Source organism: Panthera tigris, chromosome C2 (genome assembly GCF_018350195.1).
Source record: "Panthera tigris isolate Pti1 chromosome C2, P.tigris_Pti1_mat1.1, whole genome shotgun sequence".
Classification (NCBI taxonomy): Eukaryota; Metazoa; Chordata; class Mammalia; order Carnivora; family Felidae; genus Panthera; species Panthera tigris.
The window spans coordinates 44,298,238-44,370,326 of NC_056668.1; positions in this window are offsets into that span (position 1 = coordinate 44,298,238).

Consider the following 72,089-nt stretch of genomic DNA (forward strand, 5'->3'; position numbering starts at 1 on the left):
GGGTAAATATGGAGAAAATTGGTAGTTGTAAGCAGAGAGAACACTTGCTTAATGAACTAATCAGGAAGAAAGATTACATAATGGAAGTAAAGAGGAAATGATGAGATAAAAATCTTAAAGAAAGAGTGGAAGGTACTGAGAAACTAAATAGATGATGGAGTTGCTAGTCCTCTTGAAACTGGAGAACAAAAACTTTACTTGCATCTAGGCACTTTATTATTAGTCACTTTATTTTATCTAAAAGGAACTTTGAGTTACTACCTTGAAACAAACATGCAGTATGTTCTGCAAACCCTGAACAGCTGAACAAATGGATAGGAAAGGCAATAGAATTGCATATAATGGCAAAAAGATTAATTGATGTCATAGATGATGGGATCTGGGCTGGACAGAAAAGAAAAAGAAGTTTAAAATGAAATAACAACTAGAAAAGGAAAGTGGAGAACTTGGTAGATCTGAAAAGAAGGCTATTAATATTGAGAGAGTGATAGAGAAGCAAAACTTTGTTCAAAGAAAGCAATATTCATTTCAGAGCTGGAGAGATTTCAAGAAATGAATTCTGTGTTGTGACCATAGGAATGAGCTTGCTAAAGTGACATGTGAATAAAGATCATTCAAATTTAATTGGACTGTGTGAAAGTATTAATGTGTCTTTTCTAGGCTTATCCAAGTTTAACCAATGTTGTAATGGAATGGTTCTATGAGAAATGGTCAGAAAAATTTAATCTAGCCCTAGATTCTTCATGCTCCATTTTCCAGTAATAGACTTAGAAACACTTTAAACTGGTGTTTAAAGTTTCACTCATGTACGTGATAACTCACCCACTCATCCTTTAAAAAAAAAGTATTAAGGATATTATTTGTCAGGCATTGTTATATACATGAGTGATACAAAAATAATATGACATGGTCTCTCTCTGAAAGAACAAAATATATAGAATGGATATTATTATGGCAGAAGACATGAGACACAGTAGCAGAAAGATGGGGGAGTAGAATCGAGGAATGGGATACCAAGGAGAGCTCCATTCTCTAAAGTAACTGGAGGAAAAGAGAAAGAAAAATAGATGTTTTACTCCCGAAAAATTTTTTAAGGATGGACTTTAAAACCACCAATTAAGATGAAACCCATAATCCTCTTAATCAAGGGGAAAAGAAAATGCTTTGACTATCTGAAAACTATCCTAATCAGGAAAATTACTGGAACTGTGCTGATTAATACCATATTCAAATGATTATTAACAAGGAGAAATGTGGTACATTAACATAAAATTTTGAAATATTGAATTCAATGTATCTTTATATTTTTAGAAATGAATACTGGGAATTTATAGGATTTAAATCTGGGAATATAAATATAACTCAAATGCTAACATATGCTATAAAAACTACTAGTAAAATAATCCATATAATTCTAGAACATATATGTCACTCTTTATTTTCAGTATTTTCCATCTACTGTGTTATTCAAAGAATGATAAAAAATATTAAGTTATCCCAACCAAGAAATCATGAAAACTTTAACACGTAGTTCTTAATTTCACATGTACTGAGAAGCCTTTCAAAACCTAGATAATATGCATTTATTCAAACTTTTCATTTACCAGTATTCATGTCCATAAATCAGCTTGTCTTTTATACACTAGGATAATGTATATCCAGGTTCTGTTGCTGCTAAGATCCAGGCATGTCTGGACATGTTTATCTCTTAGGAAGCTTCTATTTATACAGAAGTCTTAGGGCAGAAAGAGACAGACAAGACAAAACCTGACCTAATATCAAGCCTTAGTCTTCTGAGTTAAAGAGAAATTTTATTTATGATACAGCCACTATCATACAGATTTAATATTTAGCTTAGCCCTCAATGGAGTTACCTCTCAGTTGTGTAGTAAGCAGCATAGGAATGAAAAGTTGAAAAAGATTATATTCTGAACTCTCTAAAACCTTTGGGTATACTCAGAACTTTTTTGAGATCTTTCTAATAATACTTTTAAAAAATGCTTCCTCATATATCTTTCAAGAAGTAGGCTATGCTATGTAACAGATAAACACAGAAATCAGTCTGATGTGAGTTGGGAAGTCTTTGTCCAATTTACAGCTAGAATGTTTAGATCATATGATCTTCTGGGCCATAATATTGAGGAAGAGAGGAAAGATGGCATACTAGCTCTTAACTGTCCTGGCCCAGAAGTGCTGCATATCACCTCCACTCATAATTCAATCTCATAATTCAATCACAGTGTCTCAGCTAACTTCAAGAGAAGCTAGGAAGCGAAGGTGCTCTCAGGAGCCGAGGATGGATGGATAGATAGATAGATAGATAGATAGATAAATAAATAAATAAATAAATAAATAAATAAATAAATAAATAAATAAATAACAGGATTTGGTGAAAGCTGGCCTCACACTAATCTGCCACATTGATGCAGGTTAATGTCTACTTTCAGCATTAGGTGTCAGGGTGTCAGCAATGTTTCTCAGAGTGCAATGGGTACTAGGTTAGCAGGTGATTCTGGAGGGCAGTGGCAGAGGTTAAAGTACAAAGTTGAACACTACTGGAGTAACAGCTGAGCTCTATAGGTGCAGCCATATCTACAGGAGGAAGGGAGACATCCTTATCCAATAAAAGCAGAGTGGCCAAAGGGGGAAAGAAAAATCTGATGCCTGTACTATGAACCATGCTAACCAGCACAAGTAGTCTTGTGAGAAATATCACAATATAAAATTAAGGAAAATATGCTGGGAGAAATGGAGAAACTAAAGTTACATGTTTATTTTATGATTTCTCATATTTCCACTTTTGTTTTTTTGTTTGTTTGTTTGTTTGTTTTTAAGTGGTCCTATGTTTAATTCTCAGTCTGGTGCAATCAAAATAAACACATTAGAATTTTCACACTTTTATTGGTGAATTTAAGATAAGTTGGATTTAGGCAGTTTATCTTTGAATTTCCAGCTTGGAATGCTCTTGTTGTGTTCTATTCTATTATGTTCTGTAAATATTTGTTGCTTCTTTTTATGTGGAAAGCATTACTAAAGGCATTGAAGGAAATATAAAGTTAAATAAATGTTTCTTCCCCTCAGGAACATTTAAACAAATAGAATGGTGAGTTAAATTCACAAATATTCATGAATCAAAACAAACAATAGTAAGTGCAGTAAATGTGGTACAAAGTGATGTAGAAAATGAACACAGAGAACACTTCTAACTTGGGAAAAAAGAAAAACTGAAAACCAATCTTCTAAAAAAAAAATTACCTTCTTTAAATTTCCATCCCAACAATTCTAATGAAAGCAATCATAGCTTTGCAGGGATTAACAAATCAATCCCTGATCTCTCTCAAACCCCAGATAACCCCCCACTTCCTGCTGAACACATCTATTAACATCTTTCTCCATCCTCGTGACTGCTACTAGCACTGCTGTTTTTCCAGTCAACTGGCTTAAAACCAATTTGCTATTAACTTTCTGTTATGTATAATTTTCTATATTCAATCAGTTGAAATTTGCTTTTCCCCCTTTACAGTCTACCTTATCCTAATTTGGCATTATCTGCCTGCTGTATCTTACCGTAATATTATTTCTCTCTGTGCTCTATGGTTCCCCTCTTAAAGCTCTCTCTTGACGCATCCTACGTGACTGCAGTCAGCCACCAGTTTGTCCTTTCAATGCCCTGGCCTCTGTTAACCAAATAGAATGTTAAATTATTCAGAATCTATTTGGTTTACGATGTTTTACTCTATCTAATATTACACTGTTTTGCTTATGACTGACAATACCTTACACCTATTAGGTACATTTTGAGCTGAAATGAATTCTATAAACTACGCCACTTAAAACTGAAAGAGAAACTGTGAAGCCAGCAGCAAAAAGATACCAAAATACTTTTTGAATAGTTTCTCCAACATTCTAAACTGTATAATTTAGATAATGATAATTAGATTGTATCAGTGGTATATTTCCAATTTAAAATATTTCTCACTGATAATACTTTGTAATAATATAATTCACTAGAATGATAGACGTGGCTTCCAGAGGGAACAAAAAAAAGGAATTTTTCTACTTAGATCCAATAGTTTCTTCGGGTCTTTCAAAATTATAGAAGTTTTAGAAATAGAAAAAGTATTCCTATTTACCACTTTATAACAAAAAATGTTGTAACATTATTAACTCTAGGATGGCTTGCCAAGTCCCATCAGACCTTGCAGGAAAAGGTCAAAATTATTTATACATTATTTTATGCTCCAATATTAGTAATAGGTTAAGGGGAAGCGACTATTTAAGAAAAAAAATGGACCTTTTAAAGATCTCAAGTGGAAGTACTGCCAAGGAAAAAAATTATGAGATCATAGAACTCTAGTAAAAATGTCAACTTGCCTGTTTCAGTGTTTTATACATTGGTTAGTAGTTGTGCCAGGATATCTTTTCACAACGGAAAAGAATAAATTATGCCACCATTATGTGAAATATATGGACCCCCACAGAGAATGCTTTCCTTTATAGATCCTGTGCACTGTGGCCTCAGTTCAGCTCATAAAACATGGAACTGTCAAAACATCTTCTGATTAGTAGTGAAGTATTTTTTGAGTATTTCAGGGGGAGTACTTGGTTTATTATTCAAAGTGAAGATTATATTTCAAGGGAAACTGTCTAATACTAGAAACAATAAAATTATGTTGCATGATGTTATATATTGTCTTTTTGGCAGAAAGTAGGTTCATTCATTCTCTCCAAACATATTTAAAATTTTATGAGATTATTATAACAACATAAAACACAAAAGCCTAAATCACCAAAGCTTTTAGTTTATAAAAAATGAAATCTGGAAAAATTCCTTTTTTGGGGGGCCCATGATCTTTACCACTTTAAGACACTATAATTAAAGAATGCTATAATTGATTGTTTACATATATATACACATATATATGTTTGTGTGTGTGTATACATATATACATATATACATGTATATATATATATATAAATACATATATACACATGTGTGTATATATGTACACATAAAAAAATCACTGTTCAGTCATTCTTGCATAGCTATTTTCAGTAAAATGGTGAGAAAGATCTAATAGTAAGTAACAAGTACCTAAAGGTGAAATGAGATTATGGAATATAATTTTATTTCCCCTATGGACAAGATGGTATATGAAGCCAAAGTCAGCAACAGGTAGTAGTTTGTACTGGTGGGGACTCTGTCATAAGCAATGGTCAGGATCCCAGAATGAAGAGCTGGCATCAAAGAGAGCTGTAAGGACTCATATATTCCTTAACATACAAATATTTATCAAACACTTACTGGGTGCATTTCATTTCTCCAAGTACTAAGGAAAGAATAGTAAATAAAACAAAAAATACATTCTTAGGGGGGTTACATGACACTGAAGATAAAGTAAACAAATGTACAAATATATAATATAATATCTGGCAATAATAATGCTGTAAAGAAATAGAGTTGGCTAAGGGATAGATGACTTTCTAGTAGCCCCTGTGAATCAGGGATGCCGGAGAGGACTGGAAAACTAGAGGACTAAGCAATGCCAGGCTGTTTCCTTCAAGTTCCTGATAGTGTCAGCTTCACACTGGTTTTTCATCCTGGTAATGACAACTGAAACCAGCAGCAGCAATTGATCCCAGTTTGTTGTCTTTGCAGAAACCCCAGACATAGTCCCTTTGGGTCCCTTCAGAAACAACAGTACCACAGCTAGCATATTCTACGTGGTCCTGTCCTCACATTGCCGGTCCCCCAACTTCACAACACTAGGACCAGTCAAGCAAGTCTGAGATCTGCAAGTTTGAGATCCAGCTTCACGGTGTCCCCTTATGCTTTTAATTTTTAATAATTCCAAACTTTTCCATTAGTTCCACAACTCCCAGGAGGGATAGCTGCTTTCTGCAGTTACTATCTCCATGATATCTCAGCATTCATTTTTTTTTTTGTCCTTTTTCTCAGTTCTTCAATATCTAGTTACCATTATCTTTTACTTTATATTAAATTCACTGAGTTAATATAACTAGTGTTACTTCCCTCTCCTAACTGGACCTTCAATGATATACTTCTAAAACACAAATATATAATTTGTCTTCCCAGTTGCTCCCTGGGTATATGTATACACACACAAGCATACACACAGATACACAAAGACACACACGCTCACTCACACACATATACACAAGGTTGCCTCTTCCAGTGTTCTTTATCTCAGTTCACACCATGATCATACAACCAGTTTTGCAAGACAGAAATCAAGACACTGCTCTTAAAAACCTTATATCCACTACAATTCAATGAATTTTCCTCTTAAGTATCTCTAAACTCATTTTTTCTACATCTTTCCCTCCACTTCACTGATATATGCCTCCAATTTATATGTACCCCTCACGGTCCTTTACCTGATCCACAGTTATGGCAACCCAATTAGATATTTTTATTCACTCTATATCAATCTTTAATCGATAGTTGAAACCATCTAGACATTTTCTTTTTTTTTTTAATGTTTATTTATTTTTGAGAGAGACAGAGACAGAGTGCAAGCAGGGGAGGAGCAGACAGAGAGGGAGACACAGAATCTGAAGCAGGCTCCAGGCTCCAAGCTGTGAGCACGGAGCCCCATGAGGGGCTTGAACTCACAAACCACAAGATCATGACCTGAGCTGAAGTTGGATACCCAAACGACTGAGCCACCCAGTCACCCCTATTTAAAGACTTAATTTAGTTAATGCAATCATCCTCAATCCTCATGCCTTTCCTTAGGATACAAACTAACATCTTTAACATCATCTATAAAATCTTGAAGCATCTAGCCCTTGTTTATCACTGTCAGTTCATCTTTCAATATGTCCTACCTACATTTTGTACTTCATCACGCTTAATCTTCATTAATTTCTTGATTGTTCCAGGCATCATTCAAGGATTCTGTATATGCTGATTCTTCTACCTGGAATGCACTTTTTTTTCTCAAATGATTAATCGTCCATGACTTTATCCTGCATGCCTTAGCTTAAATGCTTCTTCCACACTGAAGCCTATTCTAAATCTCTTCATTACATTACACTTCTTCTAATTCCTTCTCATTGCTCATTCTAAGTTTCTGGGCTTGAGTCCTTAGTCGATGCATGGAGAAAGCTGAGCTGAAATACCAACAAATTAATTCCTCAGAAAACAATCCCCAAACAATGAAAGTTGGCAGATAAATAAATCAGCTTTTTTGACCTCAGGTAGGACAACACTTATATTTCGAAAGTTCCCAGAGATCTTCAACAGGAGTACATCAAAATTGTCCATAATCAGAACCTACTCATTAATCTAGCCAATATACTCTTCTCTTTTTTCTCAGTCTGCCATTCCATATCAGTAATTCTAGTGAGCACCTCGCAAACAAACTACTTGTACTGAAATCTCTGTCTCAAGTTTACATCAGGTAGAACCTAAAACTAAGACATTATCTATTGTGGGGTCTTTGCCCAAATGTCAGGGGGCTATTGGTAGTCAGTTCACACTAAAGTAATGCCATAAAAATTTATGGGAATCTCTGGGAGCATGAAGAATACTTTAAAGCCCTGATACTCAACTAGAGGTGATTTTGCCTCCCAGGGGACATTTGGCAATATTTAGCAACATTGTTACCACTAGTTGGGGAACTACTGACATTTACTAAGTATAGGTCAGGAATACTGCTAAACACACCACGATAAATACACAGAACAAGAATTATTCTGTTCAAAATGTCAATGGTGTTGGTGTAAAGCAATCCCTGTTTTAAAATAATATGACTGGGAGTCAATCATATTGCTGAGGTATTCACAAATCAAAGCTTTAAAATTATTGTATAAGAAAATAAAATTATTGCTCAGTCAGTTAAGCATCTAACTCTTGATTTGGGCTCAGGTCATAATCTCACAGTTTATGGGTTTGGCCCTACATCAGGCTCTTCACTGATAGTGTGGAGCCTATTTGAGATTCTCTCTCTCTCCCTCTCTCTCTGCCGCTTCTGCACTTTTGCTTTCTCTCTCAAAATAAATAAATAAAACTATTAAAAGGGGGGGAAAAAAAAGAAATGCCTAAAATCAAATACCTTAAGTCTCTCCTTAAGGAGATTTAGAAAAAAAGAGAAAAGTATATCTAAAATAAGTAGAAGGAAGAAAATAATAAAGAGCATAAATGGTTGAAATAAAAAACAGACAAATGACAGATAATGTTAACAAAGCCAAATTTTCTTTTTTAAATATACAAACAAAAATTAATAATCACCTAGCTATAATAATCAAGAAAATAAGAGCAAGAACTGAAATTAATAATATCCAGAATGAAACCAGGGATATCACTACTTCTCATATAGAGATTAAAAAGATAAAAGGTAAATACTATGAAAAACTCTATCCCAAAAACATTTTGACATTAAATGAGATGGAAAATATTTTCCCAATGCAAGTTACAAACATTGACACATGAGGAAATAGAAAACCAGAGTAGCCCATTTACTATTTAAGAAAACAAACTTACTATCAAACATGATCATATAAAGAAAACTGAAGGTCCAAATGATCCACTCATGAATTCTAACCAGCATGTCTTGAACATATTTCACTAACAGTACAGACTCTTCAGAAAATAGAAGATAAGGAAATATCTCCAAACTTATTACATGCTATTAATATGACCTAATATCAAAATGTCAACAGACATTAAAATTTTTAAAAATTGCAGACCAATACCCCTCATGAGTGTTGATGCAAAACTACTTAACAAAATGATAACCAAAAACATCCAGTAGAAAATAAAAAGGATAAGAAACCATGAAGGCAAATCTGCTCTAACATTTGAAAATCTGTGTTCAGGAGGTATACCATTAAGAAAGTAAAGAGGAAAAGTCATATGGTTATTGTAGTAAATTAAGAAAAGGAATTTGTAAAAATGCATTATCTATCCATGATAAAAATTCAGAATCTTAGGAATAGATAAAAGCCTCCCTCAATTGATAAAGAAACATACATGCAAAATTTACAGCCAATATCACAGTCAAAAGTTAAATATTGGATAATTCTCCTCCCATGATTAAGAACAAAGCAAGGGTGCCCATTCTCACCATTTCTATTCAACCCTGTACTGGAGTCTTTAGGCATTGTAATTAAGCAAGAAAAAGAATTAAAAGGCAATCTAAAAAACAAACAAACCAACAAACAGAACTCACTCCCTACAAATAGCAATTTTTTATGAGATAAATCTTTAGAAATTAACAAAACTGCTACTAAAACTCATAAGTGAATTGAACAATGTCTTGAGGCACACAATCAATGCAAAAAGAAAAACCCTGTACTTACTTTCAGTATCTAACGATAGGAAAATAGATGATTTTAAATTTCCGTTTACAAGGAGTATGTATCCCCCCCCAAAAAAAATAAAATAAAATACTTAGAAATAAATTTAATCAAATATAGCTGAGATCTCTAAACAGAAAAATAAAAGGCATTCCTATGAGAAATTAATAAATACAAACAAATGGAAAGGTATTAGTCAAAGAGGTACTAGTCAGAGACTAGTAGAAACAGTAAACTTAAGATACAAATTCTGAATTGATCTATAGATGATGTAACACCATCCCAATCATACTGCCAACAGATTTTTCCCCAAGAATTTGACAAACTGATGTCCAAATTTGCATGGATAAAATGGAATATTAAAGAAATCCTGAAAAAAAAAAAGGATGAAGTTGGGGAACTTATACTACCTGGCTTTATAAGACTTATTGTAAAGCTACAGTAATCAAGACAATGTGGTACCAGCATAAGTAATGACAAACAGGTCAGTAGAAGAGAATAGAGAGACCAGAACTACATCTATATTTTTATAGTCTTTGAGGGTTTTTTTTTCAGCTTTATTGAGATATAACTGACATATAATATTGTATAAGTTTTAAGGTAGACAGCTTTTCAGTTTGATATGCATATATTGCAAAATGATTACTACCAGAGTGTTAGCCAACAATTGTATCATGTCACATAATTACCATTTCTGTGTGTGTGTGTGTGTGTGCACGTACATACGCGCGCATGTGGTTGAAAACACTTAAGATCTACCCTCTTAGCTACTTTCAAGTATATATTACAGTATTATTAAATATACTGACCTGTTGTATATTAGTTCCCTAGAACTTATTTATCTTAAAGCTGGAGTTTGTACTCTTTGACCAATATCTCCCCATTTCCCCAGTTATTTGTTTTTTAACAAAGATGCCAAACAATACAATATTTAAATAAATGATTTTACAATAAGTAGTGCTGGAACTATTGAATATATGTAAAATAAAAATGACCATTGACTCCTAATGAAGGCCATAAGCAAACATTTGAAATGGGTCATCAATCTGAAAGTTAAATCTGTAAAGCTTTTAGAAGAAAGCGTATGAGATGTCTTATCTATTGAGAATAGGCAAAGTTCTATGAGAGAAACGTCAGAGTGATGACATTAAAAGATAACATTAAAAAAATGAAGGATAATCCGAAGACTGGAAAAAAAATGTTCGCAGGACATATAGTTGACAAAAGGTTGATATCCAGGACATATATATAGGTATATACACCTCAATACTTTTTTTAAAAAAGAAAATTATTGTAGCAAATACCTCAAAAAGGACATACACATTGTCAATAGCATCTGAAAAATGCCCTACAGTATTTGTTAAAAAATAAACCCACAATGAGGTCTCACTCTACACCTATCAGAAAGGCAAAAAATAAAAGCAGACAAGCATTACCAAATATTGGCAAGGATGTGGAGCAGTAAGAACTCTCATACATCATTGGTGGAATTGTAAAATGGCAAACCACGTTTAGAAAAAGTTTGGCAGTTTCTTTTCAAAATTGTTTTCAAAACTCTAACTAAAGCAAAACAATCAAACTAAGAAAAAAATTGTTATCCTATAAGTATAGCAATTCCAGTCCTAGGTACTTACCCAAAAAATTTGAAACATATAATCCAAAATATTTTTACAGGAATGTTCCTCACAGATTTATTCAAAATAATAAAACTTGGAAATATTCCAGGTGTCCATCAACAAGGAATGGCTAAACAACTATGTTGTATTCACACAATGGAATATTATCAGGAATATAAAAGAACAAATTGTTGATACATGCAACAAACTGGATCAATATGAAAAGTATTATGCTATGAGTTCTATGAACTAAAACTGTATAGTACTGACACATGAATAGACAAGCAGATTGTTGGAATCGAATAAAGGTCCAGAAATAGATCCAAGTGTATATAGAAATTTATTATATATCACATGATAAAGATGGCATTTCAAATTAATAAGGCAAAGAAGGACATTTTAATAAATGGCACAGGGACAACTGGTTAGCCATTTGGAAAAAGATAAAATTAGATCCATACTTCACCACATACTCAAGAACTTAATTCCAAATGGATCATCGATTTAAACATAAAAAAAAATGGAGCCTACAAGTGCTAGAAGAAAACATATATGAATTCCTCTTTAATTTCAGCATCAAGAAAAGACATTCTAACCATAATTTAAAAGCCAGAGACCTAGAAATGGCAGCTAATTTTACTGCAACAAAACAAAATAAGAAAATCCACCATAAACAAAGTCATAAGACAACTGACAAGCTTGGAAGTATGTATTGTAAGCTTGTGATACATATTCCAGATGAAGGGTTAATTTTCCTAACATGTAAAGAACTCTTAAAAGTTGGGGATGCTGGATCAAAAACCCAAAAGAAAATTAGGAGAAGGATACAAAAACAATTAATATTAAAGGAATAAAAATAGCCCTAAACATGTGCAAAGGTATTTATTCTCAGTCACAGACAAATGTAAATGAAAACATCAATAATACAGCATTTCTCATTTATCAGGTTGGTGAAAATTAATATGACATCCTGTTCTGTTGACAAAGCTTTGGGAAAACTAGCACTCTCATTCATACATTGCTTCTGGGAAGGTAAATGCTAGAACCCTTCTGGAAATAAATTTCCAATAAGCTAGCACAATTACATATACACTTATTTTTTCATCCAGATACACTTATTTTTGATCCAGTAAATCTAGTGATTTACTCCATTTATACACAACTCCAAGATAAAAATGCATATATACAAGGCTATTCATTGCGACAGTACTTATAATTGCAAAATTTTGAAAACAATAAAAATGCCCATACCCAGAAGAACGATTAAATAAACTATGGAACCCACACAATGGAGTATTATGCTTCTGTAAAAAGAATGAGGAATATCACTACATACAAATATGGAGTGATATCCAGGATGGATATATTGTTAAGTAGAAAAGCAAAATGCAAATTCATATGTATAATAAGTTACCTTTCACGTAAGGAAAAGGAAGAAATAAGAAAATATATATCTATCCACTAATTTAAAACAAAAATGACACAAAGAAATTAAATTGATTACCAGTAGGGTGTGAGTGGAGACTGGGTAGAAAGATTGGGGAATGCAAACAGGATGATGTTCTCTTTTTCTCACTTAATCATAAGCAATTAATAAACATAGTTTTCTTTACAAAATCTAAGAGCAAACGATCAATAAAGGTGCTCTCTCCTTTTGTCTGCTAATATCATAACATATATTCCAAACTGTATGTAGAGTTTTCCTTCCTTGTTTCTCTTCTCTGCCTTAAATAAAACTTTAAATGTCCATTTGACTTTACTGAGACATTTTAGATTTTTTTTCAGGAAACCTTAATTCATTCAGGGTTATAGCTTTCATAACAAAAATTTCTCCCCTGGTCTGTCTTGCTTTTACAAAATACGTAGCTTTTAAAAGTCAAAGACTCTGGAGTCAGACTCCTGAGTTTGAACACTGGTTATTACTTAGAACCTTTATTTTCTTCACATGGGTGTTTGGAGATAAATAATGTGTAAACTATCCAATACTCAGGAAAAGTACTCAGAAAATGGTTTTCCTGTCCTTTCAAATTACTACATACCTTAAAGAGTTAAATGTGTGACTCTCAGCAGATTTGATCACTAAATAATTGCATGGATTGTTCAAGTACAATTAATTGGATAATTTCTTTTAATTCTATTTATTTTGGCCTAACAAGATAGTTTAATTGAAAATGTGACAATTAAGAAAATTCTTAGATATTAAAGGCAATTATCAGTTATATTTAATCAAGTTTTTGAAGGGCACAGGACTGATGTTTAAAAAAGAGAACATTCAAAGACATTTAAGTTTTATTTCCTTTTTGGTCAAGTTTTTTAAAGAATCTTTTATATTTTTTTATTTGTGTGTGTATTTATTTATTTATTTATTTATTTATTTATTTATTTATTTATTTTAGCAAGAGAAGACTCAACCCTAAGAGATTATCATTTGTGTGCATATTTATCTCACAAATTCCTTCCTTCTCAGGTCAGTAATGAACACTGCTTGTGAAGGAATATATCCATTCTTAGTAAATCACTTGACTTTATGCATGCTTTAAGAACACATACTTAAGGTGCTTCTTCAATATTTCAACTAGGGTTTAAGTCCACTTCTCCTTTAGTAGATGAACAGTCACTTGACAACTGAGATTACTTTTATGGACATTTTATTTCCAGCTAAGTCTTACACATCTGTTCTACTCACAGATTACAATTTCAAAATGACTGTAATTCAGAATTTGACCATAAAAGAGTAAGATTAAGTGATTTAAATGTATCTGTATGATCTTTGTTCAATGCAGCATATATTCATAAGGCTTCCTCAGGTTTAAGATGTAAATTATGATATATGTGCTCTTTAATTGTAAATTAGATTCACCATAAAAGAGTCCCATGATTATTACATATTTGTGATTATTCAGACGCCAGTGTAAGATTATATTTGAGATCAAATTTATTAAAGTGAACTACTCAAAAATGCAGAAAAATGAATCATTCTTTGATCTATCTTTCTCTTGTATATAACGTCATAAAAAGAGGTTGATTCACATCATCAAAGGGAAAAAAAGATAGTTGAGATGGCAATGATTTTTTGGCCAATAAGACTTCAGTCTTCAATGGCATTTACACAAATTGAATTGTACTAAAATTTAATTTGTAATATAATGATTGCTGAGACATGAGTACTTCATTTAAGCTATGTTAATTGACTACAGAATTTGCCTGTACCAACTGAATGAATGAGTGATAAGAGATTTGAGTTTTTTTCATGTATAAAGCTGCTTCTACAAACTTTTAAAGGTACATACTTCTAAATATTTTCTGCTTCCTGGAAGGGGTTTAATCAAATATTGTAGCATAAATCTCTTCAATACATGGAAAAGACTTTTTCATTATTTAGTCTTCACCTGCAACAGCCATCTGTTCAATTAGAATTCTATTCACATATGCACTAGATGTAAAGTGTAAAGTGTCCTCACAATTGTAAAGTTACCAATATGACACTTCATGTTTTCAGTTAATATAACAAACCATGCAGCATATTAAAATCAGTAAAACATGTTTCCTATCTAAGAATAATGTATTACCAATGATATGATCAGGAGCTCAACTACATTTTAAGCATCAGGCAAACTTACATAATAAGTGTGTGTGTGTGTGTGTGTGTGTGTGTGTGTGTGTGTGTTGAATAGTTCCAAAATATTTTGAAAACTTAAATTCTGTCGATGATTTTATTGATAGGTGGACTTTACAGACCTTACCCTGGAATTTAGCTCATCTTTGTAAGCTGGAATAGTCATTTATACACATATGAATTTAGGAATATAGGAATCCAAGTATTAATAAAATCATTTCTGAGACATAAAAGGAACCTCTGAAACTTCTTTTTTTTTTAATGTTTACTTATTTTTGAGAAAGAGAGAGAGAGAGTGGAGGAAGGGCAGAGAAAAAGGGAGACAGAGAATTTGAATTGGGCTCTGTGCTGACAGCATAGATCCTCATGCAGGGCTTGGCCTCATGAACTGTGAGATCATGACCTGAGCTGAAGTTGGATGCTTAACCAACTGAACCACCCAGGCATCCCTGAAACTTTTAATTTAATTCTTAATTCAGAGTTTCCATGCAGTCCAGAGTATCTCCAACAAGTATTTAACAAGCCTATTTATGAGACTACATTGGTAGGAACCTTATCTTTCTATCCAGTCAGAGCATGACTGTGTAAAGTTGAATTTTTAAAGTATTTTGTAAATGCTTATTTACAAAAGCACTCTCTCTGTCATATTTATTTGGATTATGAATAATGAGAGTAATATTAAATACACTAGAGAGAAATACACGAGAGAGAAAGCACTAGCAGGGGAAGGGCAAAGAAAGAAGGAGAGAATCCCAAGCAAGCTCCAGGCTGTCAGCACAGAGCCCAATATAGGCTTGAAAACACAAACCGTGAGATCATGATCTGAGCCAAAATCAAGAGTCAGACACTTAATCAACTGAGCCACCCAGGTGTCCCTAAATTTGAATTTTTGAAAGCACAGATACGACTTGCAAATCCTAGTCACACAATATGTAAATAAATGTTGAAGCGAGTAAAGTTTTCTTTTTTATAAAATTGATGAATGTATTTAATATTACTGTCATTATTCATAATCCAAATAAATATGACAGGTATATATGCCTATAAAAGGAGGTTTTGTGATTGGTAAAAAGGATAGGTGGACTTTTTCTATTCTTGTAAAGATTCAATTTGTTACACAACTTATACAAGCTGTCCTCAATTTGTAGGATAGTTGTTGTTAATTCCTCCAAGAACTAGATTCCAACCTGAATGATACAAATGTTGTTGACCCACCCATCTGACTACATTATCTTCAATTTGTTTCTTTATATCAGGAAAAAGATCTTTAACTGAGATAGAAATCTGAAGATTCCTATGTCCCAGATTTAGAGCTTTTTGTCTTTGGAATGTTCTTCCTTCCCTCTGGATGTGTAGTTTCATTTTAACTTAAGGGAGAAGGCCAAAAAAATTTTTTTTCAAATATCATATCAAGTTTCAGCCAGGACCAAAAGTAAATATTCCTGGCAGTGTTGAATAACTCCAAAAGATACTACCTTCCCAAGACAGAGAGCCACTCTCAAAAAAAAAAAAAAAAAAAAAAAGACAGAAGAACTTACACAATCCCCCTGAGAGCTATCAACAGTTGGGAAGACCCTAGCCACAAATGAAGTGCAGCCCACACTTCTTTCCAGCCATATTTTGGGGGCCCCCCACCTGCATACACAAGAGTAGATCCACCTGCATGCACAAGAACAGACAATGTGCATGCCCCAGACAGACAGGAAGCCAAGCCAACTTCTCAGTACACTAAAAGAGATAAATAAAAAGGAAATAGCTATCCTTGAAAGAAAAACCAAATTTTAAGAGTCTGGACTTGGAAAGGAAGGGATATGAAATTTTACCTTCCTTTCTTGGCCTGGCACTCCAGAGATCCAAGAGAACTGACTCAGGTAGAAATTCTCACCTTTCCCTGGCTTCTGCTAGTTTTCCCAAGATTCCATCTGCTGGTGTCTGAGTTAGTAGGTTTAAAGTAGAGAGTGTAGCCCAGGTATCTACCAGAATTTACAAGATTTTCCATTAATTTTAATCTCAGTTTCCCCCTGACTGTTAAGAAGTAACTGGTAGCAGTTTACCAGAGAGTCTCCAAGTCCTGCCAATCTTAGGAGGTGTCCAGATGAAGATGCACCTTTGAGGGTAGACATATGGGCATTTGAGTTAGTGTAGAAGGATTTGACAAAACCTTTAAGGACAATCATATATAGAAAGATTCAATATCATAAAGATAATAACATATCTGCAAAATGAATCTTTAACTTCTATACTGCTATTATCTTTGTTGATTTTGAATTTTGATCCTAAGATTATTAGGAGGAAAACTACAAATTTTTTTCGAAATATGTCAGATTAATTCTCAGCACTCCAGAAAGGCCTTTCATGCTGCCTTCATTTTTCAATGCGTCCTTTATTTCTGTGACTCTCTAGTATTCTTCTAATATATTGCTTATTTTTGTTTAAGTTGGTCTGAATCAATATCGTTGCTGCAATTCAGAGAATTTTAATTAATAGATTTGTTTAAGCTCAAACTATTCATTTAAGCATCTATGACTCAATTTCTCCACCTGTAAGAAAATATATTGCTGAATATTTTCCAAAATTCCCTCAAGCACTCAGAAACTTTTTTTCCCCTCTCTGTTATATATATGCAAAGGGAAATACATATTCTTTTCTGTGGTGTCCCAGTTGATTGCAATGAGACACCCATTTCTGGGTTGGTGTTTTGATAATGGTCCCTTAGGAGCATGTAATAGGAGAGGCCCAAATATTTTAGGCTTCTGGTCTTGTAACTATCGTAGCTGTAAGACCACCAACTTGGTGGACATTTGTTTACTCTTGTAGTCTCTTCAGATTGGAAAGACAACTCAGTAAAATGAGTACTCGAGTAAAGGAGAATACAGAGGAGTAGTGTGAGTTGCATCAGTTTTATAGTTTTTTAGGTAACTGTTGTGTCTTTAATATTTTGTTAGCCTTTTGCAATGAATCTTTTTTATGTATGTATGTATGTAATTATGTATGTTTGTTTGTATGTATGTATGTATGTATGTATGTATTTATTTATTTACTTTAGAGAGAGAAAGAGTGGGAGAGAAGAGCAGAGGGAAGGAGAGAGAGTATCCCAAGCAGGCTCCATGCTGAGCATGGAGCCCAACACAGGGTTTGATCCCTTGGATCATGACCTGAGCCGAAGTCAAGAGCCAGACATTCAAATGACTGAGCCACCCAGGTGCCCCTACAATGAATCTTTTAATGAAGCTATTTTGGAATATTAAACCTCTTGGATGTTTCCGCATGTCAATTAAAATAGGTATCCTACTACTACTACTACAGAGTAGTTTACTGATTTGGGAAACCTTGTTTTCAAGTGCATTTCTTAAATGAACAATCCTATCTAATTAGAAGGTTTCCCATAATGACCATTGTAATTCTAGGTTCTCCTAGTAAGATTTTGCATTTTTGTAGGTATCTACACCCTTGAAGACCACAGTCCTCAGATATAAAGTAAGCCAGTGTGGCAGAATGCAGAGCACTAAATTCTCTGAAACTTGAAAATCCCATTTCTTTAGCTAAACATTAGGGCTCTGGGAGCCAAATTAATACTTAAGAGAGATATGTCATTGCCTCGGGGATTTTGTGGTGTTTTGCAGTACAGTGAACCTTTTCACATGGAAATTTTCTTGAGTTTGGCGGGCGATTTAATGTCAATCTAATGGTTGTTCAATGGCCAACTTATCCTAGCATGGGAAACTTAGAAGTAGGTGGTGAGCACATTAATAGCTTACAAGTGCTCACTCATGCCCACCAATTTTGTGGCTTTAGCTTCCAAGATATACATTAGCAATAGATCTGTTATTCTTATCACAAGAAGATTTCTTTATAGTGGCAGATTCCTTGATAGTTCTTAATGTCTGACTTGTGCCTAGTTAAATTTTGATTATGCTGGCCAAAACATTCTGATTTCTTGCCTTATTTCTTGAAGTCCAACAATGATTTATATACATATATATATATATATATATATATATATATATATATATGTATTTCAAATAAAGTTTGTTTGGAGAGCTGCACACAAGGAAACAGAGCTCAAATCCCAGAGTGACTTACCCACAGCCCTCAATAATAATGACACGATAATCAAACTCAAAAGGTTCAGTGGCACCATACCTGTGTATCTTGCTATCCTGTAGGGTATTAGAGGTGTACTTCGGATCCCAGTCCTCATCACCAAAAGCTGTTAAAAAATAATTAAAGAAGACAATTAGGTGATATAAACAAACTTTGTTTAACATTCAGGAAGTGGACAGTCTCCTTTCAGAAAACTGCAAAATGGGGCAGAAGGCAGGAAGCTTTTATAGGATAAAAAATAAGGAAAAAGAGAAAGACAGAAAATATCTAAAGGCTTGAGATGCATAGTCAATCTTCTTTGGAGTGAAAAGATCCAGAGTTGGTTAGCATTTGAGGACTGGCTAGCTGGATATACTGTTTCTGGTAAGGCAGAGCATTTATAGGGACAAGAAAGTTAACTAAGTTTTGGTTTGCTGATGTGGCTAGCATCCTGGACAGGAGTGGCTCCATCTTGAGCCTAGAAATGTATTCCAAACCTAACAACAAAGTCAAATGCTAGTTCTTTGAGAAGGCAAATAAATTAAGAAAACCTGAAGAGACAAATATATATTTATATATATATATTTATATTATATATATTTAGATATATATTTAGATATATATATAATATTTATATTAAATATATATATATATATGGAAAATGGAACACACACAAAGAATCTATTCACAAAGATAATACCATGATTATATAATATAAAGGTAATACTGAAACTTTACAAACTGGATAAACTGTAACATTCAAAGTATTGATTTACTATTTTAAAAGGCAAGAAAATTACAGGTATTTTTATACATCTAGTTTAGTGTAATAGTAATAACAGAAAAAGGCATTTGTGGTAGGTAATTTTAGGTACCAATTTGATTATACCACAGAGCACCCAGATATTTTATCAAATATTATCCTGGGCGTGTCTGGGTATTCTGGAATGAGATTAATATTTAAATCAGTAGACTGAATAAAGAAGATTGTCCTCCCTAATGTGGGTAACCCTTACCAATCATTTGAAGGACTGAATAGACCAGTAAGGTTGACCTTTCCCTAAGTAAGGGACAGCTCCTCCTGACTGCTTTGAATTGGGGCATCAGCTTTTTCCTGACTTTAAACTGAAACAAATAGTAGCTCATTCTGGGCCTCAAGCACGGACTGAACTATACAACTGGCTTTCCTAGGACTCTAGCTTGCTGACTTACCCGGCAGATCTCAGGATTGTCAGTCTCCATAATAGTGTGAGCCGATTCTTTACAACGAATCTCTTTTATTACTTCTGTTTCTCTGGAGAACCTTGAGTAATAGAGCAGTGAAAGCAAATTGTGGAGTGATTCTCCATATGAAAAAAAATGCAAAAAACATAAACAAAATAATAGAAAACCAGTAATATGGATGTATATATGTTTATTTCCATACACATACACCCCATGATCAAGTGAGATTATTCTTAGGAATGTAGAGAACATCTTTTTTTATGAATTTTGGCAGATGAATCGTTACAGGAAAAAGAAAATCATGAGTTTAGCTGTAGCTAGAAGAAAAATGATAGATAAAATTTAAAGCTCATTTACAAATACTTTACTAAGACAAAATTATAAGAAAAAAATTTAATTTAATAAAAACTACCTATCAAAACTCTTTAGCAAATATGTGATTAAAACATGTAAATATATTATCTTGAAAAAAAAAACAAAATTACCCACTATCATGGATTCTATTCAATAGGATATTTACTAGAAGTCCTATGCAGGCCAGCAAAATTAAAAAAAAAAAAAAAAAAAAAAGAATGAGGCATACAGGAATTAAAAATAGATAAAAATGATGTGGTTTTAATTTTAATTTTGTTGTTTTTAAGTGTTATAATCTTCTTCAATAATTTTCTACATGGAAAAGTCAATAGAATCCACAGACAAAATAATAAGATGAATAAGCAAAGTTAAAATACATAAAATCAATGTACAAATCATCAGTTTTTATGCTTTGGCAAACTAATTTTAAATGAAATTTTTAAAACCCAATTCATAGAAACAAGAACCCATATGGTATAAAAGAATAAATCTAAATTTTCAAAATCTTTACATATAAAATTATTTTTAGAAAGTAAAAGAGACCTCAGCAAATAGACTAATAAACTATATTCATATATAGAAAAAGACATTATCATAAAGATAATAATATATCCCAAAATGAATCTTTAACTTCTGTTACTGCTCTTACCTTTGTATAATTTGAATTTTTAATAATAAAATTACTGCGGGAAGATTTTTTGTAAATATGTCAGATTAATTTGCTTCCAGAAAGTTCTTTCATGCTGACTTCATTTTTCAATGCATCCTTTATTTCTGTGATTCCTAGTATCCTTCTAATATATTGCTTATTTGTTTTTAAGTTGCTCTGAATTGTTATCACTGCTGCAACTCAGTTTTAATTAATACATTTGTTCGAGTTCAAACTATTCATTTAAGTGTCTATGACTCAATTTCCTCACTTAGAAAAATAAATTTTACTGAATAGTTTCCAAGCTTCCCTCAAGCACTCAGAATCTTTGTTTCCCTCTGTTATATATATATATATATATATATATATATATATATATATATATACACATATATATATATATATATATATGCATGCAAAGGGCAATATATTCTCTTAAATATAAAATCACCTCTCTTAGGAGAGAATTAAAAGAATTAAAACTATTTGCCAATCACATTCTATTAGCCTAGGTATATTAGGTAGTCTTATGAATACCACTACTTTGAACCCAAGGTATTTGCCTTTCACACATGAGTGATGTGTATGGTTCTAAGATTGTACAACAAAACACTTGCTGGAGAATCCAACAATACTTATGCTGGTTGTAAAATCACCATAGCAACACAGCCCTGATCTGGCCCTGAAGGCTCCTTCAAAGCATGCATTGTTCCCTAGATCAGTAGCCAAAACAACCCATTTTTATCTGGAGAAGAATTCTAGGAGAAGAAAAAAGAAATTAAATAGATTTTGCTATGCTCTGTTGAAAAAAAAAAATTGACGACACTAATGTCATGCAGTGGAAAAGTAACCTCAAAATCTCAGCTGGAGCTCAAAGGGAACATTTGTTTCTTTCTTGAAAACAAGTATTTATTTATTTACAAACCAGATTTTTCTTTAGTGTTTAAATAACTCATGAAAAGTTTTAAAAATCTGAAAAATACAAATAAGCATGAAAAGGAAGCATAAATGACACATAGTCCTCTCCACGACTCAGATATTCATTGCTTTAATTATTTTTCTTTTTAAGGAAATGGCACAACCTTTTGAAATGTCTATGTTAGGGTCTGTTGTGACAAGAATCTTTATTTACATGTGGAGGATCTCATTATTCAAAAGTATTAAAGGTATATCTAATAATTACTTACTTTTATTTACATTAGTCTCTGGCAAGGAATTCTTTACTCCAAAGCTAAATATTCACTTAGAAAAATGTAGCGAAAGCAGTAAGAATGAAAGACATTAATAAGCTGACATATCTTCAGTGATAAACAGTTGCCAAACATATACATTATCAGAGAATAATCTCATATTCGCTTATAGCCTATTCAATGTAAATTCTTTTTACTTTTAACTTATAAAGAAGTCTAGGCTGACTCCTAGAACTCGAAAATTTTATAGAATTTCTGCTTTAATGCCTTATTAAGCTATTTAGATATTTTAAGCTTCTATTTCTCTTCTTAATAGCACCAATTAAGAGAAGTGAATATAAATCATACTTCTTCTTGGTGTTCACATATAGATAGTACTTATTGAATGTATTGCCTGGAAATTAATGCTCCAAAGGGCTTTCTTTTGTCAACATCTGAACCACTGTGTATACACTTTAATTGGGTGTGTATCTAATAAATATCATAAAAAGTGAAACATTGAATGATGCTCTGGTTTTATGTTGTTTCCAGAAGATTAAAACACACACACACACAAATCACTACATTATAATTTAGTGTGTCTTTTCAAAAGAATAACTGCTCAAGGGCACCTGGGTAGCTCAGTTGGTTAAGCAGTGAACTCTTGATTTCAGCTCAGGTCCTGATTACATGGTTACTGAGATCAAGTCCTGCCTTGGGCTCTGCTAAAACCGGGAGCCTGCTTGGAATTTTCTCTCTCTCCTCTCTCTGTCCCTACACAACTCACACTCTATCTCTCTCTCAAAAACAAATAAATAAATGTTTTTTTAAAAAAGAATAGCTTCTCAGTATTTCAAATAAAATTATGATGTAAAGACTTTTAAGTCGTCTAGTTTATGGTGAGCAAGAAGGAGTGAGAAGGAGCAAGAAGGATAAAGCCAATTATAGCTTTATCCTTGACACAGCATTTCCGGATTATCAAGCATCTTAAAAAAATACCACAATTACATTGGGCTGTAATGATTCTCAACTTCATAAATAATATCCCCAAATCCATGGATGTAATAAATGCCATAAAGACTTTAGAACCTTGTTTTCTTTACCTCAAGCAAATGTTATTTCCAATATATTTTTGAATTGAATAACTTTTTATTAATTGATAATAAATTATTTTTAAATAAGCAAAATGTAAGACTGTGAGATAGAATCATTGTTAACTCACTTGAAAATTCTAGGTATTCCTTTCTTTTCAGTGAAATTTTGACACTATTATATGACCCTGAGGTTTAAGCATTCTACTTTTTTGTGTGAATATATAGTTTCCTATTTAAACGTTAAGCAAAACACATAAAGTTCTATCACAAATAGTGATTTCTGTTTAAGTAGCATGTATTTGAAATGGAAGTTAGATGACAGGAGGAAACCATTTAACCATTTATCCATTCATTTGAAAATATTAATAGGATTCTTCTATGTGCTAACTATGATAGGCACATGGTTTCCATGGAGAGACAAAAAAGAGAAAGAGGAATTTCTCCCTTGAAATAGATATTGGATATATATAAATAAGTTACTCAGTATCATTCACATAGAACTGAGTGCCACCATTAAAAAGCAACATCTGAAAGTTTTTAATAATACAGATTTTTACTATGGTTTTCATTGAAAGAGTAGAGTTTACAGGGCTCATTACATATCAAATGTTCGTAAAAATCTTTTTTTTAATCTTTCTCTTTCCACTATTTCTAACTTATAGCAACTACTAAAATTTCTATTTCTCAGTTATACCAGTACAGTTCATTAATTGCCACATTGCTACAGATCAAAGCATTTCTTCCTCTTCTTTCTTGGTATATATATCCAAAACCTGAAAAATACTACCTGCCATGTTCAGCTCTCTGGAAAATATGTACTTCCTTCCATTCTACTGATTTTCTTGTGAGAATGAGACACCTCTACCATCATAATATCCTCATTACTCACAAGGTCTTGGAAATACTATTTTCATATAATAGAAATTTGGAGACATTTGATGAGGCAGTTGGCTTACTGAATGCTGATATGCTCTATACAACAAACACATGTTCCTGTGGCTTCCTATGTATGTTACTGGCCTCTGTTCCTTTATTGGCATTAATAAAAAGTCAACCCCACAATTTTATGTGCTCCTCTGTGAAGAAGAAACCAATTCTGATGCACTGCACCTACTCTGGCTTCCATATCCCCATCAGCAAGAGGAAGGTCAGAATGTCTGGATTCCATTTACTTTGAGTAAGACTGCCATTGGTTGGCTCCATTTCTACAGCAGCAAAAGTGGAAAGAAACGTAAGGGGTCTTCTTTTACCTGGTGAACTCTCCCCATTTCTCCCCCCACCAACAACCTTATATCCACCTCTCACTTTGGGCTCATGGAAACTTTTCTCTTTATGCCCATTAGTCTAGTCATTGCCCGCAAAGGGACCTGGTCCATACATACTCCCAATATCACTTCTCCCAAACTTCTTACCCTGTCACTTTGCCTCCTGTAACTCAACAGTCCTTTATGACAAGAATCACTTCCATTCTCATTTGATATTATCTTCACTCTCCTTCCGGTTTTGAAGCAAGAACTGGCTTTATGTTATAAACCCCAGGGACCCCAGAAAAATTATCTTTAAAGAGTGGTCATCTTTGATTACATGTCAAATGCTGAACTCAATCATAATAATATTTAGTGATATCAAATACCTAATGTGGTGACCTTCTAATACTCTCACACTTCTCAGAAAACATTTAATACTAACAAAAACCCTGCGAAGTAAATCCCTGAAAGTGAAACTCTCTGAAAGCACTGTTTATTCTGAGTTTCTAATTACTCTCACTCACTTCTCTATTAAATCAATTCCAAGGCTGATTTTCCTTTTCTCCACAACACAGTGCTGACAAATATTCATCTCCAACTAGACCTTTCACTCTTGGATTTAATGAATATGCACAACTGATTATCTAGCACCCTTATGGACATCTCAAATCGCCAGAGCTAAAATTCTTATTCAACCTGCCTTCACATGACTATCGCATCTCAATAAATGGCAAGTTTAAACTTTCAGTTGCTCAGGGCAAAAATCCAGAAGTAATTTCTTTTTTTTTTTAATTTACAAAAAAATTTTTTTAATGTGTATTTTTGACAGAGAGAGAGAAAGAGCTTGAGCTGGGTAGGAGCAGAGAGAGAGAGGGAAACATAGGATCCGATGCAGGCTCCAGGCTCTGAGCTGTCAGCACAGAGCCCTACGTGGGGCTCGAACTCACAGACTGCAAGATAATGACCTGAGCTGAAGTCAGACGCTCAACTGACTGAGCCACCCAGGCGGCCCTTTTGTAAAAAAAATTTTTTTAATGTTTACTAATTCTTGTGACAGAGAGACAGAGGACAAGCAGGGGAGGGGCAGAGAGAGAGGGAGACACAGAATCTGAAGCAGGCTCCAGGCTCTGACCTGTGAGCACAGAGCACGATGCAGAGCTCGAACTCACAAATCTTGAGATCATGGCCTGAGCTGAAGTCAGATGCTTAACTGACTGAGTCACCCAGGTGCCCCCAGAAGTAATTTCTGATTCTTTTCTTTCTCTTACAGCTTTTACCCAAGCCATTAGCCTACGCTTTTAGTATCATCTTCCAAATATATACAGATCATGACCGGTTCTTATCACTTCTAAACTATCACACTAGTCTATATAAAGTCACCATAAAGTTATTATCTCAACTAGTACACTTTCAGGAATGAAAAAACTGAGAATAATCCACCAGAAAAACAGGAATAAACTGGGACTTTTCTATCAAAGAAAGTCACTGTGGTCAAAGGCTGTCACCCTAAGCCAGAGCCACAATCAAATTCTAGCCTATGCAGTTGCAACAGCTTCCTAACTGATATCTCTGCTACCTCTACATTTATTATTTATTTTAGTGTTTATTTATTTTTGAGAGAGAGAGAGAGAGTGAGAGACAGAGTGCAAGCAGGGGAGGGGCAGAGAGAGAGGGAGACAGAATCCGTAGCAGAGTCTAGGCTCTGAGCTGTCAGCATAGAGCCTGATGCAGGGCTCAAACTCACGAACCAAGAGATCATGACCTGAACTGAACTCAGATCCTTAACCGACTGAGCCACCCCAGGTGTCCCGCTCCCTGTACATTTAATTAGCACCCTGCACTTAAAATGTAAGCCAGTCCCATCTCTCCTCTTCTCAATACCACTTAAGAGTTTCCCATCTCTATTAGACTTAAATTCAAAATTCATCAATTGCCTAAAGGCTCAGATGATCTAGCCACCACCACCCTTCCACTACCTCTGTTAAAGAGGTCATTTTCTTTGCTTATTTTATACTGCTGTAGCCATACTTTCACCTAACTAATGATAGAAATGCCAGGTCATTGCACTTGCTGTTCTCTCTGCTTGAAATCTTTCTCCAGATATTCCTTGGCTTTCTCCTTCACTTGTATACATTCTCTGCATAAATGTTATCTCAACACAAATTATTTAAAAAAGCATCCCCAAAGTCCCTGTCTCTGATTTATGTTTTCCATAACACTTAACACCATCTAATATATTATAATATATATTTCATTATTTTTTGTTAGTATCCCCCTCCACTATTATGTAAATTCTATGAGAGTGGGCATTACCATCTTTTTTTTTTTAATAATGTATTTCCAAAACTCAGAAGAGGTCCTGGTAAATATTAGGGATTTGATAAATATTTTTTAAATAATTGAATAGATAAATGAGTCTCCGTAGAAATTTGATCCAAGAAAAATGGAAAGGATTTCTTCAAATAATTCCATATTCAATGTCTGATATTCATTAAGTCAGATGTATCCCTTATAAATTCCTAGAGCCTATACCTAAATTCTTCTCAAGAAAGCACATAGCCAATAAAAATGAAAGTTGCTATTTCTGCTTTCATGTAGAAAAGGTTAACTCATTTTGATAATCTAGACAAATCTTTTTCTAAAAGAATTACAAATTATTTTTTAACTTTAAGTGTTTATTTTTCAAAAAGAGAGAGAGAAAGAGCATGAGACGGGGGGGGGGGGTGCGGGGGGCGGGCAGAGAGAGATGGAGACACAGAATCCAAAGCAGGCTCCAGGCTCTGAGCAGTCAGCACAGAGCCTGACACAGGGCTCCAACTCACAAACTGTGAGATCATGACATGAGCCAAAGTCTGACACTTAACTGACTGAGCCACCCAGGGTTACAAATTATGGAAATAATCTGCTCTCAAGGAGGTACAGCATAACTCTACATTTTTCATGTGGGCTGTGCCTAGTAACTTCCTTCCAAAGAGTACAGTATGGGGATGGGGAAAAAAGTGTAATTTTACACTGGAGAAACTTGATACCCTCAGCCAAGTGATCAAGATTAACATCAAGAATATTAGACAATTTAATAGAATGTACCCTTAATATGATTAAAATGTTATTTTATGATGTGTCTTCTTTTGAAAAACCCATCGTTTTAGTCTAATCATGAGAAAAACATCAGATAAATGCCAGGTGAGAGACATTCCACAAAATACCTGACCAGTATACCTCAAAATTGTCAGGGTCATCAAAAACCAGGAAACTGTTATAGTCAGAAGGAATCTAAGGATACATTAGAACTAAATGTAATGTAGGATCCTGGATGGGATCTTGGAACAGAAAAAGAACATTAGGAAAAACAAAGGAAATCTGAGAAAAGGATGAACTTTGGTTCCTTATTACATATTATTAAATAATAAGGTATAAATATTAGTTCATTAATTGTGATAAATATACTAAACTAATGCAAGATGTTAATAAAAGAGAAAATTGAGTGGGAAGTATAAGAGAGCTCTTGGTACTATCTTTGCAACTTTTATGTAAATCTGCAACTGTTCTGAAAGAAAATGTATATTAAAAAGTATAATAAATTATAATTGTTATGTATTAATGTGGCCATTCTTTAAAAAGTTATCTACTCCAAACTTGATACTTATCCAAAGCTCACACAATGATTTAGAGCAGTGGCTTTCCAACAGAACTTTCAGAGATGATAGAAATGTCCTAACTCTGCACTATCCAATATGGTGGCCAGTAGCCAGAGATGACTATTAAGCATTTGAAAGATGCCTAATATGACTGAGAAATTTAATTTTTAATTGTGTTTAATTTTTATTGTGTTTTATTGTGTTTTATTGTGTTTTATTGTGTTTAATTGTGTTTAATATGAAAGTAAATTATCCTAAATATGTAGCTATTACATTTTAAATGGTGCAGATAAAATGAATTATATATTGGTCACAGAGGTTTTGAAGTTAGTATGATTTATTAGTTCTAGTGTGACTTTTGTTGTTGTTTTGATTGTTCTACCTTACAGTAATAAGGGCTTATTTTCCTTAAAATACATGAGCAAATCACAGATGCATATCTGCCTTAAATCATTATACAAAAATAGCCTAACACAGAAAACAATATCACTTACTTCTGAACTGGTGTAAAAGTGATGATTAAAACTGTGAAAATGAGTCTATGTTCTACAGTTTTACATACCTGATCGATATAAAGTTGACAAGAAAAAGAGATAAATATAAAACTGTGCTTTCAGTTATAAAAAGGAAAAATCAAGGATCGAACTTATTAATACATGTATAGAAGTCATTTAGTAACTTCAACTCTCAATAGGTACATGCAACAGTTCAAAAAGATCGGGGTAAGTAAAGTGATTGCTTGCTGAAAGCAGTTTCAAATTATAAAAAAGACATACCTGAAGTTATAGAGACCATATCTTTATTAGGGGTTGGAGAGAGGCAGAAATGGAAAGACAAAACTTTTCTAAAAATCTATAACCCTGCAAGATATTCTAAAGCCAATAAATACTACAAGGGTGAAATGCCAGGAGTACACGATAAAATTATTTCCAGTAGAAACACAGGCAGTGTTTCCAATAGTGAAGATTTTTATCGTATTTTAATTGAGGGTGATTTGTTTAAAAAGTTAGCAGCATTTCCCTGGATATGACAAATTTTAGAAGAGTGATCATTCTTTTTATCTGCCTTCCAGTGCATACTTAAAATTTTAGTAGCCCGTCCTGGAAAAGAGATAAAATCCAATGGTGCATTCTGTGGTTGCATCTACATTGAGCAAAGGTTACTATTATAGTCAAACAAAAGTCTAGTCATCACTTCTTTTTCTATGGAATTTGAATAAACGAGCCCTGAAGAATAGTTCTTGAGTGAATGTTATTAAAGATTAGTTTTCTAGGGATTTTTTTTTATTGCAAGATCTCTCTAGTGTTTGCTCTTCTGACATCTTTCCCTGCCTGAAATTTTGAAGAAAAACTAATATATTCTCAGTTCAGAATATCATAACTTTCTAACCCTCTCCTGTGGTTAAAACATATTATTCACTTAAGGTCAGCATTATGAACATAATCGAAAATACGAGAACTGGGAACAATGATGTGAACCAAGTATAAAATATATCAAAAGCAAGAATAGGCATATTTATCTCCTAGGAAAATCAGTTTTTATTAAAGATTATCTGCAGAGACACTAGTATCTTTTTTCTTCTATTGAGAAATCAGTATTTTTTTCACTATTAGTTTTTCATTATTAATTTTGTTCATTGTTTGTGTATGTCCTATCATTTAGAACAAGCAATTGTTGGGTATTTTTGTCTTGGAATATGGAATAAACCTAATTTCAATAAATTAATGTTTTTATCATTAGTTTCAATTAAATGGATATTTATATTTATAGAAGAATCATTTTTAAAATTGTTACAATTATTATTTCAATTTACCAGTCTTTAAATAATAAGTAAAGTGCAAGCATAATTTAAGCACACATTTTGCTTATTATTATTAATTTTTCAATCAGGATCTAGCATAAATCGATCTCAATGTGCAACTATTAAGCCAATAAAGGTTAAACATGATGTAATTCAAATTAAAGCATTCCAGGATGACAGAGTAAAAATGAAGCTAAATACCGTAATTATGTTTTCTTCTCCACTAATTTAAATTGACATTTAATGTGACTAATCATAAAAGTAAAATGTCAATAATAGCAACATTAAAATTAAAAGAAATAAGCAACAAGCAATTTATTTCATTCAAAGGTAAAAACTGAATTTATTACACCACTTTGCCATCACTTACAAAATCAAAATAACACTATTCTGTGGCAAAGGAACTGACTCAAAATTGAATAAATTACATCTACTCCATAGTTTATAGACTACAACTTTCATCCCTCTAAATGAGGATACCTTAAAAGAGTTTGCTAGAATTACCTCCACAGATTTCCAAGGAAATTTAATACAGGAGATAATAAAATATTTTAAAACCAGCAGAGATACTGACCAAACAGAAGGAAGACAAGCCATAGAGATAGAATAGAGATGTGTGCCATTAATTCTTTCATTGATGGACAACGGGGCAGTTCTACAATAGGGGCAACATGGCTTGGAGTTAATACTGAAAGATTTCGATATTTGAGCATTCATTTGGCTACACAAGTGTAAGCCATCCAAATGTAAGTTCTGTCTCTAACACAACCCTGCTTTGGGGATGTGCCTCCTCCGTAACCCAAGTCTATTAAATGATTCTATCACAGGGGTTGGCCACAGATGTCAAAGGACCTGAGCACTGGCAGCAGAAACATTCAAAGTTGTGTATCTCTTAGGCTCATGGGTTCCATGGGCAAGATATGTTTGTTTGTTTCTTTGTTTGTTTTAATTGTCCTTTCTCAATTTCCTTTAGGACAGTGGCTTGTACTGACTTTTTTTTTAAGTTGTTATATTTCTACATCATTTTCCATATGAATGCTCCAAAACTCAAAAACTTCAATGAAGTATTGAATTGCTTTTATCTGCTATTATAGCAATCTGACTGCCTCAGTGTTTTGAGTCCATCCACACCACTGTTACCCGGAATTTTAATGTCTTACCTGGACTTTGTATACTTTACAACTTCTTTTCCACTTCTATTCCCTTCCAAGGGTTTAGTGATAAACAGTATTTTATGAAGTGTAACCATATTATATATCAATAGCATTTTGCTAAAGGATAATACATTGTATATTTTTGTTATACCTGCTTATCATTTGCCTTTCCACTTAGAATGTAAGCTCATTGAGCCACACACTTCTCTTTGATCCCCAATCACTTAGAATAATATTTGACAAATAGACATCTAATAGTATTCATAATGAATGATTGAAAAAAAAGAACTCCAAAAAATCAACCTACAAAATGGCTTCCATGACAGCAATTTACTCAAACTGTATTCTCAAAGATAAATAATAATCTACACATATATATACATATATGCATACATATATATATATAGGTATGCATATATGTATATAATCTATAGGTGTGTGTCTGTATTTATATGAAACAGATAATCAACCATCAAAAAACCAGAAAAAAAACTTCACTTGCTCCTCAGTCCACTTCATGTCTCCAACCACATCTTCATCTCCTTCCCTTATTATCCCTTATTCCTATTAACATCCGTTTGCTTCTATAACACAAATTCATCCTCTCCTTCTCTCTCTTCCTCTGCCTCTCTCCTCTCCTCCTTTCCTCTTTTCATCCTCTGGTAACTTTTTGACTCTGGGAACTTTGTAATAGTTTCTTTTCCTTTGTTGACATCAAGTTGCAAATATTCTGCTAAACTCTATCATTGTGCTTCATTTACTTGCCTTGACTATTATGGTCATTACTCTAAGCTCCCAGATTGAACTGTCTTGAACTGATTGATGATCATTTCAATGACTTACTAGACTTATCAACCCAAACACACTGCATTTAATTTATTGTTATTGAGAAATACAAGGCAAAATGCAGCTTCAGAAATCTGAGCCAATATCAATTTCAAAGAGATAAAAAAAAAGAATACATAAATGAACGTTATTATAGAAAACAAAATATATAAAATAGAATATATAGGCTACACACTAAAAAATACATGATTAAAAAGAGAATTATAAAATAGTAACTAACAATGAATTAAGAAATGCAGTGACATAAAAGAGATGAAAAAATAGATGAGAAGAAACTGTAGAAAATAGGCATATGACTAACAGAATTTTCAGAAGGAAAGAAAAAAGAGTAAATAAAGGAAAACAAATGTTGAAGAAACAACAACCGAATTTTCCAGAATTGAAAATTCTGGATTTAAATTGATTTATATTATTGGATTGATGCATAATACCAGATTAAAAAAAGCATTGATGTTCAAATTAGGATTTTAAAAACCCACTTTAGCCTGAAAGTTGGATATATTTATAACAATAGACTTTTTCTTTAATAAGAAAAATAAAAGAACATTTCAAATTCAATGCCACTAGTGGCCAAATTCTTCATAGTATTATGAAGCATTATGTATCTAATTAACAATTAGATTCAGTTAGTCTCTCAGAGAAGCAACTATATACATGGTTAAGGTGTCTACTTCTAGTGCCAACAGAAAGGATTCACATCCCTGCTTCACCATTTGCCAACTGGGTAACCATGAGAATATAATTTAAACTCTCACAGCTTCAGCTGTATCAATTATGAAATGGGGTTATTCATAATATCTGCATTAATAGAGTTATTAGGTAGATAAAATTATATATGTGGCACAATGTCATGAGAAAAAAAGATCCATAAAAAGTATTAACAACTCTTATTTTAAAATTATTTTCAATTTTATCTATAAAAAATAAAGTACATCTTTCATTAACTTTTAGTAACTCACGAATCATATGTGAAGTAGAATATTTATAACTTTAAAAAATTATAATTAGAATAACTATATGATGTGTCATCCAATAATAAGTATATAATTTATTCAGATCAGGACATTCTGAGACTAAAGGGGGAGGTTATAAATGATTATACCAGAATTACCATGGTATAATTCTATACTTTCCAAAGAAAAGAACTTGTATAATCACTTTATCCACAATTAAGTTGGTTTTCAGTCATAAATTTTACATAGCTAAACTGAATCTTGTAATCACATGGAAATTGGTACCTCTCATAGATGAGCATACCCCATTGATGCCTTATCTAAATCTGCCACTAAATTGAATTCATTGAAGAGATAACAATTTAAATTCTGTTCACATTCTAAAATTACAATGCTATGTCTGCCTAATTCCAGTCCTGCTAAAATTACAGAATTATTTAACTCAATAAAGACACTTTTCACAAATTCACATTGTATTCTTAATACTTTAAGAACCATAGTGTGGTTTATATACACAATGGAGTACTACGTGGCAATGAGAAAGAATGAAATATGGTCCTTTGTAGCAACATGGATGGAACTGGAGAGTGTGATGCTAAGTGAAATAAGCCATACAGAGAAAGACAGATACCATATGGTTTCACTCTTATGTGGATCCTGAGAAACTTAACAGAAACCCATGGGGGAGGGGAAGGAAAAAAAAAAAAAGAGGTTAGAGTGGAAGAGAGCCAAAGCATAAGACACTCTTAAAAACTGAGAACAAACTGAGGGTTGATGGGGGGTGGGAGAGAGGGGAGGGTGGGGGATGGGTATTGAGGAGGGCACCTTTTGGGATGAGCACTGGGTGTTGTATGGAAACCAATTTGACAATAAACTTCATATATTGAAAAAAAAAAAAAAAACCATTCTATTATCTTATACTCATTCCTTGTTTAGTGCTAATCTACAAGCAATATCAGATGCAACGGAGAGTGAATTGAACAATTTCTTGAAAAAAAAGTTACCATACAATTGGAATGAAACAACACAAAATATTTTTCACTAATCACTGAGAATGTGCTTTTTTTACTCTAACTCTTCAAATTTGAAATCCTAAATAAAATTGGTATTTCAAGCTGATATATTTTTAAAGTAATTTTGGACAGTAAATTAACTTTTGTATAAATTCTACTTCCCTAGAATAGAGATACATCATTTATTTAAAAAAAAAACTCAATGAAATAAAATCAAACAATGTATTTTGTTCATTAAACAATGAAATAAAGATTTGTAAATTTTGACAGGAAAAAATCAATGAGAAACTTTAATTACCTATGCAAAAATATAACTTTGGTCCTAGGTAATTTTTGACTTTTACAATGATCAAGTTAATTAGATTGCCTTTTCTTTTCTTTGTAATTAACAAAGTACAGTCATAGTGAATGCATTTTATAAAAATTATCTGTGCTTAAATAATTCATGAGTGTTTAAATAATCAAAAAAATTGAGGGGCGCCTGGGAGGCTCAGTTGGTTAAGCATCTGACTCTTGGTTTCAGCTCTGTTCATAATCTCACAGTTCATGAGTTTGAGACCTGCATCAGGCTCTGTGCTGACAACATGGAGCCTGCTTGGGATTTCTATCTCCCTCTCTCTCTGCCCCTCCCTGGCTTGCTGTCTCTCTCCCTCTCTCTCTCAAAAAAAAAAAAAAAAATATATATATATATATATACACACACACACACACACACACACACACATATATATATATATAATTTTAAAAAATTGAAACAGGAAATTTATTCAATAAATATACATTTATAAGATTCTAACACTAAAAGGAGCTACAATATGATTCATGCCTCTCTTCTACAGGGAAGCAAACAAGACTATAAGAAACATGATAAACAGAATCATCTGTCCATGGAGAAGTGTCTCAGAATGAACTCATACCACAGTAAAAATTTTTAAATATGTGTATTGAAAAGACAACTCTGCTCTCTCTGGCTGTTGGAAAATAGTAACACTAAAATATAGTAAATGGTTATTAATCTCTAAGCATGTCAACCATAAAAATTTATATATGTGAACTGAGAATAAGAGGTGTGAAAGAAGAGGAGTAGGTAAAATGGGTCTCTTTAGAGCAAAGGCTATCATTCTGAAAGTCCCTGGTTTTGAGAATAAAGTCTTCATGCCCAGTTAGTGACTAAGGAGTAGAACGTAAAAGGAGCCCCCAGTGAATTCCTCAAACAATGTTGGGCTGCATATGATAACTTGAGTTGAAAATTAACCTCTATTTTGCAAAACTTATATTATGCCCTTTGTGATGATCAGCAGAAGTTAATGGTTTGGGTTGCACTTTGTAATAGATAGCTCTTTCTTGTCATCAGTATTAGAGTCAGAGTTAGAGATGGGTGGGTCAACCATAGATAGGGTTCCATTTGAAATAAAGAGAATTTTAAAACTAAGGAGGTGGATGGAAGAAACAGAAATCTCTGAGGGAAAATCTTGATGTGGTATGGCAGAGACCTGGCACATGCTCATAAAATTCATTCTCGTCTTTCTGGACATGGGTAGATTTGTATTTCTCACCTTCTTTTGCAACTAAATGTGTCCAAAGCTAAGTTCGAGCCAATAGAGTATGAGTGGAAGTGGGAAATCACTTTGGGGTCAGACCATAAAAAACTTAGATATACAATACCGCATCCTCTACATTTCCAGCATCTTTATACAGATGAACAGAGTGACATTGAGTCCATATGCTAAAAATGGTAGAACTATAAGATGGAATTGACTTGAGTCCCTGTCTCATGACTTGGACGAGGAAAGCCACATGCCAAACAAGAACTCTCATTAGGGGCTTTACAAGAATGACAAATTAATATTTATGATGTTGAACACATTATTTTTGCTCAGGTTTATTTACTACTACAACAGTGGCCACCTGCCTAATATAAAACTTGTTTGTGAAAGTGGAGTGCTTCAATTGATTTTACTTGCTCCCCTTCGTCTTTGAAAATAGGTTATTGGATTTGACCATTATGCAGTCATAAAAAAGAGTTCAGGAACTGAGTATTGGTATTGGGTGCAGGGAGGGTTTTTTTTTTTCCAAAAAGTTCTGTAGTCTGGAAATATAACTAAGAATTTAACCACACAGGAAGGCAGGGATGATGGAAAACCTTGTTTTGTCTTTGTTTTTAGAATAAGGATGGCTTGAAAGCATTTATAAACCATGGAAATAAAAAAACACAGAGGAAAAAAGTTATGTTATATGAGAAGGAATGATAGAATTAATGAAACAATGAGTAGTATAATGCAAAACTGGTAAATTTGACATGGTGGGAGAAATGTTAAATGTGTAAAAGATGAAAGGAAATAAAGAAGATCAGACATGCACACACATATAGACATACAAATATATATGCATACATACACATACAATGTAGGATGAAAGCTACAATGAAGGCTGAGAGTTAGATTCTTGTAGATATATGATGCTTGAGGAAAATACACTAAAGAGCTAAAAAAGAGCAGAATAGGAAAAGCTCAACATATACAATGGGCTACACAAAACTGCAAAACAACTTTGCAATGGACATTTTTGAGTAAAAAAAATGTAACTAATAAGCTATCATGGTTTTGTTTTTAAAATAAATTTATACTCTAGTGTATATTATTAGTCTTCTGCCAAATACAACATGCATTGTATCATCAGACAAGCAAAATAGCAGTCAAAAAAGGCAGATTATATTAGCCTAGATTTTATGTCAAATGTACTTCAATGTATTCTAACTCTTTGAAAATTCATAATGTATATATGGATTACACTATAGCTCTCAGTTAGCCAAAATAATTCCAATTTACTATTCTGTGTGAACAAGAGTTTACTATGCATTAAAATGCATAACTAATCTGATTCAATGGCCTGTGAAAATGTCAATTATTTTCAGAACAAGCTTGAGGAATGTAGAATCGCCTCAAGGACTTTATAATTGTAGACATATTCTGGAAAATGTACTTGTAAATTCCTAGTTTAAAATTGCTCATGTTTTAAGATTCAGACTGATTCACCTAGAGAGTAAGAATGAGTAGTTAGTTTTTAAGAATCAGATCAAATACTTTAATACTTGTAATATACCTTAAAGGCAAATATTATCATCATAATGCTCATAAACTCACAACATATTTTTTTTTATTTCCTATAATTTCCTTTCCTATAGAATTATTTTGGAAATAGAATTTTTCTTATACATAACCTCTGTAGTCATGGCATTAGTCATTGTATATGCCCTTAGTAAAATATTTTAAAATTATCCAATAAATCTTTTCTCAAATGTGTTACTGACTTTCTAAATCTCTCAAAATAATCTAGAAAATCAATTACTTCATAATTTAAAATACATATATAGAATAGCATATAGAATTTGTCAAACAGATTACTTTTTATCACATATATTCTTATTTTAGAACTATGAAATTGTGATTCCTTTCCAGTTAGTTTAGTCTAACTTCCAGGAAAATTGCAAATTTTCCCTTGGTTATCTCTGAGCCATAAGACCTATTACTCTAAAAATGAAGTTGTAAAAATATTGAATTTAAATGCCAATTCTTTTAATATGGGTAAGGTTTTTGGGTATTGGGATATTCCTCTGGTTGTGACTACATATTGAAGAATGTTTTGAAAGGGAACATTTGAGCAACAGTATTTCAGCAACGGAATGTGTTCCCCTAGAGAAATATGTCTGGAACATGCTTCTTCCAAACTGTTCTCTTTGATTATAGGGAAGAGAGTTTTCCCCACCAAAATATTGGCTTTCTATAATCTAAACAATTAGAGAGGTCTACCTTTCTCCTCAAAAGAATAGTACAAATGCTTGAAAAGAACAAGTGTGGGGCACCTGGTTGGCTCAGTTGGTTAAGTGTTCGAATCTTGATTTCAGCTCAGGTCATTATCTCACGGTTCATGAGATTGAGCCTTACGTCCAGCTCTGCACAGACAGCACAAAGCTTGCTTGGGATTCTCTCTCTCCCTCTCTCTCTGCCCTTTTCCCACTCACACTCTCTCTCTCAAAATTAATAAACTTTGGGGAAAAAAATGTGTGAATTTGAATTAGGTAACTCAAGAACACGCCTCAGCAGTTGTCCTGCCCAAACTTCCCAAAGTCCCATAGCACTCTATTAATTGCATAAACACAGTTGTCTTCTCTTTATACTAAACAATGAAGAGACTACTGGGGTATAGCCTAAACATTCAAACAGAAACACCTTTTAAGCTAATATGGCAGAGATTAGGACACTAGGGATTTTTAATGGTAAAACACAGAACTCTTATTCAATATGGCTACAACATTCTCCTATCTGGCATAGATAGACCAGGCGGATGGAACACTTCCTTACAGAATCTTATATCACTGTGTGCACATTTTATATCCATTTAAAAAATCATATAAATCTAACCTGAAAAGCTCTATGTATTATCATAAATACATAAAGTATAATATTATTAACAGTTATTAGGTTCTAAAATCAGCAGACATAAATCCTGTTTCTGGTTTTTGATAATAATGTAACTTATCTTTAGTTTCCTTACTAGTAAGTTGCAATACTCATATAAAATAATATATAAATTAATGTTTAACTTGTAGTAACTTGTATAATATGTAGTTGCAGATACTATAACAGTGTTTACATATTAGCCAGTTTATATTCTAATTTCTTCATTTCATGAAAATTAAATAGTAAATATTTATAACAATATGCAAATGTCTTTATTGCATAACCTAACCTTTAAGAAGTTAAGGACTTCCTCCTGTACTGTAACTTAATTTGCTCTAACTATAATTTGGTGTCTTAAAGGAGCTAAGCAGATGGCTAGAAAATGTTATGTGTCTGTTTATATGAAAACATCTTCCTTTTCAACAGTCCCCTACTTATTTTTACTTCATGGTTATCAGGCAAAATTTTTTAAATGCATCGTAAAACCTCTAACACATTTCATGCATTTTCTAAAACATGTTTTTTTTTTTTAATTTGCTCAATTGAATATCTAGTATACTTAAATCAAGGTCTACTTTTAAAAGAGAAGAGAAACATAAAGCATTTAGTTGGATAATTTAGTCCCAGAAAAATTTGACTGCAATATTTGATAATATAACCTATCTTTTTTCCATCATCTCTGTCCTCCATCATTCTCTTAGTGATATCCACATGTAACACACCCTTATGAAGACAACAATATCCAGTCTCAAGACAATTCTGTTTAAGCAGAACGCAAAAAGGAGCCTCATACACACCAACCCTGTGCTTTTTAATTTAAGTTCACTCCCTAAATCTAAAGGCTAGTAGGTTAGCTTTGACTTCAATGCTTATGAGCAGCTATCACAATCAACCTCACACTGCCCTGTGGGTCTGACTCCAGCCATACCCAGTCTGTGCCACATTCAGCGAGCTCTAGGCCCTAGTTTAGCTCCCAGTTACAGAACTCCACGCTCCCTTTATCACATCACTCATTCCTGTGAATTATAATTTTATACTGCTTTCCCACCCTTTTGACAATCTGGTATTTCTTCCCAGTAGATCAATCACTCTCCACATATAAGGCTAATGTACCTCAATTACTTCCCACTAAGCTTTCTCCCTCAATGCCTCAGTTTTGTCTTGATAACCTCACTTTTGCCCCTGGATCTGTTTTTAACAAATGGATCCATCAGAAATTACTTTCTCTCCACATTTTGCTCCCAGGGATGATAAGCTAGCCTTGCCTCAGCTGTGTCCTGCCTTATTTCAGATTGCCCATCCGGACTCCAGGGATGGCTCTTTCCCTCTGTGCCTTAGACTTCCTGCTCCATCTCCTCTCTTCTGCCCTAACACTGCTGGCTTTTCTCTTCATTATCTAGTGTTGCTGATGACCCATCATAGCCGTGCCACCTTCTTTAGCTTTAGCTTTAAGAGAAATTCTGATTTGCAATTTATATCTGCATTTATTTTGATTTGTGCAGGTATTGCAAGTGAGTCTTTCCTTAACAGTTTAATTCTTCCCTGAAGAAGGTGTATTTGCATAAAACACCTACTCTAAAAAATTAAGTAATCCAATCTCATACACTTATGTAAAGGTAATACTCCCTTTAACACAACTAGATTCATGGATATGAAACTAGGCAGTAACACAGACCCCCGTGATGAGAAGGATTCCATGCTTGGTTTAATGCTATGCTGTCACCATGTTGAAATTCTTAATAATTTCATCTTTAAACTTGGGTTTTGGAGTGAATTCCAATAGATGAATAGGCAATACACATCAGCAGAGAAGTTACCTGCAATATGCACATCCACTGTTCCTTGTCACCCTATTTCCATATAATATTTGAGGTCCCAGAGCACAGAATTCCACTGGAAACATGACATGTGGGACTTCAGTGAGACTCAGAGTGACTAAAAGATAAGCTTGTTTTGTCTATAACCCAGAGAGGCCACACTTTCCATCAGAACCAGAATTTGCTCCAAATACAGGAAAGCAATTGTATGTTAATGGTAAAAGAATCTTTTCTTATGTGTGTTAGTTATTTCTCTGTATTAGTCAGCCACTTATGCTGACAATAATCACATGGTAATGAAGAGAAAGATAGGGCAACCCATAGTTCCTTTTCTTTTCAGTCCTTCCTCACTTACCAGTAAGCTGAAGGTAGATATTTTAAGTAAAATCTGCATATATCAGGAAGTGAAATGAAAACAGTTTTGTGCAGCATTTTCACTATTCTTGTAAAATGAAATATATAGGCATGTACAAGGTATCTTATACAAACTGTGCAATTTTAGGAATTCTGCATATGAGTTCAATGTTCTAATATTTGCATTTAAAACTAGACGTACACACTAGGGGTGACTGGGTGGCTCAGTCAGTTAAGTATCTGACTTCAGGTCAGGTAATGATCTCATGGCTCGTGAGTTTGAGCCCCGCATCTCTCTCTGTGCTGATAGCTCAGAGCCTGGAGCCTGCTTCAGATTCTATATCTCCCTCTCTTTCTGCCCCTCCCCTACTCGCACTCTGCCTCTTTCTCTCTCTGTCTGAAAAATAAACATTAAAAAAAATTAAAACTAAACTCACACACTATAAAGATCAATGGTAAAATCCATGGTAATAATTCATGTATATATGTAACATTTTATATGTATTATATATACATAATATATATCACATATATCATATATATTATATTATAAATATATGTAGGGTTTTTTTATTTAGAAATTAAATAAAAGTACCAAGATAGGTTGAGAGAAAGACTATGGAAGGAATTATAAAGTTTCAAATTGTACCTTTAATAGAACTTTTTCTTTCTTTTTTTAATAAATGGCCCTGTGTTTTCATTTTGCACTGGATCTCTCAAATAATGCTATCAGCTCTGATCCTTAAAAAATGTATTTGAATGTGCTACGCAGTCTGTTGCCGATTAATCTTCTTGCATTTTTAGTGGTCACGATATATTGATTACAAGAGTAAGTTTATTTTATTTCTTCTCTGGGGATGTCCACAGTTGACAAAAATATACTTGTTGGTCTCTATCCTCTTTTTATTTTTATCCCCCTTCCTACTCCCCCAGTAGAGTACTGTATAAAGCTTAGCAGTGTTTCTGCTTGATCAATGAGATGTCTCCCTTTTCCAACAACATTTTCTATAGCAGGCTTTGTCCCCCTGGGACTTAAACACATTGATGCTTCCATTCTGCTATTTTTCTTCATTTAGTATCTCATCCTTAGAGAGCACAAGAGGATAAATAGATTGTTTATCCAGGTGTGGTATGACTGTTGTTACACATACAACATGCTGACTCTCTCTGTACCCTTCCTGTAATCAGTGGGATAAAGTAAAAAATACCCTAATATATATTTCTCTGCTGTTTCTTCCCAAGTGTTTACTGCTATCTTTTCCTCTAGCTACATAAATAATCTCACAGATACCTATAGGTTTAGACTAAAAATTAGGTTCTAGAATGGACTTATCTAGTGGTCTTGACTTTACCTTCCTAATCTTGGGAAGATCCACACACTATAAGACTTATCTTAGCATACAACTTTTAAAATAAAATTAATTTTCCCCACTATTCACCATTTTAATTTCAGAATTTCACATGATAGTTGCTAGATCTTTTAAATGGTTTTTAAACATGCATTATCTGTATCTGCAGGTTATCTGTTACTGCATTTATTTTAGAATGGCATTTGAAACTGTTTAAAACTTAGCTTAACATACCTTATGGATACATAAAAAGAAAGAAAGAATATTAAATAGAAAATAAAATTTTCTGAAAACATTAGAAAACATTTTTTGGCTTATTACCCAAAAAATAAAATTAGCTCATGAAATTTGTGTATTTCTGAATTATATCAAATTTTCAGAGTGACCTCTAGAGTATTCAGTAGATAATGCAGTTAACCCTAAAGAGACATTGAAATAAATGTATATAATGGTTTAAAATTTTTAAATTATATATATATATATATATATATATATATATATATATATATATATAATCTCTTTTGAATGAAATAAAAGAGTGTAATTGTTGTTTCCTTGGGATGTATGCATTTTTTTTTGCCAATAATTTTAACAGACAAATTTTCTATCACAGAATAAAAGACAGAGTAGTATGGCAGGGTTTAAGAACAGATTATAGATAGCCAGGCTGACTAGGCTACAATCCAAGCTCCACCACTTACAGTGCAGTAAGAATTAAGCAAATTATTGAATTCTATGTGCCTCAGCTTCCTCATCAGAAAACAGGATACTAGAACTGATCTCATACATACCTTACAAGAATTATCTGGGCTAATATTTGTGAAGTGCTTAGAATAAGTACAGGCATATAATAATTGCTAGATATGTTTTGGTATGTAAAATTTAAGATTAATAGACTTAATGATATTTTCAAAAAAAATTTTAATGTTCATTTTTGAGAGAGAGAGAGAGAGTGGGGAGGGGCATACAGAGAGGGAGACACAGAATCCAAAACAGTCTCTGAGCTGTCCACACAGACCCTGATGCAGGGCTCAAACTCGGAAACCACGAGATCATGACCAGAACCAAAGTCTGACGTTTAACCGACTGAGCCACGCAGGAGCCTCTACTTTATGATATTAACACTACTTTTTTATGCCTAAGTATATCATAAACAAGTGAATAGAAATAACTCCAAAACCTGCCTACAAGACAATGGCATTCAAATACTATTTCTGGTGATGTTAAGATTTTATATTTGTAAACTCATGATTCTGTAGAATTCTGTAAATTTAATATTTCCAAGACCACAAAAAATTAAATTCAAGTTTAACTCAATTAGGTAATATAAAGAAGGTAATATAGGTAGGTAGGTAATATAAATATAGATAGGTAATATAAGAAGCAGAATGCCAAAGAAGCCTATTGAAAAGGTAGCAGAACCATGAGTCATAAGGCTGACACATGTTGCACATAATAATATCAAAATATAGGCCAATCCAATCTTGACTTATTGCTAAATGTTTGCCTAACTATGCTAATTGGTAAATAATTTGAGATATAATCAAAGACTAACCCAATTGATCAGTGCACTATTTTGAAGCTGATTACCAAATCCATACAAAATCATATATGATCGCTTTTGTTTGGTTTTGTTTTTATGCACAAGCAAACCATCCAACTAAACCTATAGTCTAAATAAATGGGTCCATTTTAATGTTTAGTGTATTACTAAACACTAGCACTGGACTAGTTTAGTGTATTACTAAGTAGTACTACAAAATTAAATTGAATACATATAGTTTTAGAACTGTTTAGTAGAGAAATCAGATGCAAAATTGAAAAACTTTCCTCCTCTCATAAAATCTTAACATACAGACTCTCACTGGACATTTTTCTTTTAAGTTTATTTATTTTTGACAGAGACAGAGTGTGAGCATGAGCTGGGGAGGGGCAGAAAGAGAGGGAGACACAGAATCTGAAACAGGCTCCAGGCTCCAAGCTGTCAGCACAGAGCCTGACGCTGGGCTCAAACTCACGAACTTTGAGATCTTGACCTGGACCGAAGTCGGTTGCTTAACCAACTGAGCCACCCAGGCACCCCGTGGACATTTTGAACTCTAGCCACTCTGAACAATTTTTCAAACCTGACTATAATTTTATGCTTCCATTTTTTTTCTTGAATTGTTTCAGATTGTCTTCTGTTCAAAATCCAAATTAAAGCTTAATTCAAATGTTGCCTCTTGTCTTAAGTCCTAAAAATCCTATTCTCAAAATGAACTGTTCTCTAAGTTGTATTGCCTTCGCAACTTTTCAATTTTTTACTATGAGTTTTTTGTCCTATGTCAGAAGGCCTCTCCTATAATAGAGGTAAAAATTTATTCTTCCATCTTTGAAATTATAGAGAAAAATATAAGGATCCTAAATACATCCTAATTTTTTCCTTAAATACTTTACAGGTTTTTCTTTAATGTATATTTGAATACTTGTTGAACTTAAGAACTTATTTTAATGTTTCTATAAATGAGTTAAGAATTGTTCCAATTTTAATAATTAAATATTCTATCATTATCCTCAGTTTAAAAGCCACTATCACTCCATACTAAATATTCATCTACTCATGTGTTTATTTCTTGATTTTCCATAATGCTGCATTGCTTGATTTGTCCTTCAGATCTGATATTATATTGTTTACATTACAATACTTTAAAAATTTTTGATAGCTGGAAGGAAACGTTCAAGTACTTCCCCCTCTTCCCAGCCCTGCATTTTCTTCTCTCTAAAATTTGTCTGGCCTATACTTGCACAATCACACTTCTATCTACAGATATAAGAAGTATTCAAGACTCCCTTCAATTTCCAAAAAAGAAACTGTTGCAATTTTGACTGGGATAGTAATAACCTTATAGACTAACATAGAATACAAATGATATCTCTAAAAGTTTTGTATCTATTAAATTGATTTAGTTTCTATTCATTTAGAACTACTTTTATTCCTTTCAATAAGGCTTTTAATTTTCCTCATAAAAGCCTTATGCATTTCTTATTGGGTATATTATTAAAGATTCCAGAATTTTTTCTCAATTGTTTTGGGATGTCCATTCAATTACATTTTCTAGTTGGTTACTCTTGTTGTATAGAAACACTAACAATTTTCTTATTTTGATCTTGTTTTTGGCCACCCTCCTAGATTATTTTAAATCACATCGTTAGCTGAGAGCATTGAGTTTTCTATGGAAATAAGCACATTATCTGAAAATAATGATAATTTTAACTCTCTCTTTCCAATATTTATACTTCATATGTCTTTTCCTTTCCTTAATGTGTCTGTGAGGAACTCTGCTATCATCTTTAATGTCGGTAAAAACAGTAGCATATTTTTCTTATTCCTGACTTTAATTAGAATTATTCTACTATTTGACAAATACATTTGATGTAAACTTCTGCTATATATGTTTTCTCAAAATTGTGCAAGTTTATTTATAACCTACTTTCCTTCCCTCCTTCTTGCCTTCCTTTCTTTCACATTCTGTGGGTATGAAATATGTCATTATGGCTTTAATTTGCATTTTTATGATGACTAATGATGTTTCCTAATGACTAATAAACACCTTTTCATGTACTTATTAGCCATTCTGATAGCTTCCCTTTTTTGAGATATAATTGACGGGGCACCTGGGTGACAGTTGGTTAAGCATCCAACTCTGTTTTTTTTAAGCTTATTTATTTATTTTGAGAGAGACAGAGACAGTACCAGTCAGGGAGAGACAGAGAGAGGGAGAGAGAGTCCCAGCAGGCTCCACACTGTCAGCAAAGAGCCCAATGCAGGGCTCAAACTCACGAACCATGAGATCATGACCTGAGCTGAAACCAAGAGTCAGATGCTTAACTGACTTGAGCCACCCAAGTGCCACAGTCATCCAACTCTTGATTTCAGCTCAGGTCATGATCTCTCAGTTCTTGAGTTCAAGCCCTGCATCAGGCTCATGCTGACAGTGTGGAGCCTGCTTGGGATTCTCTCTCTCCCTCTCTGCCCCTCCCTGCTCACACTCTGTCTCTTAAAATAAATAAATAAACTTTACGAGAAAAAAAGAAAGATAATTGACATATAATATTATACTATTTTCAGGTGTACATGACTCAATATATGTATATATTATAAAATATATAGACAAAAAATCTAGTTAACATCCATCATAACACATAGTGATTTTTTAAATATTTATTTATTTTTGAAAGAGAGAGAGACAGAGTGTGAGTGGGTGAGGGGAAGAGAGAGAGGGAGACACAGAATCCAAAGCAGGCTCCAGGCCCCAAGCTGTCAGCACAGAGCCCGACGTAGTACTCGAAACTCACAAACTGTGAGATCATGAGTGGAAGTTGGAAGCTTAACTGACTGAGCCACACAGGCACCCCAAGTTATTTTTTTTTTTATGATGAGAACCTTTAAAATCTACTCTCTTAGCAAGTTGCAAATGTACAAAGCAGTATCATTAACTATAGTCACCATTTTATATGTATATTACATTCCCAAAATGTACTTGTTTTCTAACTGGAAGTTTGTAACTTTTGACTACTTTCACTCATTTGCCCACCCCCTGCCTGTGATAACCACCAATCTGTTCCCTGTATCTATCAGTTTTTGTTGTTCCTGTTGTTTTCAGATTCCACATATAATTGAGATCATATGGCATGTGTCTTTCTCTGACTTATTTCACTCAACAAAATGCCCTCATGGTCCATCCATGTTATGGTATGGCAGGATTTTCTTCTTTTTTATGGCTGAATAATATTTCACTGTATGTATACACAACATCTTCTCTATCCATTCATTCATCAAGGTACACTTAGATTGTTTCCATGTCTTAGATGTGGTGCTGCAGTGAACATGTGGGTGCAGAAATCTTTTGACATTAGTGTTTTTTGTTGCCTTCTGATATATACCAGAAGTGGAGTAGCTAGATCATATATGATAGATCTATTTTCAAGTTTTTGAAGAACCCTTGTTTCTTAGAACACTACCAATGTGACTTTAATTTTGTTAACTTCTTGAGAAATCCATGGAATTTATCGCATGTTTTATTCTTTTAATCTCTTCTGCAGTGGACTACACTGATAACACTTTCTAATGTGGATCAATCTTGCATTTCAGATAAATGTCTACTTCTTCAGGACACAGTTTTAAGAATTCATGATGTGAACTTGTGGATATTTTATTTATGAATGGTGAATCTATATACACAAATTAATTTGATCTATATTTTAATTTTCTTTTGTTATCTTTGTAGAACTTTGATTTCAGAGTTATCATAGCTTAAAAAATAAACGATTAATTTTTCAACTTTTCCATTCTTTAAAACATTTTACATTATGAACTATCTTTCCTTAAAAGTAATCTGGATGTGTAAATTGTTATAATCCTTATGTTGTTTTAAAGAGTATATTTTTTTATAAATTTTTCATTTCTTTCATGTATTACTTTATCCCTATTTTTCTCTCTGAAAAATCTGGATTATATATTTTCTCATGAAAAAATATATTTTTCTAGTGCTTAACTTAGTTCAAAAATTTATACAAACAATAGGAAAACTTCTGATAAATTTAAAATAATCTCAGGGTACCTGGGTGGCACACACATACCACTTCTTTGTCCATTCCTCTGTCAATGGACACATAGGTTGTTTCCATGTTTCAGCTATTATAAATAATTCCTCAATAAATAAGGGGGTGGAGATATCTCTGAGACAGTGATTTCATTAACTTCAGATATATACACAGAAGCAAAGTTGCTGGATCATATGGTAGCTCTTCTTTTAATTTCTTGAATAAAGTCCATACTGTTTTCCAGCGTGGCTAAACCATAGCCATATACTAATTTACATACCCACTGTTGTGCACTAGGATTTCCTTCTCTCCACATCATCACCAACATTTGTTATCTTTTCTTTTTCATAGTAGCCATCTTGTCATGTGTGAAGTGATAGTTCATTGTGGCTCTAATTTGCATTTCTCTGATGATTAGATGTTGAGCATCATTTCATGTACCTGCTGGACATTTGGATGTCTGCCTTCTTTGAAAAATCTCTCCAGGTGCCTACTTTTTAATTGGATTATTTGTGGGGGTTTTTTTGTTTGTTTGTTTTGTTTGTTTGTTTGTTTGTTTTTTTGTTTTTTGTTTTGTTGGTATTTTTACAACTGAGTTATGAGTTCCTTATATATTTTGGATGTTAACACCTTATCTGGTATATGGTCTGCAAACATTTTCTTCCATTTCATAGGTTGTCTTTTTTCTTTACTTAGGCAAATGCTGCACTTACTTTGCTGCTTGTGCTGGAATGTTAATAAGAAAACTCAAAGTCTGCATCGGGACTATAACTAGATGTGCCCTCCAGATAAAGCTATTTGGAGAAAAATTCATGGGTACTAAAATGTGGAACACACAGTATCAGTAATGCTATGCAATGACGGAGTCAGCAACCAAGAGAAGAAAATATTCAAAAAAGGTAAATCTCTCTTATCACATAATACCCAAAAAGGGGTGTTCTTCTCCCATCTACAAATTCCTCTTAGAAAATATTTACTTCTTTCTATTTTAAAACCATTTCTAGGGGCACCTAGGTGGCTCAGTTTATTGAGCACCTGACTCTTAATTTTGGCTCAAGTCATGATCCTAGGATTTTAATCCCAAACGGAGTTTGGAGCCTGTTTAAGAATCTTGCTGTCTCTCCCTCTGCTTCTCTCCCCCTGATTGCTTGCTCTCTCTCTCTCTCTCTCTCTCTCTCTAAGTAAAAAAAAAAAAAAATTAAATTAAGCCACTTCTAGAAATCTAAAGTGTACAAAAATATCTTAAATGTATTAAAATGATACATAGAAGATCCTTGTAATATAGTCTCCTAAGTTCATGGTTTTAGTCAGTTGACTTTCCCTATTTCCTCCGCCTTCACTTTAGCAAATTGTTTGTAAAATTGCCACCATAACTTACTCTTTCATCCTTATTTTTGAATAGTATCTATGTGATTCAACTTTAGTCATATGATTGCTTTGGGTACTGGACTTTAGAAAACGTAGCATAAACAGAAATATGAAAGTTCTTGTACATTGGAGATTGCCCTGTCTTGAAGTTATTTGAAACTAGCTACCATTCAGAGAGTGTAGTCACACCAGAAAAGATCACTGAGGAGACTTGTCCAAGAAATTTCATCTGCATCTGAGCTTGATTTAGACGATGAATTCATAAGACTCAATTTTTAAATGAGAGTGAGTACATTTTCCACATGAAAGAGATATAAATTAGTGCATCCAGAGAACGAATGAGACACATCATTCATAAGATGGCCATCATAATTTCACTTGTTGCTCTTTGTCCTTGGGTATTTCCTCCCGCAGGCTGAGATTGGCTGCATGACATACTTTGGCCAACGGGACTATATCAAATGTGTCACAAGGAGAAACAAAGAATGTTTGCTCATTGGCCTTGCTTCTCTTGTAGCTTTGAAATGCAGTCACCATGTGAGATACTTCAAGACATCCGTAAGACACATAAGTGAGGTCATCCAAGACGAAACAAGCCCCTTGTTAACCCAGAAACTGACTACAGTTGCTTGAGTGAGCTAGGCAAAGAAAACAGAAGAATAACCCAGCTAAACTCAGACCAAATTCCCAAACCAAAGAGTCATGAGTTGGTAAATGATGGTTGTTTTAAGCCATTAAATTTTGGGATAATTCCTTACATAGTAAAAGCTAATTGATGTAACCCAAACTCTATACTTCACCCTGATAATAACTGCAATTAGAGAATATCTTTCTGCCTTTGTGAAAAACAAACCTTGTATATAGCATTTCTATTTTTTGGACTTATTCCTGCAAAAATATTTTAACAATAAATATTTTATAGATATAGATACAATTTTCTAAAATTACTTTTACTGACACTAATTATTAATGCTTTGCATTTTCCTTTTAATTAATGCCAATTGAAAATGCTTCATACTGAGAAAATGTATGACAATTTACAATAAAGTCAATTAATAAACATAACTTAAAAAAAATAAATGCAGTGCTATTTCTCCAATAGCTAATAAACAACCACTGTAGGTTTCTACACATCTATTGGATTTTCCAAGAAAACAAGTTACCATAGCAACTCTAAAATAATATATATTTTAGACTATTACTAGTTACTTGAACTATGAATATTTCTTGAACTATGAATACATGTATGAATATATCAGTTCATGATTAAACCCATTGACTCATCCAACTTATATTTGAACATCTGTAACTTTATTGCTTTTTAAAATAAACACAATATCCTGATCCAAATACTTTTAATCATTTCAACTGCAGAAACAAGTATCTAGAAAGCCAATTAATCTCAGTACAATTAATCTCAGTACCCCAACGTTATACAAAAACTCCACTGATTCTACTATCTCTATATCAAGTATGGAAAGAAGCTCTGAGAGATATTTTATATATATATATATATATACCAAATAGGAATCCTTAATAACTATGTGAGAACTCTAGAACCCAATTCCTACTTCTCAATCATTAATTAATGAAAAAGTGGCAGCAACATGTACAGATGTGAGCAAAGAAGAAAACCAGTACTGTAATTCCAAGTTTCCTATTATTTAATACAAGGGAATTGAAAGCATGGTGCCTTAGAAACCTCAGGTCTGGACTTATTGACTGAAGAGTACCTTCCAAACTGTTCTAGGGGGCTCTTCTTGGTTGGAGAAAGGATTTTCCTAAGGTTTAAAAGATGTACCTGGGGTGCCTGGGTGGCTCAGGTGGTTAAGCGCCCAAATCTTGGTTTTGGCTCATGGTCTCACAGTTTGTGAGTTCAAGCCCCACATCGGGCTCTGCACTGACAGTGCAGAGTCTCTTTGGAATTCTCTCTCTCTCCCTCTCTCTGACCCTCCCCCACTTACACTGTCTCTGTCTCTATCAAAATATATAAAATTTTAGAAAACAAACAAACAAACAAATGAAAGATGTACTTAAACTATCGAGATGGTCTCCTAACTATTCTTGTCCACAGCACCCCCAACTAGTGCATTCTTCAAATTCTCATCAGGGTTGTTTTCCAGAAACTTTTATCATATCAGGTAAATCCTAGGCTTCAAAATCGTTCCTACTTCCCCACTGTCTGTATCATTATGTATACACTGTCTTACCATAATGAGGAGCCCAACCTCTGCATTATTTTTCAGACCCAAATATGGGCAGTTACAAAGACTTTACTTGGCAGGCCTCATAGGACCAAACTGCTTTCACCTACCTCAACCACAGCCAAACAGCGCACAGCCAAAGCATTGCGGTTGTTGAAGAGAGTGTTAGTCAAAGAGTCAACCTCCACCCCACCTTCCCAGGGCTGTTCACATTCTTTGTACTGCTGCATTCCTAGCCCAAGTGTTTTCATCCTAGATCTCTTTTTGTAAGGCCTTGGACAAACATCCTTTTCAGGCACCTCTGCAGAAGCCTCCTTATGGGGAAGAGTAGGGGGAAAACTTGAAGACACTTTCCTCTATTCTAACCCTATTCCCAGTATTTTTACAATCCAAACCCTTTCCTCCCACCCTTCCCTTGACTTTAGGAATCTTTTGTTTGGACTCCCTTGATAGTGAGATGACTCCCACCTACATCTGCACTGATCCACCTGACCCTTGACCTGTATACCATTCCATGGGGAAAAATGGAACAGAGGGAGTCTACACTTTCTCTAGTTTTAGCTTCTTGCTTATATCATCACAGGAAGTGATTAAAAGCTTAACTCTTTAATTTTGGGCTTGTAGCTTTAATCCTTTAACCAGCTACTTGGATATCTGACAGCTCAACTTTCTTGCTTTCAGCACATTTGAGCACTACACACATGGCACTCATCCTTTTAAAGTTTGCTCCAATGTATCTTCAGGGCACCTTTTCCGTCTACAACTCCATCATTCTTGAGATTCAGCCACAGTGTAATTGCACCAGTCTCCATTTTTATCCTTCCTTACTCAGTTGTTTTGAACAATTCCTTGGCCAGAAACCCTCCCTTTCTCCCTGCCACTCTTACAAGAGTTTTGCCAAAGGTTTATACATACCAGGTTATACAGCAATTTATATGTCTACGTATTTCTTCTTTTAATAATGATTGAGCTCTTGGCAGTCAAGGGTCAAAACACATTTTTGTTTATATTCCTAGTTCCTAATCCAGGGTTTTGCACATCAAAAGTGTTAACTAAAAACCATAAATCCCCAATGAAGATTCTTAGATTTCATCATAGAGCTGAATTAAAAGTTGTATTTAGTGGGGCGCCTGGATAGCTCAGTCGGTTGAGCATCCAACTCTTGATTTCAGCTCAGGTCATGATCCCAGTGTTGTGGGATTGAGCCCCGCGTTGGGTACCATGCTGATCAGGAAACCTGCTTAAAATTCTTTCTCTCTCTCCATCTGCCTCTCTCCCCCATTTGCACACTCTCTCTTTCTGAAATAAAAAAATATGAAAAACAGAAATAAAAGTTGTGTTTAGTAGTGTGTTGTACACAAAGATGATTGGATTAAGGATAAACACTTGTTTTTGATTATTTAAAACATTTGTGTAAAGCATATGCAAATTTAAACCTTGTTACGTAGAATTATAGTTCTGACATTTCTATGAGTTGATATAATTGAAAATCTACACAGTGAAAAATCTTTCCTCTGTACTCTGAAGAATTTCTATAATGCAGGTAATACTCAGTGGAAAATGAGCTGAGGGCTGAGTTCTAAACATTCATGCTATGAATATTGCTGAAATAAAACATGATATTCATAAAGCTTAGTCTTTGTTTTTTAAAAAAAATAGTGCTTTTCTTATTTTGTAGGTAAAATAATTAATATTGTAACTTTTAGTCTCAACAATATAAAGTAGTTTTGACAAACTTTTGGTGTTATGTAAAGCCAAGACTTACACTAAAATAAAATGTAATCACCTCTACTTTACTCCCTGTTTTTAACTTTAAAAAACGTGGACAGGGATTTTTTTTTTTAATTTCTGACAGATGAACCATTGTCACACTTCTCTTACGTCAAACCCTATGCATTTGATTCTTATTCTCAAACCTCGTAATTTTTTTGTCTCACTTTAAAATTTTGGTATATTCTAATACCTGTAGTGTTTTCTCTCCTCTCCACTCTATTTGGCTCTATCTAGTCCACTTTTCTTTTCCTCTTTCATGCTCAGTATGTAGATAATCAGTTACTTTTTGGAAAATCACACATGCTTATATAAGGTGATATTTTTATGTAAAAGCTTATGTTATTAAAATGGCTTTTTTAAGATAGCCTGATAATAAATATCCTGTCACAATCTGAAATAGTTTTAAAGCTCTATCATCTAGGAAAATATATTCTCTTTCACATTTGCCATTTCTGGTTTTTGTATATGATTCTAACATTTGTTATTTCACTTAGCTAATATTTACTGGTCACAAAGTATAAAGCCAGGAATGTTGTTTAAAAAAAAATTGCTGTTCTCAAAAGTTTCAAGTTCAGGAAGTGAAAATATATGTAGTGAATATTTGCTACACCATGATCCGTACAATTCAAAAAAAGGACCTTGGCCTCCAAATCCTCCTGAGGCCTGAAAGATGTATTGAAGGTTGTCAGCAAATATGAATCACCCAGCACCTTTCAAATCCCAGGCTAATTGGTAAACATGTTAAATAAGACCAAAACAAAACCAATGTTGAACAAGACCAAAACATTTTCTACAGTCTGAGAGGGAATATTTACCTGGAGAGATAGGAGATTAAAAAAAAAAGAAGAAAATGAAGGCGTAGGGGAGGACAAATTCAGAGTTGTGAAGTCATGACCAAGGTATGGAATATACAGAAAACAGAAAAATCTGTTTTGTTTCTGTCTGTTTTGTCTTTGCTTTTTTCTTTAGGGTGGTGGGGAACTTGGAGTATAATGCAAAGGTAAAAAACTGGAGAATTATTCAGTAGACTGTTCTTTAAGTGTGTTTCTATAGGGTGAAGGAAATAGAGTTTGTTTTGTTTTGTTTGTTTGTTTTTTCTTATATGCAGCCAGTGATTTGGACTACTTGTGCAAATTCGATAAGCAGAGTTAAAGAGAGAGGAGATCACAAGTGGGACAGTGATAGTCCAGGATGGTACAGTTCAGGAGTTATAGGCATATATCTCACAGTTCCTAAGTGCTTCCCTGGACTGATAGACTTTAGCAACAATACAATAGCCAAACAACTACAAAAAAAAAAAAAAAAAAAAAAAGTTAAATAACAATTTAGCAATTAGTCTGAGGTTTTGTTTTTTTTTTTTTTTTAACCTGAAGGGGTAACATTGACTTGTTTCAAATTGATTCAAAATATATTGCCTTATGGGCACCTAGGTGGCTCAGTCGGTTAAGCATCCCACTCTTGATTTTGGCTGAGGTCATGATCTCATGGTTCATGGGGTCAAGCCCGACATAGGGCTCCACCCTGACATTGTGGAGCCTGCTTGGGATTCTCTCTCTCCCTCTCTCTAACCCTCCCCTGCTTGCCTCAGAGTGAGTCAGCTCATTCAGTATTGCATCTAAAGTTCCTTCTTGATTCACTCAGCAAATATGTTTGAAGTCCTTACTATATGACGGTGTTTGTTTTTTCATGCTAAAGCTCCAGCTATGGCTAAAACAGACATCATACATAAGGAAGTAAGATAAATAAACAAAATATATTGTGTATCAGATACTGATGTTTTCTAAAAAAATAAATAAATAAATAAATCAGGAAGGGAGAGAGAAATTGCAGTGATGGGAGTATAATATTTTAGACAGAGATGGAGAAGGAAGGCGTTGCTGAGGCAATAACTTTAAAACCTGAAGGCAAAGAGGGAGTGAAATATGTGGATATTGGAGAGAAATGCACTCCAGGCAGATGAAAGAGCCAGGAGTGAATGCCCTGACTCCTGAGCTGGCCTGGCAAGCACAAAGGAATAGTAATGAGGACAGCAGGAGAGGAACAGGGTGGAGGAGAAGGGGCAGATTTTCCTCTAATTTACACTAGTCCTCTCTTATCTGCGGTTTCAATTTCACTTTCTACATTTTCAGTTACCCACAGAAAACCGTGGTCCGGAAGCAGATGATCCTCCCTCAGACTTGGTAGCAGAAGATCAAGAGCGACCTAATGCTAGGTCACAATGTCTATGATATTCACCTCACTTCATCTCACCATGTGAATATTTTATCATCACAAGAAGGTGACTACAGTACAATATGATATGTTGAGAGAGAGAGACCACATTCATGCAACTTTTATTACACCACATTGTTATAATTTCTCTATATCATTATTAGTTATTATTGTTAATCTTTTACTGTGCCTAATTTGAAAATTAGATTTCATCATAGGTATGTATATATAGGAGAAAACATAGCATACATAGGGTTTTGGCACTATCCGTGTTTTCAGGCATCCACGGGAGTGTTGGGCTCCATTCCTGTGGATGAAGGATCTACTACATACACAAACTCATTGTGGAGTTGTGAGCTAAAATTATGTCATCTGCCCTGACAAGATTATACTAGAAAGAGTGTTGCATGTAGACTAAAATAGACTGGGGTGGAAGTAAGAAGAAATAGGACACAATTACAATATGACCACAGGCAAAAGATGATGGTGGCTTATACCAAGGTTAAAGCACCAGAAGTGTGCAGAAAAGGGTATTTTCATCATCATAAGTAGCTAACATGAATAATAAACAAAGTCAAAAAATCCACCTAAGTAGCTAAACTGATAAAATTCACAGAAATAATTATGAGTCCTATGTTGTTTTCCATGAGAATGGTGTAAAAATGGCCTACCTCTTCCCTTAGAAACTATACAGGAGGAATTAGGCTAGGCAGCTGGTAAAGTTAGGTTTAGTGGTTGATAAAATGAGACAAACTCTTCCCTCTTTTTTGTTTAAAAAGACTACCAAATACAAAACGGAGAGCTGAGTCATGAAAAGATGGCTTCCAGAGCAATAAGAAATGGAGGCATCCAGAACTACAGAGATTGTGTCACAGATCACAGGTTGTACAGTGCAGAAGGAGAAGCAGGGACTCTGGAGCCAGACTGGGTTTAATGACTCTCTGCTGTGTGACTTTGGGAAAGTGACATAGCATCTCCTTTTAAATGAGGGTAATGGTGACCTACAGCATAAGGCTGGCTGTCCTTATTAAACAAGTTAATTGTGAAACCATTAGAACAATATCTGGCACATAGAAACAGCCATTTAACTCTCAGCTAGAATTGTATTTTTCCTGAAACTAAAGAAAAAAGTTTCACTGTTTAATTCACAATTTTCTTCTTGTTTACATTAGACCCCAAAAGAACACTATTCCTAAAGCATAGGTTGATGTGACAAAGGAGGAATTTGGGATTAGAGGTCAATTATTTCTTGAGTTCAGAGATCTCAATGGAGCAAACTACAGTATGGAGTTGCATAAAAATTTCCAAAATGTATGGAAATGAGAGGAAAAACTAATAAAGGAAGGCATGTAGACCAGTACCTTACACAGAGTAAACACTCAATAAGTACTTGCTTAATGAATTATGTTTTATAATTTATTAATTTTACTTTATATATCCCTTCATTAGACATTGATTTGATTATTAAAAACACATTCTGCCCTCAGATTCTCAAATAAATGATCTACCATAATTTTTTTCCCTTAAAATTTACAACTACAGGAGTTGATTCTACCAAATAAAAAAAGCTACTAATTTAATATAGTCTCAAAAAGTGTGACAAGATGTGATTTGACATAGGGTCCAGGAGCAAATGGTCAAGAAAGAATTCTTGATACATTTTCAGTACAAAAAAGATGGACTTATTAAAGCACAGGGACAGGGCCCAAGGGCAGAATGTTAATTCTGTAGTTCCTGGAGGAATGTCATATTCTGCCTCTCTCAAATACTTGTCAATGGCCGCAAGTTATAAGAAAATTTAATTTTGTCTACATTTCCTTTTGCCTTTTGCCTTTGTTCTCTACATCACGACTGATAAAGTATTTGTACTGGATTTAAAGTGGAATAATGTTTTAATGTGTTTATTGATTCTGATTTTAAAAAGCATAACTTTAATCGGGGCACATGGGTGGCTTAGTTGGTTGAGCCTCTGACTTGGGTGCAGGTCATGATCTCATGGTTAGCAAGTTTGAGCCCTGCATCAGGCTCACTGCTGTCAGCACAAAGCCACTTTTGATCCTCTATCTCCTTCTCTCTCTGCTCTTCCCCCACTTGGGCTCACTCTCTCTCAAAAATAATAAACATTTTTTTTTATGTGGAACTTTAATATTAGGGAAGTTGGAAATACAGTCTTTTATTGGATGCTTTGGCTCTGTAATGACAATGACAATATGTTTAGAACTCAAGTGGGGAAACATCTGTTTAAATTCTATGTAGTTTCAAAGTGCTATGTTTTTACAAGAGAGGATTTGTACTTTTGTCTACGGTGTTATTCATTTTTCCCATTTTCTGAGCAGGAAAGCACCATGTTGGGTACCTTTTAGAAGGAAGAATCTTAGATAGAAGACTATTTCGTACTTGCATCACTCATTTTTTACTCTGTAATTAATTTCTTATGTAATATTTTCAGTTGGTTTTCAAATAAAAAGTCAACTAGAAAAGAAAAACTGGTAGAAATATTATGTCTACACTTCATTCTTATCATGCAATCACTTGGCACACGTTTATGTTAGCAGTCTAAATATGGCTGAGACACCGATTTATAAAAATAAATTTGTAACTAGAAACTGTAAGTAAATTAGATCCTATTCTCTGCAATAATTTTTAAGAAATTACTCTGAGTTTTATTGTTTTTATTTATTCAAAAGACAAGTCTCTTTGGGGTATTTAACAGAATAGATTTAATATTTATACAAACGTTTATATTTCCCAAATTTTAATCTCACCCTAAAAAAAAATGTATTCTGGTAATTGCACTTCAGTACTGTAATTATCATTGCTAAAGATAAAAAATTGGCAGAAGTTTGGAAAAAGAAAGAAAAATACCAAATTTATACATTTAAAAAAAACCTTGATTTTCATATCTATTGTCATTTAGAATAATTTCCTTTATTTAAATCAATTTGTTCTACCTTAGTCATCATTCTGCCAAAAAAAATTACAGGATATTAAATTCCTGCAAATAGTTTGAAATTTGCATATTTATGTTTATAATTAGAGATTAAAACTCTATTTATATTTCACATAACTTCACTTGCACTGAAAGTGTAGAAACAGATCTAAGTGAACAAATTACATCATTCACACAAAAACTATATGACTCTGATTCTTACGGTGCTTTTTTTTAGGTTAAAAATTAGTAATTCTCTGGGCAACTGGATGGCTCAGTTGGTTAAGCATCTGACTTCGGCTCAGGTCATGATCTCGAGATTTGTGAGTTTGAGCCCTGCATTGGGCTCTGTGCTGACAGCTCAGAGCCTGGAGCTTGCTTCGGATTCTGTGCCTCCCTCTCTCTCTGCCCCTCCCTGCTCGCACTCTGACTCTCTCTCTCTCTCTCTCAAAAATAAATGTTTAAAAATAAATAAATAAATAAAATTAGTAATTCTCATTTCAGTTTAGCCCTATCTACAAATATAATAATAAACATAATAAACATCAAAATTATTGTACAGTGGACCAATTTATGACATGACAGAATGAAGACCCACTTCAGTGTTGTTGACCCACTTCTCAGGGAAAATGATGAAAGCTAAAACAAAACAAAACAAAAATCACAGGCACAGAAGTCAAAAGTTCTGAATCCAAGTTTGGATCTGCCATTTATTAACCAGATGAGCTTTAGCAATTACTCAACATCTCTGAGTCTCCAGTCTCCTTATGTTTTAGACAAACATAAATTATTTTAAATTCAAAGATTTAATATACATGAAAGCCTTTTGAAAATAAGAAATGTAAGCAAATATAAAAAGTTAAAAAAAATTTTTTTAATGTCTTATTTATTTTTGAGAAAGAGAGACAGAGTGTGAACAGAGAAGGGGCAGAGAGAAAGGAAGACACAGAATCCAAAGCAGGCTCCAGGCTCCAAGCTGTCAGCACAGAGCCAGATGCGGGGCTTGAACTAATGAGACATGAGGTTATGACCTAAGCCGAAGTCTTATGCTTAACCAACTGAGCCATCCAGACACCCCTAAAATGTTTTTTTTCAAGTGAAAATGTTTTGGGAGCTTAAGCTAAGCAACTAGATTATTCCAAGTCACCCTTTAGAATTGCTTCGTTACATAAACCCACCCTAATGGAGAAAACAACTGGCAAAAATGGCTTTTTTTGTATTGTATTGTATTGTAAAAATGATTATTCTTTCTTTAAAAAGACAGTTTGAACATCACTACAGGCAAAGAAAACATATTAGTAATAGTTGAACAAGCACTAGATCAATAAACTCTAAATCAAGCATTTGAGGATTTATTGAGTATTTTAATATTACCAATGCAATTATCAAAAATGCCAGAAGTTTCTAAAAAGTTGTCCTTCTATTCATGTTGATCATTCTTTAGAAAAGGAGCATATGCTTCTTTTTGTATACAAAACTAGTAAGAAAATTAAACACTTCTGAGTAAACATAATTTATATTGACAATACTTTGAAATTAACTTGCTTTTATCTATAGAAGTGACTTGCTATGACTTATATTTTATATATATATATATATATATATACATATATATATATATATAAACTTGTAATACAAGTGAAATATGAGGAAAACACGGATTCATGAACCTGAACTACGTTATAGTTTCTTAGAAATTTCTGTAAATCATGATTCTGTTTTAGCAAAATAACCAATGCTTGGGGCAGCTGGGTGGCTCAGTCCATTAAGCATCCAACTTTGGCTCAGGTCATGATCTCACAGTTCCTGAGTTAGAGCCCTGCATCAGGCTCTGTGCTGACAACTCAGAGCCTGGAGCCTGCCTCAGATTCTGTATCTCCCTCTCTCTCTGTCCCTTCTCCACTCATACTCTCTCTCTCTCAGAAATAAACATTAAAAAAAAAAATGCTCAGAGATGGTTTTAATTTTGATGGACACAAACATAATTTTAGTTTTGATAGTTCCTGAGAACAATGTACCAGGTAGCAATGTTTATGAATAAAATTAAAAGAGATTTAAACAAGGTTGGGAGGAGGGTAGAATTTATCCTGATACAAAAAGGAATTAGGAAGTAGTCTGTTCCAAACATTCTTCAGTCTCTTAACAATATCATTAAGATTCTACATTTTTCTCTTTGTCTTCTTTTCCAGTATCTTTTGTGCTATGATTGCAAGTTGATTTCTCCAGGTCCTAGCATGATGAATGAGAAGAAAATCACAAGCAGGAACGGGGTGGGGTCAGAAGCAAATGGGACTTTTATCTCATTTATCAGTGAGAGTAAGAAAAATATCTATAAGCCTCTCAAGCTGACTTCCACTTACATGTCCTTCTAATCTGCCAGAACTGGAACCATGGCCAACCTTAGCTGCAACTCAGATGACAATATACTTAGTCTTATGTTTTTGCTTTACTGTTTAAAGATTAGCAATTGAGATGTTGGGAATAGGAAGCTCTTGGATTATGTACCCAACAATGCCTAGCAAAAGTACCATGAAAGAAGAAACTATTGGGTAATTGCAAAGCATATATAGAAATTTTAATTTATAATTAAATATATAATAATATATAATAAATTATATATAATAATTGATAATCATATATATAATTTAATTTATTCATGAGAAATAAATCTTAAATATTCTGATGAATAACTTTGAGCACATTTTCCTTTTTGTGCTCAAAATAATTGGGACAGAGTGTATGAGTGGGGGAAGGGCAGAGATACAGGGAGCGAGAATCCCAAGCAGACTCTACAATGACAGCACAGAGCTCGAACCCATGAACCACAAGATTATAACCTGAGCCGAAATCAAGAGACAGAAGCTCAACCAACTGAGCCATCCAGGTGCCTCTGAGCACATTTTTCAATTCACAACTAATTTCTGTACGAAACTCCCTTCAAAATTATTATTTTTCCAACAGTATTAATTATGCTGCCACAAAGACGTCTTAATTTGGTGCTAATCTACAAACACTATGTGACTTAAATTCTATTCTACTATAGGATTGTTTCCAAGCAAAATTTTCAACTAACATCCTTAATAAAAAGTTTCTGCCAGCAACTCAAAGATTATAATTTGTTATTCACAAATATCCAGTCCTCTTATTCCAAGAATATTTGCACTTTTCTACCCATTTGAACTCAAGCATAATCATATGACATTTTTTGACCCATTGCCATGTGATTTATAGTAGGAGAATTCTTCCTAGGCCAGTGAAGTGGGGTTTGCCCTTGTTAGTTTTTACCAATGGAAAGGGAGTGGAAGGAATGGACTAAACACCTGATCAGGCATCACATAACCTGGCCTATTTCTCTTGTTATTTTTTCTGGATAAATCCATGGACTAAAAATTGGTTCTTATATTTCATACTAGAAGAAAAATTTTAGATTAACATTTTAAATATTAAATAACCCAGTGCTTAAAACTATAGTGATTCTTATAAACAGTCACTATTTATCACCTGACTAGAGTATGTCCTAGGGGAGGCATCTCCATCCAGTTGAACTCTGAGGAAATGTATTCAGGTACTTGAGAGCAAGCTGAGTAATTCTAGGACACCGTTAATGTTACTATATTCAGAAGCATCATGATCCTAATTGAGGCATTGGCAGAAAACCTAGAAGTAAAGACACTTTACAAATATTGCCTTGTGTTCTTAAAATGCAGGCTTATTTAGAGGCTAGAGCCTTTATCAGATGACCTCCTACATAACTAATACCTTGAACTATACTGATTTACTGAACTCTATACCTTAAAATTACCTCACATTCTCAATGCTTAGTTCTATATAATTTAAGAACATCTGAAATGATGAGCTCTAAATTATTATGAAGCCATTACTTTATTCCTTGGAAATATATACTCCTTGGTAAATGTTATTTAATTATTCTCAGGTAACTGTATTAATTCATTTACTATTGTTAATAAGTAGTAAAATTAAACTATACATGCTGCAATTTATTTAAGTTGTAAATATTTAAACATAAATCTAAATATATTTTTTTAACATTTATTCATTTTTTTATTTTTTTTAACATTTATTCATTATTGAGAGACAGCGAGAGAGCACGAGCATGGAGGGGCAGAGAGAGGGGGAGACACAGAATCCGAAGCAGGGTCCAATCTGTGAGCTGTCAGTACAGAGCCCAAGGCAGGGCTCGAACCCACCAGCAGTGAGATCATGACCTGAGCCGAAGTTGGACGCCTAACCGGCTGAGCCACCCAGGTGCCCCTAAATCTAAATATTTATAAGAACACTGAAAGGAGAAAAGAAACAAAAGATCAAAAGTAACAGTAGCAACAGAACCTTTACTTTTTAACTTTTTGATGAATTGATTAGATGCATGTAATATGCTCAAAGGAACTACATGTGTTTGACAAAGATATGCTATGTAAAATCCTGGCTAACTGAAACTACGTTTCTATAGCAAGTATAGTTATATAAAGTTTGAATAAAAAGAATCTACCCAAAGCAGCAAGTATCATTATAGAAATCATATGTATCAGAAAGAAATAGCCAACTTTTTTTTTTCAATTACAAGGATATTTTTCCTCTTAAGTCATTCAACCATAGGAAATTTAAAGTAATATATATATAACTACATGTCCTTTATTTCATAGGAAAGGAATTGTCTGTGAGGTTCAGTAAAATTTCAAGGATGTTGATCAATGTAATGATCTAATTCACTATGTGTCTCTTTTGTTTTTCATTTACACTTGAATGTGCAACATCTTAGACTCTTTTGTCAGTTCTTACTGAATTAGACAATTTTGTCTATGGAAGCATGACGATGATCATAAAAGTAACTATTATAGCAAATGTCTAACCTCAGAATTATATTTAATGAGATGCTTCTGCTTTGTATCAATACTTTATTTGCCTTAGTAAATTGGATTTTTTTGATACTTATGATGAATTACAAATTTTATTCAGCATTTTATTCTGAAAAATTCTTCATTCCCCATTTATACTAAAATGGGTCTAGGGAACAATATGTTGAAGAGTAAGAATATTATATATGGGTTTGAGGAAGAGAGAAAGATCATAACAGGCCTCATTTGTAACAAAATAAAATAATATATGAAAGTTTGACTAAATCAATAACTAATGGTAATATATCCATTTTATAACAAGTAAATATAACACTTCACAATAGCAACTAGTCACCTGTGCCCCATTATAAATTAGTTAGAACCATAAATCCAGTAACTTCATGGTTCTTATCGATTTTACTTACTGATATGATAGATTTGTAGCCTGACTATAATCTGTTTAGTCATTGTCATGATTCATTATTCAAATAAAACAGCTTACATTGTGTAAATGTTCTTTTACTACTTAAGATTTGAAAATAGGAAGAAATTTGTGTTGCCTTATTAGGAAAAGTAATAGAACAAAATGGTATAAAGATAATGAATACACTTAAAATACATCGTATATATCTAAATACTATTATTGTTAATGAGGACCTCTGGAAGCTTGGTTATTCTTTTAAAATCACTCTCATTTGAGTGTAAAGTTTTTAAGGCATGAAAACTCTGAAAATAAAAGTGGAAACTAATGTATCATGTATATAATATACTAATTCAGTAGTTTATTTTTTTGTTATTTTTTATCTTGTGTTCCCAAGACTGTAACTAGTATTCACCTTAGCTACAGACCTAGTCGATGATCTCAGTGATAAATGTCACTGCATCACACCTCACTTTCTTTCCTTATCCTTGTTATCGTAGATCAACCCATCTCTCCAAAGAAAGCCAACTGTGACGCAGTTCACTATTTTAACAAACACGGAGTAAAATTGCTAAATGTTATTTATTTCTGAACTAATGTTGGAAATTATGCTTTATGCAACAAAACCATATTATTACAGCACAAATAAATGTTGGAAAGTTGCTCACACACACACACAAGCACAAAAAACAAAACAAACAAAAAACCAAACAAACAAAAGAAACCTTGCAGTGCTGAGTTTCTATGTGTAAGGAGAGTATGCACAGAAGATGAACTCACCATCACCTAAGGACCAAATCAGAAAGCCCTTTGGCCATACTAAGGTGTTTATGCCTCATTTTTCAGGCAATGGGAAGCAACAGAAGATTTTTAAAGCATTGTAGTTAAAAACCAATCTAATGTTAAAAGATTACCCTGACAGAGTAGTATAGATAAATTAAAGAGGATAGAGGATAGAGCCTAGGGACAAAGATTAGAAATGACGCTACTAGATGTATTCAGTGAGAGAGTGTGAGATGATGAACTAGAGCATGAGGGTGTTGGGAGACAGGTTTAAAGACATACAGGGAGGAGATTTCATAGGACAAACTAAATGAATGGGTGTGGTACAAGGAAGCAGCTATCTACTCAGAAATTTGGCCGCGGCATTTTTGGTTCCTGGTCACACATAATCTTTACTATTGACATTCCTTTAGAGCAAACAGAGACTGAGGCAGAGAGCCACGTGCCAAACCCTTCAATGAATCAAAGAAGAGTTTGGAAATTAGTGGCTATTAGAAGGTAGAAAAATAGTAGTATAATGAGACAATTTTATCTTCTAGCGGAGGAATTTTTAAACAAAGGAGAAATAAAACGGATTGGAAAATGCTGTAAAGGTTCAGAAGAATATTTTTAATATGTTTTTTTCAAGATATTGGGACATAAGGCAGAATCCTCCCTTTCTAAAATGTAGTGAGAGTTTCAAATAAGATAAATAACTGGACAGCATAAATAATCTGGGAAAAATTTAAGCGTGTTAGGATATTTATTGATATTTATTGACAATTGAGTGTATTTGTTAAATGTATAGGTGAAATAATTAGACACCAATTCAGAAGATGGGTGACAGTCTATAGCAGGTGTACTCAACCAGGTCCATTTGGCCATCTATGGGACAATTGGCAATGTCTGGAGGCATTTATGGTTGTCACAGTTGGAGGCAAAATATAGAGGATGTGCTAATGGCATCTAGTAAGAGGCCAGGATGTTGATAAACACCCTACAGTGTGTAGGGCATGACCCCCCAACAAAGAATTATCTGTCTAAAATACCAATACTGCCAAAATTGAGAAAACTTAGCCTGGGGATTAGTTTGGAAGCTATAGATGAAAATCAACAGGAAGAAGTGATCAGAGAGACTAAAGCAAAAAGAGAATGGAATTAAAAACCTCAAAAGAATTACTCTTTTTGGCCCTGGTTCACTTCACCTTCAATCCTAATTTATATGATTTTCTGAGGTATAGGGGAAAACTTTGTGTAAGTTTTTTAATAAATGCTTTAAAAATAATAATGCTTTGACCCTAAAGGAGATTGAACATAACTCCCTACTCCTTAAGTATTGGACTTCCTTCCAAAGAATACACTGTAGAAAGAGGGAGAATAGTGTAACTTTACCGTGGAGAAACCTGACAAACACTACTTCAAGCAGGTGATCAAGGCCAAATGAACAGTGCTAAGTCATGTTAATAGCATATACTGTTGATAAAATAGGATGAAAGTGAAATGTTATCTCCGTGGCTGTCTTCCAAAATCCTATAATCCCATTCTAATCATGAGAAAAACATCAGAGAAATTCCAACAGAAAGGCATCTTACAATATACCTGATAAGTACTCCTTAAAATTGTCAAGGTCATCAAAAACCAGGAAAGTCAGAGTAGTTGTCAAAGCTAAGAGGTGCCTGAGGAGACATGACAACTACATGTAATCTAGTAACCTGAATGGAATCATGGAACAAAAAAGTACATTAGATAAAAAGTTAAGGAAATCTGGATAAACTATGGATTTTAGCTAACAATAATATTTCAGTACCAGTTCATTAATTGTAACAAATGTACCATACTAATGTAAGATGTTAATAATACAGAAAACTGTGTAGAGGGAGGAAGCATATGGGAATTCTATACTATCTTCTCAATTTTTTGTGTATATAAAACTGTTATAAAATTGGAGTCTACTAATAAAAAGTTTTAATGAAATTTTAAACTAAAAAACATAATAATGATTGAATGTAGTTTATGCCAAAATTTGATAAACAAAGTGAAAACAAAAAAAATCTTTGGAAATTATTTAGGAATTTACTTACAAAATAACATTTAAAATTGAGAATTTTCATCCTTTTTACATATGTTCAGTAGATAAAAACTGCTAATGCATAACGATAACAGAAATGTATTGAATATATGCATACAATAGCTATGAGATTTTTTTTTCAAATGTTGAAGTATGAAACATTAGTTTACTAGATTCTAGTGAATACTAAGAATGTAATTATCTTGGAAGAGAGCTTCATTCCCAGCGCAAGAAAATTAAAATACTATATTCAAAAGATAAACTTTCTTTGACCACAATATTTTTCTAATAGCTTTTCTCCACCAAGACACCTATTGAAGAGACTTTTTTTCCATTGAGTCTCCTTGGTTTCCTTGTCAAATATAAGTTGACCATATACATGGTGGATTTAGTTCTGGGCTCTCAATTCTGTTCTATTGGTCTGTGTGTCTCTTTTGATGCCAGCATCACACTATTCAGATTACTATCGTTTTCTAATATAGTTTGAAATCAGGAAATACGATGCCTCTGGCTCTGTTCTTTCTTGGGATTGCTTTGGCTATTTAAGATCTTTTGCAATTTCATATAAATTTTAGGATTATTTTTTCTATTTCCTTAAGAAATGCTATTGGGATCTTGATAGAGATCGCGTTGAGTCTATAGATTACTTTGGTTAGTTAAATTAATATTTAACAATATTAATTCTCCTAACCCATGAACACAGGATTTCTTTCCATTTGTGTCTTCTTCAATTTCTTTCAATTGTTTTCAGTGTATAGATCCATCACATCCTTGGAGCGCCTGGGTGGCTCAATTGGGTAAGCGTCCAACTTCAGCTCAGGTCATGATCTCGCAGTTTGTGGGTTCAAGCCCTGCGTTGGGCTCTGTGCTGACTGCTCAGAGCCTGGAGCCTGTTTCAGATTCTGTGTCTCCTTCTCTCTCTGACCCTCCTCCATTCATGCTCTGTCTATCTCTGTCTCAAAAATAAATAAACGCCAAAAAAAAAAAAAAATTAAAAAAAAAAAAAACCAGATCCATCACCTCCTTGGTTAAATTTATTCCTAAGCATATTATTATTGTTTTTGATGCAATTGTAAATGAGATTTTTTTTAAATCTGTTTTTCAGATAGTTCATTTGTGTGTATAGAAACATTGTTTTTGCATGTTGAATTTCACAATACCTTTTGTTGTTGTTGTTGTTGTTGTTGTTTTAAATAACGGTCACTGCTTCAGGATAACCCACTCAATTTGAGAATAAAGGAAAAGAATTAACATTTTCTGAGGTTTCACTCTTAACATCGACCTTATCATTTATTTTCACAACATTAATAACACCATCAATGAGAAACTTTAAGCAATATTATATTTTTCCCATGAAGTTAGTAAATATGGGTACTGAAATTTGGACTCCAATCTGACAAAAAAGCCAATCTTTCCTGCAATCATAATGTGCGTTAAAACACTTCTCAAACATAAAAAGCATATTGCCAAATTAAAATGTTGGAAAAATCCTGGTTTAGCTACTGAATGATATGGAATTGAAATCATCCTAGAGTAAATGGGGTTTCATCTTAAGGGCTAAGTAAAGGTTTGAAAAATATTCTGAAGATCTTGGCTCAATACAAAAGGAAGCTGCCCTACTCCTAAAGTAAAAGGCTACTGGGACAAAAAGGTATGGGTTTCTTTTCCATAGTATTTGTGTTTGCATCCTCCAGCTTCCCAATCTCAATTATGTTGATCATCTCAAAGCATGAAATTGATTTGAGGCTTTGAACAGTCTTGTATTTGGTATTAACAATACAAAGATTCCACAACCCCATCAACACTTGCTTGTACACACACATATTGCTTCCTGGAGAAACTCCTCATTTTTTCTACCTTGCCTCACTGTCCTTTTAAATTAATTAATTGATTTATTATTATATTTTATTATTTATTATATTTTATTCTCAGATCCCACTCTCAGTCCCTTCTTCCATCCCCTAGGCAACTACTCTAGTTTTGGCTTCTATATGTTTGGCTTCTATTTGTTCTTGAAAATATATGTTCTATTTTGAGCATGAAATTGAACTTATATAATTAGTATTGTGTTATGCATCCCATTTTTTTTTTGCTGTTTTCATTAAACCCTATGTGTCATATTTTGTTTACAACTGGAATAACACATAATTGGTTGTTTCAAACCTCTGCATAATACTCTAAGGTTTGAAATCAGTACAAGTTCCCTGCAGATTGCCTTTTAACTTACTGAAAGTACAAATCAGAGAACAGTGAACAACTGTACATGTGCCCATTTATGGTATTACGTTAGAATTTCCATGAAATACTACCCAGGAGTAGAATTTGTATTGAATAAGTCTTAGTTGGGATATGCTTCTAACATTACTTGGTAGGTGCCAGAAGTTTATTCCAAATTCAAATGCAACTTGCAGGACCTGGGATTACTTCTAATGTCCTATCCCCACACACTTGGAATTATCCAGATTTCTGACGTATTCAGGCTTAGAGGTAAAGGGATATCACATGGCTATTTTAGTTATCACTTCCTTTATTATATTTAACATTTTGAGATTCCACTTCCATGAATTTCTGCATATAACTTTGACAATTTTTCTATTGCTGTTCCTGCCTTCTACTTTCTAATTTGTAAACATTCCATTTAGATTATAGACACTAACCCCTTGTCAGTTTTAGACAATATATATATTTATCTTTCCATTTTCTATTAACTTTTTCCATAATGTTCATGATGCACTTTATTAAATAAAAATTTTAAATCAATTAATCTTTGCTTATGGTTTTAACTGCTTTGTAAGAAATTTATTGAAGTATAAAATGCATACAGAAAAAAATAATAGTCTTTTCAATAAGTGATATTGGGAAAAATGGAAGTCCATATGGAAAAAAATATGAACCTCATATCTTACATAAATTTAAATTAAAATGGATCATTTACCTAAATGTAAAATGCAAAACTATAAAATTTCAAGGAAAATATGTAGGAGAAAATCTGTGTAGCCTTCTGTTTGGTTATGCATTTTAGATACAACACAAAAAGTACTGTCTATGAAAGGATAAGATGGTGAATTGGACTTTATTAAAATTAAAAATATTTGCTCTGTGAAAGACACTATTAAGAGAATCAAGAGAAACCATAGACTAGGAGAAATATTTGAAAACCACATATCTGAAAAAAAGTAATTGTATCCAGAAAATACAAGGAACTCTTTTTTTGTTTTTGTTTTTAAGTTTATTTACTTACTTTGAGGGAGGGAAGGTGAGGCAGAGATAGAGGAAGAGAGAGAATCCCAAGCATGTGGTGTGCTGTCAGCACAGAGGCTGAAACGGGGTTCCATCCCATTAGTCATGAGATCATGACCTGGGCCAAAATCAAGAGTGACACTTAGCCTACTGAGCCACGCAGGCACCCGTACACAGAACTCTTCTATTTATTTTATTTTATTTTATTTTATTTTATTTTATTTTTTATTTTTTACATGGAACTCTTTTAATCAGCAATAAGAAAACAACCCAATTAAAAATTGAGCAGAAGATCTGAATAGATATCTCATCAAAGAAACTATACAGGTGGTGAATAAGTGTATGAAAAAATGCTCAATATCGTAGGTCATTAGGGATATTTAAATTAAAACAATGACATACCACTACACATCTATTATGATGGCTAAAATCCAAAAACTGACAAAACCAATTGCTGGTGAGAATTCAAAACAACAAACCACTTTGGAAGACAGTTTGGCAATGCTTATAAACCTGAGTATAATCTTATCATGTGATCCAGCAATTGCACTCCTAGATTATTACTCGATTTGAAAACATTTCCACACTAAAACCTACATGAGAATGCAGCTTCATTTACAATTACCAAAATCTGTAAGCCACCATAATGTCCTTCAACAGGTTAATCGATAAACAAATTTGGTATATCCATACAGTGAACGACTATTCAGCAATAAAAAGGAATAAGCTAGCAATCTGTGCAGCATCAGTAATGAATCTTAAATTCACATTGCTAAGAGAAAGATGCCAGTCTGATAAAGCTACATACTGTTTGATTCTAAATATATGACATACTGGAAAAAACAAAATTATGGAGATGAAAAAATGATCGGTGGTTGTCAAGAGTATGCGGTGGGAGTGGTGAATATGTTAATCACAGAGGATTTCTTAGGGTGATGAAACCAATTCAGTATGGTCCACTATAGTCGTGGATCCATGACACTATGCATTTGTCAAAACCCATAGGACTTCACAGCACAAAGAGTAAACCAAAATTTTAAAAAATCATTTGGGAGTTCAGGGAATCCCAGGACCACTATAGGAACTCATCTCATGCTTCAGTTAAGTCACTATCCCCACATCCCTAAGAATAAAAACTGTATTTCTATCCAGTGATCTTGTGTCATTTTCCTTCTGTCTAAAGGACTTGTAGGGTAGATCTGCTGGTGATAAATTCAGTTTTTGTAAGTCTGAAAAAGTTTTTTTTTTTTTTACCTTTGTTTTTGAAAGATATTTTTGCTGTTTAGAATTTGGGGCTGATAGCTTTGTTTTGTTTTTCAGTACTTTAAACCACTGTCTTCTGACTTGCATTGTTTTTGATGATGAATCTGTTGGCATCTTTATCTTTGTTCTCTATGTATAATATGCCCTTATTCTCTAGCTGCTTTAAGATTTTTCTTATCAGCAGTTTTAAACAATTTGATCATAATGTGCCTTGTGTAGTTAAATTCCTTTTTCTTGTGCTTTGGTTCATTGAGCTTCTTAGGATTTTGAGTTTATAATTTTCACCACTTTTTGAAATATTTCAACATTATTTCTCTAAACATTCTTTTCTGTTCCTCCCTCTCCTTTCTGTCTTCCAATTACACATATATTAAGTCAGTTAAAGTTGTCCAACAGCTCACTAATGCCTTTCATTTTTAAAAATTCTGTTTTTCTCATATGTGTTCACTCTTATGTGGATCCTGAGAAACTTAACAGGAACCCATGGGGGAGGGAAAGGAAAAAATAAAAGAGGTTAGAGTGGGAGAGAGCCAAAGCATAAGAGACTCTTAAAAACTGAGAACAGGGGCGTCTGGGTGGCGCAGTCGGTTAAGCATCCGACTTCAGCCAGGTCACGATCTCGCGGTCCGTGAGTTCGAGCCCCGCGTCAGGCTCTGGGCTGATGGCTCGGAGCCTGGAGCCTGTTTCCGATTCTGTGTCTCCCTCTCTCTCTGACCCTCCCCCGTTCATGCTCTGTCTCTCTCTGTCCCAAAAATAAATAAAAAACGTTGAAAAAAAAAAAAACTGAGAACAAACTGAGGGTCGATGGGGGGTGGGAGGGAGGGGAGGGGAGGGTGGGTGATGGGTATTGAGGAGGGCACCTGTTGGGATGAGCACTGGGTGTTGTATGGAAACCAATTTGAAAATAAATATCATATATTAAAAAAAATTCTGTTTTTCTCTACATACTTGTTTTGATAGTCTTTGTTGTTATTTTTTCAAATGTACTAACACTCTTGCTGTGATGTCATGTCAGCCATTAATTCTATACAGTATATTTTCATCTCCTATACTGTAGTTTTCATCTCTAGAAATTGGATTTGGAATTTCTTTTTTTTATCCACTATGGCTCTACTTAACTCTTTGAATATATGGAATACAATATTAGGTTTAAATGTCCTTGTCTGCCGATTCTAACATTTGTTAGTTCTAGTTCTGGGTTGGTTTTAGTTGTTTTGGGGCTTTTTACGTTGCATTTTACTGCTGCTTTGCATGTCTGGTAATCATACCTGAATGTCAGACAAGTGGAATCTCAACCTTATTGTGTGCTATACTATTTCACATTCATATAAAATACTCTTTAGCTTAGTTCTGTGTTGGAGATAAATTACTTGGAAAAAACTTTTTATTTGGGTCTTACTTTTAAGACTTGTTACTAAGGACCTGAATACAATTTAGTTGAGGGCTAGTTATTTCCCACTACTGAAGCAAGATTATTCTGAGTACTTAACTAAATCTATGAATTATAAGGTTTTTGAGACTGGTATCATTTCTTGCTAAAATATTTGGAAGGATTCATAAGGGAATCTGCCTTAATCTGTTCAGGCTGTTACAACAAACATACCATAGACTGTGTGGCTTAAAAAACAAACGTTCCATTTTTCACAGATCTGG